Source organism: Hemitrygon akajei, chromosome 1, assembly GCF_048418815.1.
Source record: "Hemitrygon akajei chromosome 1, sHemAka1.3, whole genome shotgun sequence".
In the NCBI taxonomy this organism is placed as follows: Eukaryota; Metazoa; Chordata; class Chondrichthyes; order Myliobatiformes; family Dasyatidae; genus Hemitrygon; species Hemitrygon akajei.
The window spans coordinates 131,029,106-131,101,194 of NC_133124.1; the positions used below are offsets into that span (position 1 = coordinate 131,029,106).

General features: G+C 41.9%; 1 protein-coding gene across 4 annotated transcripts; it reads right to left on the reverse strand.

The window, feature by feature from the left end:
- Positions 1–25,546: 25,546 nt before the first annotated feature.
- cbln2b (cerebellin 2b precursor) lies at positions 25,547–29,467 on the reverse strand. 4 transcript variants are annotated; one of them, XM_073051730.1, is made up of 4 exons: positions 29,051–29,467; positions 28,166–28,532; positions 27,279–27,398; positions 25,547–26,416 (listed from the first exon to the last, which is right to left on the reverse strand). In XM_073051730.1, exons 1-4 carry the CDS (start codon positions 29,152–29,154, stop codon positions 26,219–26,221), a joined length of 789 nt encoding a protein of 262 aa, XP_072907831.1. In that variant the 5' UTR covers positions 29,155–29,467; the 3' UTR covers positions 25,547–26,218. The 4 variants fall into 4 exon arrangements, with proteins under 4 accessions (XP_072907831.1, XP_072907860.1, XP_072907841.1 ...); XM_073051759.1 differs by having other exon boundaries at positions 29,195–29,465; XM_073051740.1 differs by having other exon boundaries at positions 28,166–28,577; positions 29,195–29,465.
- Between the last annotated feature and the right edge of the window lie 42,622 nt (positions 29,468–72,089).

Below are 72,089 nucleotides of genomic sequence, written 5' to 3' on the forward strand. Positions count from 1 at the left end.
TGGGGCTTCTTCTGGGAGAGGTATGACCTGTATAAAAAGGACGGGTTACACCTGAACCCAAAGGGGTCCTATATGCTAGCAGGCAGGCTTAGAAGAGCTGTTAGGGAGGGTTTAAACTAATTTGGCAGGGGGATGGGAAGAGTGATAGGGCTGAGGAAGGGGAAAGCAGAAATAAATCAAAGATAGCATGCAACGGAGGTGATAGCAAGGACAGGCAGGAGATGAGGCATAATCACAGCCAGTGGGATGAGTTACAGGGCAATAGAGGTGTGGTACAGGTAAAACAGAAAGCAACAAATACTGGACTGAAATTTGAGAAGGAGAAATTAAAATCCAATATTTCGGTATTTCAATGGAATATAGGAAATTACAATGGTATGAGAGGGAAACTAGCCAAAGTTGACTGGAAAGGGACACTAGCAGGAAGGAAAACAGAGCAGCAATGGCTGGAGTTTCTGCCAAAAATGAGGGAAGTGCAAGACAGATGTATACCAAATAAAAATAAATTTTCAAATGGAAGGAGGATACTACTATGGCTGACAAGTGAAGTCAAAGCCAAAGTAAAAGCAAAAGAGAGGGCATACAAGGAAGCCAGAGCTAGAGGGAAAATAGAGGAGTGGGAAACTTTTAAAAACTTGCTGAACAAAACAAAGAAGGTCATTAGGAAGGAAAAGATGAATTATGAAAGGAAGCTTGCAAAAATATTAAAGAAGATACTAAAAGCATTTTTAAGTATAGAAAGGGTAAAAGAAAGTTGAGGGTAGATATAGGACCAATAGAAAATGACGCTTAGATATTGTAATGAGAGATGCAGAGATGGCAGAGGAACTGGATGCATATTTTGCATCAGTCTTCACAATGGAAGACATCTGCAGTATACCGGACATTCAAGAGTGTTAGGGAAGTGAAGTATTTGCAGTAGAAATTACGACGGAGAAGGTCTGAGGGTTGACAAATCTCCTGGACCTGATGGAATGCACTTTTGGGTTCTGAAGGAAGTAGCTGGAGACATTACTGAGGCATTAACAATGATCTTTCAAGAATAGATAGATTCTGGCATTTTACCAGATGAGTGGAAAATTGCAAATGTTACTCCACTATTTAAGAAGGGTGAGAGGCAGCAGAAAGGAAACTATAGACCTGTTAGCCTGACATCAGTGGTTGGGAAGTTGTTGGAATCTATTGTTAGCGATGAGATTACGGAGCACCTGGAGGCACATGACAACTTAGGCCAAAGCCAACATGGTTTCCTGAAAGGAAAACCCTGCATGACAAACCTACTGCAATTTTTTGAAGAAATTACAAGCACCGTAGACAAAAGAGATGCAGTAGATGTGGTGTACTTGGATTTTCAGGAGGCCTTCGACAAGGTGCTGCACATGAGGCTGCTTAGCAATATAAGAGCCCATGGAATTACAGGGAAGATACTAGCATTGGTGGAGCATTGGCTAACTGGCAGAAAACAGAGAGTGGGAATACAGGGATCCTATTCTAGCTTGCTGCCAGTTACCAGTGGAGTTCCACAGGGGTCGATGTTGGGACTACTGCTTTTTACGATGTATGTCAATGATTTGGACTATGGTATTAATGGATTTATGGCTAAATTTGCTGATGATACAAAGGTAGGTGGAGGAGCGGGTAGTGTTGAGGAAACAGAGAGCCTACAGAGAGACTTAGATAGCTTAAGGGAATGGGCAAAGAAGTGGCAAATGAAATATAATGTTGGAAAATGTTTGGTCATGCACTTTGGTGGAAGAAATAAATGGACAGACTATTATTTAGATGGGGAGAGAATTGAAAATGCAGAGATGCAAAGGGACTTCTGACTCCTTGTGCACAATACTCTATAGGTTAACCTCCAGGTTGAGTCGGTGGTGAAGTAGGCAAAAGCAAAGTTTGCATTCATTTCTAGAGGTATAGAATGTAAGAGCACGGATGTGATGTTGAGGCTCTATAAGGCACTTGCAAGACCACACTTGGGAGTATTGTGCGCAGTTTTGGGCTCCTTATTTTAGAAAGGATATACTGACTTTGGAGTAGATTCAGAGAAGATTCATGGGAATGATTCCAGGAATGAAAGGATTACTGTATGAGGAACATCTGGCAGCTCTTGGTCTGTATTCCCTGGAGTTCAGGAGAATGAGGGGGGGATCTGATAGAAACATTCAGAATGATAAAAGGCCTGAACAGATTAGATAAGGCAAAGTTATTTCCCATGGTAGGGGAGACTAGGACAAGAGGGCGTGACTTCAGTATTGAACAATGTCCATTTAGAGCAGAGATGCGGAGAAATTATTTTAGTCAGAGGGTGGTAAATCTGTGGAATTTGTTGCCACAAGCAACAGTGGAAGCCAAGTCATTGTGTGTATTTAAGGCAGAGATAGATAGGCTCTTGATTATCCAGGGCATCAAAGGGTATGGGGAGATGGCAGGGAAGTGGGAATGAGTAGAAGAATTGGATCAGCCCATGATTGAATAGCAGAGCAGACTCGATGGGCTGAATGGCCTACTGCTGCTCCTATACCTTATGGTCTTACGGTCTTATAATGTGATTGAACACCGAATGTGAAAGAACACTGGCAGGGATGACGGCAGAGCAGCAATGGTTTGAATTTCTGGAAGCAATTTGGCCAGCACAGGATATATACATTCCAAAGAGGAAAAGTTATTCTAAAGGAGGTTTGGGAAGCTTTTAAAAACCAACAGAAGACAACTAAAAATGTCATTAAGAAGGTAACAATGGTATATGAAAGTAAGCTAATCAATAATATTAAAGAAGATACCAAAGGTTTCTTCAGATACATACAATGTAAAAGAAAGACTAAAGTTGATATTGGACCACTGGAAAACAATGCTGGAGAGGTAGTAATGGGAGACAATGTAATGGTGGATGAACTGAATAAGTATTTTGCATCAGTCTTCTCTGTGGAAGACCCTAGCAGTATGGTGGAAGTTCCAGGTGTCAGGGGTCATGAAGAGTGTGAAGTTACCATTAATAGAGAGAAGATTCTTAGAAAACCGAAAGGTCTGAAGGTAGATAGTGACCAAGACCAGATGGTGTACATGCCAGAGTTCTGAAAGAGATGGCTGAAGAAATCATAGAGGCATTAGTAATGATCTTTCAAGAATCATTAATTCTGGAATGGTTCTGGAAGATTGAAAATGTAAGTGTCACTCCACTCTTCAAGAAAAGAAAGAGGCAGAAGAAAGGACACTATTGACCTGTTAGTTTAATCTCAGTGGTTGGAAGATGTTGGAGTCGATTATTAAGGATAAGTTTTCAGGGTACTTGTATGTATATGACAAAATAGGCCATAGTCAACATGGTTTCCTTAAGGGAAAATCTTGTTGGACAAATCTGTTGGAATTCTTTGAAGAAATAACAAGCAGGATAGGCAAAGAAGAATCAGTTGATGTTGTTGTACTTGGATTTTCAGAAGGCCTTTGACAAGGTGTCATACATGCTACACTTTGTTTTACAAGCTACAAGCCTATGGTATTACAGGAAATAGTCTAACATGGATAGAGCAGTGTCTGATTGGCAGGAGGCAAAGAGCGGGAATAAAGAGAGCCTTTTCTGACTGGCTGCTGGTGACTAGAGATGTTCCACAAAGGTCTGTGTTGGGACTGCTTCTTTTTAGGTTAAATGTTAATGTGAATAGAACCCAGCACAGTCTCATAGTTACTAGAACTTACTTATTTATTTTTTATATAGTAAGATGTATAAAAATCTACTAAAATTAGCTTTATTAGTCACATGCACATCGAAACCTACAATAAAATGTGTCGTTTGCGGTAATGACTAACACAGTCCGAGATATAATGGGGACAGCCATTGAGTATCACAATGCATTGGGCACCAAACAGAGCACGTCCCGATAACTTACTAACCAAAACCCACATGTCTTTAGAATGTGGGAGGAAACCAGAGCACACAGAGGAAATCCATGAGATTATGGGAAGAACATACAAACCTTTTACAGACTGCATCAAGAATTCAACCCAGACCTTACTGTTAGCATTGTAACGTGTATATGAGCTGCTGCACTGTCATAGCAGTTATGTAATAATTGATATCTGTGTATTTTTAGTTTTCTCAGTTTATATTTGTACAGGTTTATAGTTGCTCTCAACTTGAGGCACTATGATTAGATTATTTATAATTAATTGAACATTGATTTTATAACACAACACTAATTGCAAATCATACCAACACCAATCCATCTGCTATAAACTGTGGGAGGTGTATTTAAACTGCTGATTAAACATCAATAGCATCAGGCAGTAATCATTATACTTTTCAGAAGAACACCACACCCTATTTGGAAAGATTCTCAAATGGAATGCATTCTCTCTATTTGCAGAGAAGATACAACTTGAATCAAAATCACTATTGCCAAGGTTCCCTACCACTATTGCCACTGAATATGAAAAAAGGGACCAAAGGACCATTGGGGACCCGAGTCACCCCAACCCCAATCTATTCCAACTGCTACCAAATCGGGAAACGGTATCACAGCATAAAAGCCAGGGCCAACAGGCTCTGGGACAGCTTCTTCCACGAGGCTATCAGACTGATTAACTCATGCTGATTTGAGTATATTTCTAAGTTACATTGACAGTTCTATTTATTATAAATTACTATGATTGCACATTGCACATTTAGATGGAGACATAGTGTAAAGAATTTTACTCCTCATGTATGTGAAGGATGTAAGAAATAAAGACAATTCAATATCATAGATCACCTACAAAATTCAGCATTCAATCAATGGATCAGATAATGATGCTGAAAAGTGAAATATCCTGGCAGCATGCCTTCTATTGCTAAACCCAGAATTTGTTGAATGATTTGAGAGCTGGCTGGACTTTTTTTTGAGAGAGGAAAACCAAAACCAGATTTAGATTTGTTCCTGATAAGAATAGGAATCTATTGTGTAGATTCACAATCAGCATTGTCTGGATAAATCACAAGGAATTATCCCCGTTGCGTGTGTGTAACAGTTTAATAAAGAGAAGCGAGAGTTGACTGTTTGGCTCCATGTGCCTTCTCTGCCATACATGGCTGATTTTTCTATCTGTGTTATTTTCCTGTACACCATTGATTTCCTTTAAGCTAAAAACTTATTAAATTCTTCCTTGAATGTATTTAGTGACTCTTGGGAAAAATTTCAAAGATACAATTACCTCTAGGTGAAGGGATTTTTGCATACTGTATATCTCAGCAATAGCCCCTTACTTTGATAACTCAGCCCTTGATTCCTGTTACTGCAGCAAGGACAACATCTATTCTTCATCCACCCTTCATATCACTAGCTTATTACAATGTATTGACATTCAATGGCCACATTATTAGGAACACCCGCTCATTAATTCAAATATCTAATCAGCCAATTATGTGGTCGCAGCTCAACACGTAAAAGCATGCAGACATGGTCAAAATGTTCAGCTGTTGTTCAGACCAAGCATCAGAATGGGGAAGAAATGTGACGGAAGTGACGTTGACCATGTTATGATTGTTGCTGCCAGGCAGGGTGGTTTGAGTATCTGTGCGATTTTTATGCACAGCAGACTCCAGAGTTTACAGAGAATTGTACGATAAACGCAAAAACATTGAGTGAGTGGCAGTTCTGTGGGTGAAAATGCTTTGTTCATGACAGAGGTCAGTGGAGAATGACCAGACTGGATCAAGGTGACAGTAACTCACATAATCACGCTTTCCAACAGTGCTGTGCAGAACTACATCTCTGAACGCACAGCATGTCAAACTTTGATGTGGATGAGCTACAGCAGCAGAAGTCCATGAACATACAGTCAGTGGACATTTTATTAGGTACAGGAGATGCCAATAAAGTGACCACTGAGTGTACATTAGAAGAGCAACAATATCAAATTTAATTAGAAATAATTTTTAATTTTACACAAAATACTTAAGACATTTTATTTTATCATATCGGATAATATAGGATAATAATAGACATAGAAAGCAATAATTGAACCAATTGGTTTAAAACTGTAATTAATTATTATTCTTCACACTTTGCTCTAATTTAGCTTTAATTCTGAAAAGCTTTCAGGTCTTTCTTAAAAAATAGTGCAAGCTTAGTGGCAGAATATTGTCATGCATAAAATTGAACATAGATTTCTGTTCACATTTTTATTAAAGGGCAACTATAATAACTATTTTCTTATACCTGACAGTTTCTGGAAAGTCAAATGCACTATTTTATTTCAATGTGTAAATAATTAGCCGAGCTTGAGATCACGTTGTTTGTGGTAGGTACGAAATTTAAAAAGTGAGCTAAGCCAGGCGTTTCTACAGACATTGAGATTGTTTGGGTTATTAGATATTTGGCAAGGGTCAATTAAAAGAAGTTGGAGGTTAAAGGGAGTGGCACTGTGGGAGTGGCTATAGTGTGGGTGGGTCAGTATTATAGTGGGGAGCTGAGGCGTCGGCTCAAGAGAATTTGGCGTGAAGTGGCGGAGGCTCAGGTAAGCTTCTGGTAAGGTGGAGCAATGGGGATGAGTCAGGACAGCGGAGTGCTCTTCCTGTGGGATATGGCCAGACAGAGAGATCGCCAGGATTCCTGATGGCTGCACCTGCAAGAAGTGCAGCCTCCTACGGCTTCTTACAGACTGTTTGAGGAAACTGGAGCTGCGGCTGAATGAACTCTTGAACGTCCGGGAGGCTAAGCGGTTGACTAACAGGGATGTAATTACACCATAGGTGCAGAACACAGGTAACAGGGTGAACGTCAGGAGAGGGAAAAGGGATAGGTAGTCGGTGCAGGATATCCCTGAGGCTGTTCTCCTCAATAGCAAGAATATTGTTTTGGATAATATTGGAGAAGGTGCACCTAGCAGAAGTCTAGCACCTGGGGGGTGGCGCACACAGCAGTCAGGTCTCTGGCACTGAGTCTGTCTCTGTGCTTCCGAAGGAAGGGGAGAGAAAAGGCGAATAGCTGTAACAGGGAATTCATTGGTTCGTGGAACAGACGAAAGGTTCTGTGGATGAGAACGAGATTCTCGGATGGCATGCTGTCTCAAAGGTGCCAGGGTCAGGAATACCTCTGATCGATTCTTTAGTGAGATGTCAGTACCATTAATACCGGTAGGAAGTGAGTTCAGAGAGTTACTGTAGGTACCAAGTTAAGAGGACAGGACCTCTGTGCAGTGATATCAGGAATGCTAGCTCTGCCACGTGCTGGTGAGGCCAGAAATAGGAAGGTATTACAATTTAACACATGGTTAAGGAGATAGTGCAGGAGTGATCAGTTCAGAAGATTGGATAATTGGGCTCTCTTCCAGGAAAAATGGGACCTGTACAAATGGGACAGTTTGCACCAGAACTGGAATACCCTTGCTGGAAGACATGCTGGTGCTGCACTGGGAGGGGTTGGTTTAAACCAGAGCTGCAGGGGGGTGTGAACCAAAGTGCCAGGGCAGCTAGTGAAGTGGTTGTGGGTAAAAATGTTCTTAAGACTATATACAAAGACAGGAAGCAAGAGGTTGAGCAGGGTGGGACTAATGTTCTGAGTTGTCTATTTCAATGCAAGAGGGATTGTAGGTAAGACAGACAAGCTTAGAACATGGATCAGCATATTGGAAATATGACATTGGAGCCATTAGTGCGAAATGGTTGCAGGATGGGCAGGCCGCTGGTCTGAGGTGCTGCTTCAGACATGATAGAAGGGGAGGTATTAAAGGAGGAGGGGTGGCATTATGATTCAGGCAAAATGTCACGGCAGTGCTTAGACAGCACAGCTTGACTACTGAAGCAATATGGGTGGAACTGAGGCATGAAAAGGAATGACAACATTAATGGGATTATATTATAGAACACAGAATAGTCAGTGGCATTTAGAGAGCAAATTAGTGAGAGATAACAGACAGTTCCAAGAAAAATAAGGTTGTGATAATAAGTGATTTTATCTTTCCAAATATTGACTGGGATTTCCATACTGTAAAAGAACTTGATGGTATTGAGTTTTTCAAATGTATTCAGGAAAGTTTCCTTAATTGATATATAAAGGTACCACCTAGAGAGAGTGTGACAGAGAGTGAAACAGGGCGGATGACAGAACTATGTGTAGGGGAACACGTGGATCTAGTTATCATAATTCCATTAGCAATCATGGAGAAAGATAAGACTAGTCCTTTGGTCAAGAGTCTAAATTTCATTCCAGGATTCATCCTTATGAACCTCCTCTGAAACCTCAAAAATACCAGTACATTTTTTCTTAGGAAAGCAGCCAAAAACTGTTCACAATACTCAAGGTGAGGTCTCACCAGTGCCTTATAAAGACTCATCATCACATCCCTGCTCTTGTATTCTAGACATCTTGAAATGAATGCTAACATGGCAGTTGCCTTCCTCACCACCAACTCAGCCTACAAGTTAACCTTCAGGTTGTTCTGCTCAAAGACACCCAAGTCCCTTTGCATCTCAGATTTTGTGCTTTTCCCCCCATTTAGAAAAGAGTCTGCACATTTATTTCTTCTACCAAAGTGCATGACCATGCATTTTCCAACATTATATTTCATTTTCCACTTTCTTCCCCCATTCTCCAAAGTCCTTCTGCAGCCTACCTGCTTCCTCAATACTACCTGCCCCTCCGCCAATCGTCGTATCATCTGCAAACTTGGCAACAAAGTCATCTATTCCATCATCTAAATTATTTATATGCAGCATAAAAAGAAGTGGTCCCAGCATCAACCCCTGTGGCACACCACTGGTCACTGGCAGCCAACCAGAAAAGGACACTTTTATTTCCACTTACTGCATGCTGCCTATCAGTCAATGCTATAATCATGCCAGTAACTTTCCTGTAACACTATGGGGTTTTAACTTTGTAATCAACCTTATGTGTGGCACCTTGTCAAAGGCCTTCAGAAAATCCAAATATACAACATCCACTGCATTCCCTTTATTTATCCTACTTGTAATCTCCTCAAAGAATTCCAATAGGTTCATCAGGCAAGATTTTCCCTTCATGAAACCATGCTGACTTTGTCCTATCTTGTCCTGTATCACCCACTGCTCCATAACCTCATCCTTAACAATTGACTCCAACATCTTCCCAACCACTGAGATCAGGCTAACTGGTCTATAATTTCCTTTCTGCTACCTCCCTCCTTTCCTAAAGAGTGGAGCGACATTTTCAATTTTCCAGTCCTCTGGCACCATGCCAGAGTCCAATGATTTTTGAAAGATTATTTCTAATGCCTTCTCAATCTGTCTTGCTACCTCTTCCAGAACCCTAAAGTGCAGGTCATCTGGTCTGGGTGACTTATGTACCTTTACGTCTTTTAGCTTTTTGAGCACATTCTCCCTTGTAATAGTAACTGCACTTACTTGTCTTCTCTCACACCCTTCAACATCTGGCACACTGCTAGTGTCTTCCAAAATGAAAACTGATGCAAAATACTCATTTAGTTCATTTGCCATCTCCTTGTTCCCTGTTTAGTATTTCTCTAGCAATCCTTTATCCACTCTCATCTCTTCTATTATTTACATACTTGAAAAAGCTTTTACTGTCCACTTTGAGATTATTTGTTAGCTTGCTTTCATATTTCATCTTTTCCCTGCTAACAATTTTTTGTTGATCTCTGTAGGTTTTTAAAAGCTTCCCAATCCTTTATCTTCTCACTGATTTTTTGCTTTGTTGTATGCACTCTGTTTTGCTGTTACAATAGCTCTGACTTCCCTTGTCAGCCATGGTTGTACTATTTTGCCATTTGAGTATTTCTTTGTTTTTGAAATACATCATCCTGCACCTTCCTCATTTTTCCCCAGGATCTTGTGTCATTGCTGCTCTGCTGACATCCCTGCCAGCATCTCCTTCCAATTTACTTTAGCCAACTCCTCCCTCATACCTCTGTAATTTCCCTTACTCCACTGAAATACTGCTACATCAGACTGCATTTTCTTCCTATCAAATTTCAAGTTGAGCTCAATCATATTGTGATCACTGTCTCCTAATGGTTCCTTTACCTTAAGCTCCCTAATCATCTCCGATTCATTGCAAAACAGCCAATTCAGTATACCTGATCCCCCAGTAGGCTCAATGATAAACTGTTTTAAAAAGCCATTTCATAGGCATTCAACAAATTCATTCTCTTGAGATCCATTACCAACCAGATTTTCCCAGTCGACCTGCATGTTAAAATCTCCCATGACAATCATAACATTGCCCTTTTGACCTGCCTTTTCTCTTTCCTATTGCAATCAGTAGTCCACATTCCAGCTACTGTACCCTTACCTATTTGGATAGACTGGGCCTGATAATGGATAGTCAACATGGCTTTGTGCATGGTTGGTCATGACCAACCAATCTTGTAGAGTTTTTCGATGAACCTACCAGGAAATTTGATGAAGGAAAGGAAGCAGACATTGACCACAAGGACTTCAGCAGTCCCACATGGGAGGCTGGTCCAGAATGTTCGGTCACTTAGCATTCAGAATGAAGTAATAAATTGGATTTAATATTGGCTTAGCAGAAGACGCCAGTGAGTATTAGTAGATGATTGCTTCTCTTACTGGAAGCCTGTGACTAATGAGTGGCAGGGATCAGTCATGGGTCCATTGTTGCTTGTTACCTATCATAATAATTTTGATGATACTGTGGTAATCGGGATCAGTAAATTTGTGGATGACACCGAAGTCTGGGGTGCAGCAGGATCTGCACCAGCTGTAAAATGGCAGATGGAATTTAATGCAGACAACGTGATGCATTGGACTTCAGCGAAAAAAGCAGGGTACAACTTATGCAGTGAATGGGAAGGAACTGAGAGGTGCAATCGAAGAGAGGAACCTGGGATTACAGATCCCTAATTCTTTGAAAGTGGTCTCACAGGTAGATAGAGTTGTAAAATAGGACTTTTGGCATATTGGCCTTCATAAATCAGAGAAGCTGGGATGTTAGGTTGAAGTTGGATATGACATCAATGGGGCCAAATTTGGAGCATTGTATACAGTTCTTGTCACCTGCCAACAGGAAAGATGTCTACAGAAAAAATTTACAAGGATTTTGCTTGGACTTGTAGGGAATTGCTGAATAGGTTAGGATTTTTTTCCCCTGGAGTTCAGGAGATTCAGGTGAGATTTGATGGTGGTATGCAAGTTTCCACCATGTAGGCAGGGTGAATGCAGCAGTCTTTTTTTTCTCACGGAGTTTGAGTAAAACTAGAACTAGAGATCATAGACAAGAAAAATTCTGCAGATGCCGCAAATCCAAGCAGCACACACAGACTGCTGGAAGAACTCAACAGGCCAGGCAGCATCTGTGGAAAAGAGTACAGTTGAAATTTAAGGCCAAGACTCTTCATCAGGACCCTGCCTGATGAAGGCGCTCAACCAGAAATGTCAACTGTGCTCTTTTCCACAGGTGCTGCCTGGCCTGTTGAGTTCCTCCAGCATTCTGTCATACATTAAGGGTGAAATGTGAAATATTTAGGGGAAGCCAAGGGGGGAGACCTTCACTCAGAGGGTGGTTTGAGTGCGGAACAAGCTCCTGGGGAGGGTTGGATATGGGTTCAATTGCAACAGTTAAGATAAATTGGGGTAAGGACATGAATGAGAGGGGTATGGTGGCCATGTTCCAGGTGCGAGTCAATGGGTGAGGCAGAATAACACTTTGGTATAGACTCGATGTGCTGACAGTCCTGTTTATATGCTGTGGTGCTCTATAATTCTGAGACTCAAATGACTCTCACTTTATACGCATATTTAATATGCATGTTAAACACTCAGGTTTCCTTGGCTGCATAAATCAAGGATGTTCCCTGAATTGGGGAGCATGCCTTATGAGAATAGGTTGAGTGAACTCAGCCTTCTCTCCTTGGAGCGACGGAGGATGAGAAGTGACCTGATAGAGGTGTGCAAGATAATGAGAGACATTGATTGTGTGGATAGTCAGAGGCTTCTCCCCAGGACTGAAATGGAGTACACCGGTTGAAGGTGCTTGGGAGTAGGTACAGAGGAGATATCAGGGGTAAGTCTTTTACGCAGAGAGTGGTGACTGCATGGAATGAGCTGCCAGCGGCGGTGGTGGAGGCAGAAACGATAGGGTCTTTTAAGGGATTCTTGAATAGGTACATGGTGCTTAGAAAAATAGAGAGCTATGGGTAACCCTAGGTAATTTCTAAGGTAAGGACATGTTCAGCACACTTTGTGGGCTGAAGGGCCTGTATTGTGCTGTACGTTTTCTATGTTTCTAAGATAATCTCCAGCCCTCCAAACATGTGAGATTGAGGCGCGAGCCTCCCGCCCCACCAAACCCTCTGTTTGTGTGGATGCTGTGTAATTTGCTACTCTGTCAAAAATGAATGCCATGAAATAACAGACAGTACACTGTATACAATTAAAGGAATTATATTTATGAATCTTAACTAAAGGGCTATTAAAGAAAAAACTAAAAGAAAAGGGCCCATTCTAATTAAACAGTCAAAAATAACAAGTTGGAACTCATGTTGAACCTTTCTGTCACTCACGCATTGGGCCCTCAGTCAACATGAGAGCACACACCACCTTCCAAACGATGCTCACAGTCCATCTTGAACAAACGGGTCTCCCATTGGATCATATGCAATGACCAATTCTCCCCAGCATCTTCTCTCTTCATCTCCTCTTGAACAGAAACCCCAAGCCCAACCTTATTGTCCCTCACCAAGAATTGGATCGGTAACTGGATGGCACACATTCCACACCATCCCTCATCTTCAACAATAACCCAAACAGGCTGAAAGCAGAATAACTGCTCTTACAGAGCTGCTAAACAAAATACCTGAAGCATAACAGTAAAGATGTGAACCAGGGCACTACATGTATTAGATCTTACAGATGAAATAATTTTATGCAAAATTCCAATTGGTCAGAAAAGGGAAGCATTTAGTAGTTCAGAGATGAATTTTTAATACTTGGGGTGATAATCACAAGATGTGATCCATAACGTTATTGTCTCTTATCCCCAATTCTCGTCTGTAAGGATACTCACTTTCATAAACATGAGCAAATCCAAAGTGGGTCTCAAAATTATTGCAATAGTTCTCGGGAAAGATTGAAGTGACATTGTCCGACTGTCTTTAACATTAAAGTGAGAGGACAAAGCTATGTGAAAAAAATATGCAGTTATTTATTTGATTCCTTTTGACCCAATTAAACCTTAGAAGGAGCTGGATATCGAGAAAAAGGAACCCTTTGATTTATATAAAGAACTTTCTTTTTGATTTTCAGGTGAAAGTGATTTAAATGATGCACCAGAAATGGTTCAAACCTGACTAAAATACTTAAATGGTGACAACAAATGTCAAGCATCCTATGGGACTTTATGTTAACCGAAATGACGACCATTACTTTACCGACCCAACCCAGCTACATCTAAGAATCATATAGCTTGGCAAGTAGACATTAATATTGCATTTTGAATGGAGTGTTGGAAGTCAAGTTAATCTGTAATCCAAGCAGATTGCCTCTTTCTTCAGTTTCTATGAAGATTTCAGGTTTAAGACTTTCAATTGTTTATCTTTTAATCTATCTATTTGTGGCCAAACAATGACATGTTCCTGTCTTCATAACCTGAGTGTTTACTTTTATTTCTGAGTGTTTACTGAGAGTTCTCTTTACTCTATTTCTATCTTTCATCCATGTGGTGACTCTCATCATTCAAGTGCTTAGCAAAATATGTCCAAAGGAACCTGACACTTTCAATTTTGCCGTAGTGAGTCAGATGGAGAACAACTTCCCTCCAACTAAGTTTAAGGGCCAATCCATAGCCTAGTCAACTCTCCCTGGAATCTCTGATGGAACTTGATTGTTTCTACTGTTGCCATGATCATTGATCCTGGAATCAACTCCTAACTACACTGCCATGCCATTATTAATGCAATTTATTTCCATCTCCTTTACAACTCCATCCGAGCTCACTTTATTTGTTGCTGAAATTCGTACAACTTGGTGCTAGGCTTGACTATTACAATCTTTTCAGGCCAGCGTCAGAATTTTGATTTTACCTCTGCCTTAACTTCATCCGCTATGCTGTGTGTGCAGGCCTATACTAATTCCTAGCTGAGCAACACATCGTTTTTAATATTCTTTTCCTTGTCTTCAAATTTCTCAAAAGGCCAACCCTTCCTATCTCATCTCTGTAAGAATTTTAACTTTACGACCCTTTTGTGCTCTTCCAAGTGTTTTTATTAATTGATTCACAAAAAGGGGCACGTACTTGGGTGCCGAGACCCTAAGGTCTCTCTATATTCCTGCCCATATTTTCTCCCTCAAGGTGCCTTCATTAAAGGCACTATATTGCTATGCTGTTATTAATTCTATAGTTCATTTCTGCAGATTATTAGCATGTTAATAAAGCTCTCTTCAATGAAATTTGCTGGTCAACTTAACTCTTGATTCTTCCAGCCCTTAGCTTTTAAAGGTTAATGTAAGTCTGTGTCTCCTGGGGGTTTTGCCCTCCCCAGGCAGTGAACGCTCTGAAACAGAATGACTGGCATTAGTAGCTCAAGTTTTCTGCTTAAATCACGTTTAGCGTGATAACTGATACAGCTCTTCTACTCTCATTAACTTGTGATATGAGCAAATTAGTTGTCTCACAATGCCAGACTCTCAATACTTCACACCATGATCGATAATCTCATCTAAAAATGTGTACTCCTACAAAATAGAACAAAAAAAAATGAAGGGGTGATCACATTTGGTCAATTATTGAATTCCACGAGCAACTCCTTTCTAATGTGTGCAATCTCATCTGATGTGAATCATCAGGCGGAAGAAAATGTGAACACCTAATAGTGTCCGTTTGGAAGGTTTGAAAGTCCTGACTGCGTAAGTGGTAAATTTGGTAGTTTAGTGGTTCTGCAGCTAAATTGGCAACCCAGACCATGGTAAAATAAATCCAGAAGTAAGAAACTTAATCTCCCCTTTTCTTCCCTTCATCTGCCCACACCTTTCTCTGGTGCCCCTCCTCCTCCTCTTTCTCCCATGGTCCACCTTCCTCTCCTACTAGATTCCTTCTTCAGCCCTCTACCTCTTCTTTCTATCACCTCCCAGTTTTGGACACCTTCCCCTCACCTGGACTCACCTATCACCTGCGTGAACAGTATTGAGTATGTGTGTTACTCTGAATTTCCAGCATCTGCACAATTTCCTGTGTTTAACATTTTTAACAAGCTGTTACCAGTAAAAGTAATCACAAGCCTGCTGAATTCTCATTAAAGCACAACTGGCTTAATTATGTTCATGAGGGAGGAAATCTCGCGTCATTAGCCAAAGTTTCTGTGTGTCATTTCAGATCCATAATAATATGGTTGACTCAACTGCTGTTTGAAATGACTTGGCCGTCCATCCTGCGGTATGGAATTGCAACAATAACTGGAAAACCCAGACAATTACATTCCCAGGTTTGGGAGATGAGAATGCACCTACCTCATACCAGTTGGAACTTTTTGAGAAGAAGGCCCCTTACCTTTTCAGCACAGTTTAGAACAGACAATAAATCACACACAAGAATTTAATATCAAATCCACACACATTTAAAATGTCAGCTCTTTACACTAATAGCCTGAAATATGATGGTATTAAAATTTAGATAATATTGGTAAGATAATTATTCAGTATTTTTGTCCAAATGCACCATATGCTCAGTGGCCACTTTGTTAAGCACACATGAAGACCTCCTGTTAATGCAAATGCAGGACTCTCAGTACCAGTAACAGTGGTGTTAACTGTTCAGGCTAACAAAATGGCTTCTCTGTATTGTTATAATGATTTGGCTACTCTGTAATGCTGTAATGGGTTTCTGTGTCTGGTATGTTTGGGTTATGGCTACCAATAAGGGGGGAAATAACCAATGGAGAATTGTTATGCTATCTTGTATGTGTGAGCTGAGCGGGAGTTCATGGTCTTTTTCAGGAGGAGAGCGAGGAGGACGGACATGTGAGGAGCGGACAGCGGTTCCGTAGTGACAGATACTGGATGTCGGTGGTTCAGATGGTGGCCGAAGGCTCGGAAGGTCATTGTGGATGGAACCGGAGGCGTGAGCTCCAACGTATTAAAATATTATGTGCACAAACTGATAAATTTACTTGGCGCCTTTAGACTATCTGTTTCTACTAACCCATCACTAAGAGATAACTATAAAGTTGCAATATTTACTTGCTTTTGGGTGTATTATCTGGTATTTGTATTGCGAGCATGTACTGGGGGGGGGGCATTATTCCGTATTTACACTGATGTATTCCACTATTGGCGGGGCAACAGCCATTCACCCTAGGCAAATGGGGGTCAGCTGGGGGCACAGAGAATACACAAATATCAAATCAGCCAGTCTTATAGCAGCAGTTCAATGCATAAGAATGCTGATATAGTCAAGAGGTTTGGTTGTAGTTCAGACCAAACATCAAAATTGTGAAGAAATGGGATCTTAGCGATTTTGACCTTGGCACTGGATAGCAACTTTTTTTCAATCGTGTTGTTTCCAGTGGATTTTTTTGCGGTTACAATAGATCACTTGAAGCTGAACACAAGTATAATTTCAGACTACTTGTATCACCTAGGAATTTGGAGAATCAAGAAATTAACTTTTATTGAATATAATGGGTTGAATTGCATAACGGTGCTGAAGCTTTAGAAAAGGTCAACTAAACTAAAAATGTTTTGTTGATGATGTTCATTTTGTACTCAGTGTCTGCGGCTTCTTGCTCAGTGTCCAACAATAATCAGACAGCATTGGTGATTCAAGTTGTCCTGATACCATTTCTTCATGATCGCAGTGTCCTGGCAAAACCTTTCACAGTGCTAAGATTTGCAGGGAAGAAGTCTAAATGGGAATGCAGAAGATGAATCTTCAGTGACACGTTGCACTTCATTGTTTTGTATGCTCGTTGCTGATGACATCTTTGAGTTGCAGACCAACAAAAATGTCTTCCTTAATCTTAGCATCAGTTATACTGGGGAACATTTGTCTCAAATTTCGAAATCCTTCTCGGAACTTGTTGTGCCTGGTGACAGCAGAATCCATCCTTGTAGTCTTGATCCCAGTAAATCTGCCTTTGACAAACCCAAATCTCTGACCAGGTCATTTAACTCAGGTTGAGTAATCAGACATAAAAGGTTGAAAATCTGTCTCAAATGTCACTCGAAATCTATCTTGAACAACAGACCCCTCCACGAGAGCATTGGTCCTTCCTCCTTGAAGCCATTCATCTGCACAAAGTACCTCGTGCAACAGGAACGGCATCCTCAGCCATCTTCCCTCCTGTCTACTCCCAGCTCCCGCCAGAAGACCTGGAGCCAGAGTTCTCCAGAACCTTCTCCCAATTCCACTATCCTGATTGGCTGACAGCACATTCCTAAGATGGATAGGCAAAGTTCCTAAGCTTCTTATCGCAGCTCAAATCCAAACATGCTAAAAGCAGAACAGACTGCTCTTTCAGAACTGCTAAAATGAAATACCTACAGCATAGCAGTAAAAATATTAACCAAAGCGATGCACTCTCCCCACCATGACCAAAAATAGTCATGTCCCCATGACTTTGAACCTTATCAACCTATCATCAATATACAGTTTTCATCGGAATTTTGTGATGTCAGGGCCTCCAATCCATTTGTAAATGGTAGTGACATATTCCACTAGGGGAATAGATGCAACACTCAGTTCCCTCGGTATGTCACAGGCCAGCCTATCTGGGGGCTTCCTAATTCTTTGAGACCTCATTATCCCACCTTCAGCTCCTCCAGCTTCAACCACTCCTTGCGACCCTTCCTGTCGACAGGAGGGTGCCTCCCCCTGTCCACTACTCATGTGTTCCAGCAGCTCAGGCACCTTCGCTCCATGACCAAATTTAACTTCCGTCAGTCTAAGACAGTGCAGCCAAACACCCAAAACTCCTTGGAGCTAACTGGCGGGACCTCTCCGGAAAGGGGATGCCCTCGGCCACTCAATAGTGTGGCAAGTACTCCTGGGGTAATGAACTTCAGCCTCATCAGTAGAAACCGCATCTTCGTGTACCAACGTCTTCTCAGTTAAACTTCTTCTCCATTTCCTGGATATTCCAACAAATTCTGGGGTTCCTGTCACTCTAGTTACTCCTCCAAGATGTAACATGAGAGGATTAGACTGGGTGAAACACACAGTTCCTCGTTTCTGTTCATCGTACTGCATAGGAGGAACTTGCCGCTTCTGGAAAGCAGCACTGAACACAGGGTGAATGGACAAAGTTTTCAAAATGTTCTCTCCATTCCACTCCCTGCATGCTCCCAGGAGCTTCTAACAACGACAGTGTTTGTTCCCACAAGAATGGAAGCTCCACCTTTTTCCACCGGATCCGGGCAAACCAACACCGGTGTGTCAATAGTCTCAGTTACTCCAACAATTGCTTCTGAAATCTCCAGTTTCAACAACGAGTAGCCATCGTGTATGTACTCATTAGTACTAAGCCCCCAGATCTCAAGGGCACTCTGTGGTGTCAGTGGTAAATGTGTCAAATACCAGTTGCAAAGGGATCCATAAAGCAAAGTAACGAGAACCTGTGTCAAGCATGGCTCTAGCATAAACTCCTGCTTGAAATGACCATCTTCTCCACCGTTGTAACCGAAAATAGGAGTCATTTCTCTGCTGAAGGGCCCAGTTCAGAAGTGGCCCTCACCTTAGTACGTCCCATCAGTGGACCCGTCCCTTATCGGTTCTGTTAGGCTTGGTGACAGCACCAGCCGATATTAACCAAGATAGTTCAGCTCTCAAATCTGCCACAAATACGCCCCCCCCCCCCTTGTGGAACATCAGAGGTAAGTTAAGCAACAGAGGCCACTACCGAAGACTGTATCATGCTAACGGAGGCCTCCTGCTCCTCCATCACATGTTCCTCCTCTCTACCTTTCCTCAGTAACTCGGTAAAAGATGGAGGAGGGCGCATCTTGCGGGTCATTCAAATACACAGAGAAACCACATCATGTGACAGCGTACCCCTTCACAACTTGCTCCACCCTCAAGCAATTTCCCTCAGACAGTTGAATGCCCACTTTGTGGCACAAACTGTGCAGCAACTTCTCCAACCTGAAAACATAGGCAGACAACTTCCCTCCTACCTCCTAAACTTCATCCTAAGATTGGCTGCACTTCCAGCAGTGCCAAATGCATCTTCCAGAACTTGCAGGTAATTAGTTGACTTGGTGAATGGATTTTCTGCCTTGAGGAATCTCACTATATCAGCTGCCGGCTCCTTTAAACTCTCTGCCAGTCTCCGTTTTTTCATATTATCTGAGCGCTGCCATTCATCCAGTAACAGAGATGTCTGCTCAGCTCAAGCCTCATATTCTTCTTCCACATCAGTTGTGGGCTCGATCCCAGAGAACACACTTAGCCTGCAGTAACTTTGGTTCTCTGCAGATATACTTCTGCAATTATCAGCCAGTGATATAGTAGGCAAAACAAGCTCAGAATTTAAATCAGCAGCTGAAGGACTCAGTAGACCTTTCACATCAAACAACTCCTTAACCTCACTCCGCTGAAACGAGAGCAAATTTTCTTTAAAGTCTCCACCCTCAGCTACGGGAAACTTGACTTTCAACTCAGCACCCTCGTCTGCACTCCCCCCTTCTCTGAAAGTATGGATGGTCCATGGCCCTGCATCTCCGGGTACTCCAATGATACTGGGCAGATCCACTGCTGTTATGTCAGCGCTAGTCTGAACTAAAACAAAGTCTTTGCCTGCCATTTTGTCAAACCGGCTTTCATGATCATAACTTTTCCCAATGCTATAACGGTACTTAAAATCCTAAGCAGCAATTCATCTGAGCTGCGGATATCCACTCAGCTCAAAACACAAGCACTGGCTACAGGTAGTCACTTTGAATCACACCAACACTCAATCCCTGTGGCATCCATAACCATTACCTTAATCACTTTCCCGGACAATAGTTTAACACAGGGTTAAACACACCCACTTGATCAATGCTCAGGGCTATCACACAGCATCCAACTAACTCAATCCCAGATAAGCCCCCACAAATGAAATCCCCTTATACTGGGCATCTCTGAAAAACAGGCTTGTTAGCTCCTCAATAACAGCCACTGGATTCCATGGCGACAAACCTGCCTTTCTCCAGCGTTGTACATCTGCTATATATCGATAGTGTATACAGCTTTGGTCCAGCCAAACCCATGAAGCATTGATGTCTCACCCACCCAAACCCTGGTTTGTGTGAGTTACTGCCCCTGGTAAATAATAACAGATCATACACTGCATTCAAATATAAAGTATATTTAAGAATGTTAGTTTAAGCAAACAGTGATTTAATGAAAGAAAGTAAAAACACAGAAAGGGCCAATTACTCTTAAAGAGTCAAATGTGCACTTAAATTGGAGCTCATCTTGAACTTGTCTGTCACTCACACGCTCGATCCTCGGTCAATGTGAAAGCCCACATCACCTTCCAAATGTCAGTCAAAATCTCCCATGGGAGTATTGGTTTTTCCTCCTTGAAGCCATTGATTTGCACAAAGCATCTTGTGCGACAGAGATGGCATCCTCAGCCATCTTTTCTCCCCTGTCTTCTTCCAGGTTCCACCAATCAATACCTTCAGCCCATCATTCTCCAGAACCTTCTCCCGATTCCACTGTCCTGATTGTCTGACAGCTCGTTCCTAAGTTGAAAATCAAGCCTCTTATCTCAGCTCAAACCCAAGCATGCGGAAAGCAGGACAGACTGCTCTTACAGAACTGCTAAAATGAAATACCTGCAGTACAACAGTGAAAATGTGAACCAGGGCGTTACACAGACACACTGGTCAGACAGAGGTAGCAGTCTATCACAGGATCCTTCCGCCCTCGCCATATCATCAGGACAGCAAACAGCTTTGACTCCCGAGACCCCGATCCAAGCTCCAAGATCGACAGAGCATGCTGTGCAACACATGTGAGGAGCCCAGGCTTTGTGCTGGTCATCAATTTCATACCTAAAGTAGAGTTCATAGGCTTTCTTAATAAGAGGAGTCATGCTCCGTCTTCGAGATTTAAGCGTATACTCACCACAAATATGACAGAAAGTATTGTGGCTGTTGGAACTTTGGCGAGACGTTTTGCTATCATAAATACTCCTTAAAGTACGATTGCTTTATTATAATGAGTACATGCAATATGCTATATGTGTAGAGCATGCCCATTAACGTGATCACAAACCGATATACATGTAAACACAATACATAGATCAGTGTGTGCCTGATGCTTCTATAGCCTTTCTAAACCCTGTCCTGCCATGCAGCATCCACCCTGCCTAAGATAGAAAACTTTCCAGCTTACATTGTGGGCAACATTGTAACTGACTTGAATTACGACTTGAAATAACAAATTTAACTCATTTTTTTAAATGGTGGGCGATAAGAAAATTTCATGCTGATTTTCATGATCAGCAGGCCAGAATCCATAAGATACACCCAAAAATATACAGGAAGCAGAATCTTTGTTGTCCAGTGCTGTTAGTGTTAGATGTGGTCGTTTGAGCATCTCACAAACTGCTGATCTTCTGGGATTTTCACACACAGCAGTCTCCAGAGCAGGATTTCCCATTGTGGGGTGCATGGACCCCTGGCTTAATGGTGTTGGTCCATGGCATAAAAAAAGGTTGGGAGCCCCTGCTCTAGGGTTTGCAGCAAAAAGTGTGAACAACTAAAAACACATCCAGTGAGTGGCAGATCTGTGGGCAAAAGCGCCTTGTTAATGAAAGAGGTCAGAGGAAAATGGCCAGACTGGTTCAAGCTGACAGGAAGGCAACAGTAACACAGATAACTTTGTGTTCGGACAATGGTGAACAAAAGAACATCTCTGAACATACAACACATTGAATTTTGAAGTGGATGGGCTATAGCAGCAGAATACCACAAACCTCCACCCAGTGGCAATTTTATTAGGTACAAGAATTACCTAATAAAGTGCCTATTGGGTGTATATAGGGAGCACTCTTCCTTAGTTACACAATCTTTAGTAAAATTATCAAAGCATACGTTATAGTCAACAAACATGCTCTTATTAAGCAAAGTACCTGCGTTATGTGAGTAAGACTATTAATAAGTGTCTGATGACTATGGAGCATCAAACAGCATCTGCTGGATTATAATAAATGAAATAAAACAAAGAAAAAGAAATATAATTTGGTACAAGTGTAGATAAGAAATTGAGAATTAATAAGAAATGGGTGAAATATGATTGTCATGATTTCATTTGGTGTAATAATATTTATAAACATTGAGTTGAATTATTCAGCAGTGAAATACCACCCAACATTGTAACATCTGGAGGGAGTCGGAAAGAAAAAATGACCTGTAGAGAAAATCAGATTTCTGAGTGGCATCTCAAAAAGTGAAATTAAAAGTATTCCCTCAAAAGCCGTAGCATATAGTACTGAAACGTCTTTCTCAAAAATATTCGGAGAGAAAACGAGCATATTTCATTTTGTTTCATAAAGTGGAAAGCTTGTTTAAAAGGTATAGATCATCAGAATATTATACTATTTTCTTCAACTTTCTTTATCAAATTATTCACCTGACTTGCATTAAGACGTTCCTTTATAGTATATCCGAGAGACAGAATGGAGGTTACCTGCTGGTAGGTGTACTTGAGATCCATGAGGTGTGGCTTTATTCAAAGTTTGTTTTGGAATTCCAGGAGAAAATGGAACTTCATTATTTAACTGTTGTTACTTAAACTCAGCAGTGACTGTGTGAAATAGAAATTGTGTATTTCACAGGCTGACAGGCTGACAAAGACATCACTAAAAACGTAACATTTAAAATATTTAGATTAAATATTGTAATTGCTTTCAGCTTCCAATATTAATATTTGTAGTATCTCATTGTAACTTTTAGGAGCACCATTTTTCCCTGAGTGCCTCTGAAGTGCCTATATGTTGAACTGCTTGTTATAAAATCTGTGTTAGCAACAGCATATCTGCAAGAACTGCCGGAGCTTTAGTTGCATGAGAGACACCCCACAGAGCACATTATTCCTGGGAACCATTCAAATGTGGGTTGACTCAGTAAGAAATGTGTATTGAAGATCAGCGCTATGACCACAGAACTAAAAGACCTCTTCTGGGCCCACAGAATATTTCAGTTAAGTTGCAAAAAAAGTAATTTTTTGGCAGCTTTTGCAATTTATCTCTATTATTCAATAATGCAAAGTTCCCTTCCACCAAGATTATTGGACTAAACCAGCACTTTATTTTCACAGTATAAATTTTCAGGACCTGTAACCAAAGTGTGAATCAGTGGTTGATCATTCAGTAAATATATCTCCCCTACCATATAATTAATACTTTACATTGAAGCAATGGCCTGTTAATATTAAGAAATTCAGAACAACAGCAATGTAATTTCATCTGTGTATACTGTCTGACATTCGAGCGATTATTATCCTATGCATGCACATTAAAATACATTCGTTCTCATAAACTCACCACGCAGAACTATCAGTCTGAGGGAATTATTATGGATTGGATTATACTGGGGAATGTCATACATAGGAAAGCAATTTAAAGGGGTTTAGAAATATAACTCTTTTCAGAATAAATATATTTGACTGTGCTAAGTTCTGAAGCAAAATGTGATAGTGACTCTCTGAATAATTGCCCTAATTCAGTACAACATGCAAGCTTTCACATGAAACTAGATCACTCATCCCACCAGAATGAATATCTAATATGTGTGACCAATTTAATGGAAAGGGAGGAACATGGTGGAAATGTAGTATTGATCAGTTCCTTGGGGTAGCAGGAGAAGCGTTTATTTTCACATACTGACAGACTGTAAACTTTAAGGTGCTTTCATAGCAGCCAAAACACCATATACCTCCCCTTGTTGAATGAGATAATGCCTGGGCTGTTTATTTTAACCAGGCATTGGATCAAGAATCGATGCTTTAAATCATTTCTTTTAGTCCTGTAGCCAAATTGTTAAAAAAAATGGAAAATGGAGGCAGGAAGCATTAAACGAATGTGGGTATGGAAGTCGCCAGGGAGAATTAAACAATTAATTTCATCACTTTTGTAAATTCTATTTCTGGAAACACTCCTGGCATCAATGTTTCATTTCCAAAAAGCTCACTGCCCCATCTAAATAATTCAATGTTAGACATAGAAGCAGATATGTAGCCAAATAGCAGAAGAATAAAAGAAAGACATTTTAGTAAAGTTGGTTAATAATTTCCCAACAGTTAAGCAACACCCCGTCAACTGAAAAATACTAAATGATCAAGTTAAGTTTGTCGTTTTAACATTCAGCAGGTGATATAAATGCGTTTCAACTTCAAGTAAAATGTCTCACGCTCATAAAGCTGGAAAGTAATTTGAAGAGTATGAAATACGGCTATTTTCAAAGTAAAAATATTTGACTGTGTTAAGTTGTAAAGCGAAATATGAGAGTCACTTTCCGAATAATGGCTCCAGTCGGTACAGCGTGCACGCATTTACATATTAATTACCCAGTTCTTTTTTTCAATAAAGTAAATATGCCTGGTATTAGAGTACAGTAAACGGAAAGATCAATTCAAATCCAATCCCGAGATGAGAAGGAATGAGGTTATTGTTGTGTTATGTTAGGAAACGGAAATTGTGCTACATAGTTTGCCGGCCTTAAGGCATTAACATAGCACAAGATATAACCTTCTGTAAAACAATTTCTTCGATCTCCACGGAAATCTTCCGCTCAATAAATATTGCTCGCCTTTTGTTTGCAAACTACCATAAACTTAAACCTGTTAGGTATACTCGGATAAGCCGAAATGTATTGAATTTACCACAGTATCGTTGAACATATAGAAGTGAACTCTGAACCCTGAACCGTTTTCCATTCAGACCAAGGAACGGAGTAGTATATCTCAATTTGGAAATCATAGTGATGAGGTATGATTTATTCCCGGGCAAGGCATCGCGCATTCGGCACAAATGTTGTTCTCCCTCTTTATCCACGGCAAGCATTGCATTGATTAAGGGAACAACCACCAGGTAAAGCATTAGTCGCGTTAACCTAACAGTATATTCTTCTCGATGCGCCGACACGGGAAATCGATAGTCTTTGTCACCAGTCACTCTGGCTAATGGACGGGGGATGATTCAGTTAATTACGTGTTCTTACTCGGGTGATTAAACACTTGGCAGTTGATATGTTTTGAAATTTAATATTTAATTACATTAGATTGGTCTCTGCACTAATCATGTTCTCGGCGACCGCGTGTAATGGACAGAAAGGGTTACAAATTCTCATCAACTGGTGAAGGTAAAAAGTACGCCACAACTTGGGTCAGAATAGGAGAATTGATTCATTTTGTGATGTTTTATTTAAACCCGAACGAAAAGAAAGCTCGCTTGGTTTTGACCCAAGGGATAACAACCAGCTTCTCTGTAGTCACATTGGTCACTGTGTAAGCGGCAAGGGGAGATGCATATTGACACGAACAAACACTGCTAAACTCTTGTTGCCTCTGTGCGGAGAGATACCTGCGTGCGCGCCAGAGGACTGATTGACAGATGATAAAAAAAAGCACATCAATAAATAATTGGGTCCATTTATTATAACCATCCGTTTGTAAGTCTTGTTGTTATTAGTCTATAGGTTATTCTGCCGGCACCCAAAGGTCATAGAACACCGACCACAACACAAAGAGAAGGAACAAGAGCTGCGTCCGATTCCTGCAAAGAATTGTAATGAAGCACTTCTTCAAAACGAGCTCACCCACAGAAACGATACATGAATTTCCCCAAATCTCAAAAGAAAACACGCCACTGAATTTGGACTTGTTCTTTACTTAAGGCTATATACGAACACGAAAGAAAGCATTGCTAGAACATTTAAATCAAAACCCTAACTTCTTTATTTTATATCTTATTATGCAGTTTGGATCATCAAGTTGGCCAATACGCTCTTGTTCACGAAGGTTTGACTCGTCCCATCAGTAATCCTCCCGGAAGAAAATCCATCTTCTATCTTCCAGCCAGAATTTGGCCTTGTCAATAAATTCACTTGATAAGTGCAGTCCATCCGACCTACTTGCTCAAGGCAATTGTCAGTATTGAAATAAATTATTCTAATCGGTAGGAAACCGCTCAGCCCCTACGCGGCAGTTAGGTGATTTTGGTTCAAGAATCGTGTTGCTCCGTCGTAATATTGAGAATGTACACGGCGATTTGCCCTTCTGTACGGGGGGGAGGGGTTGCTTATCCTTTATAGAGGAAATACTAAAAAGCCAGAAAACGTCGAGTATTTCCACCCGCCCATCAAGTTGCCTCTTTCAAGTTTTAAGTAGACTTTGTCCTCTCGCTCCATATTCAAGAGCACTCCGTTGCTGGCCGCCTCCCGCGTCACATCCTGATCCCCGGCAAATGCAGAGATCACAGCCCAGCCATTCTGCATCAGGCTTACCTGAAACCAGAACAGAAACGAAATCTTACAATCTTCACCCTTGCTCCGACGCGCCCAAGTTCTGGCGACTCGGTAACACGTTCGCGACTATTCACCCCTCCCCCTACCACCCCCCACCCCCAACCCCGCTGCAGTGATCCGTCGGAAAGCAAATTATAAACACGAGAGATTCCGCAGACGCTGGAAGTCGAGAGTAACACGCGCATAACACACGGGAGGATCTCGGCTGGTCAGGCAGCATCTATGGGGAGGAATTAAGAGCTGACATTTAGGGCCGAGACCTTTCATCGGGACTGCTGTGTGGAACGTTGGCTCTACATTATCTCCGTTCGGGGTTCCCAACCTGGATCCACAGATCCCTTGCTTAATGGTATCGGTCTATGGCATAAAAAAGGTTCGGAACCCCTGCTAGATGCTGTCTGACCTGCCCAGTTCCTCCAGCATATTGTGTGTATTACGCTGAAAGCGAACTCTGGCTTGCACCGCCCGTAGCCGTAAACAGGACGAAGCCCTGACCCTTCCCTCGTGTCGGTGCATCTGTTGCACTCCCAAGAAGACACGAAAGCCCGCAAATACTAGAATCTGGAGCGAAAATAAAACTAACTGCTGGAGGAAACGATTCAGGCAGCAACTGTGGCAAAATAAAACACAAAACAAGGTCAATCCTTCTCCTCAGCTGCTGCCTGAGTTTGTTTTGCACTCCAAGTTAAAGGCTTGCTTACGCCGCCCGCTTTGTCTACCCGCTCCTTCCCCGCTCACAAAGTTAACGGCATTTCAGCGCACCGAACGCGCCCAGAGGGGGACAGTACGGGCGACCGGCGGGCCGAGTGGTTGTACACTGTGGACAGCAGCCCTGATCTACCTGGATCGTCTGTCTGTTGTACACCTTCACCACGTGAAAGCTGAAACTGTAAATCCCTTTCCTCGGCGCCACGAAAGTACTGCTCCTCATATCGAAATGGTTCCCGATATTAACTAACACCTGCAAGAGTGCACAGAGCACCGAAGATTGACACATTTCCAGAACTTGGAGGGCGGCGGTGGAGCATGATAAAACACACAGCCAGTACCAGTAATGCGACCGGGGTGTGGGGAGTTGTATTCTGCAGCCCCCCTCCCCCCCACTCACACCCACCTCCCGTTCGGTCTGAACCCGGGGATCACGGCGGGAAGGGCAGAATGAGAGGCAGGGTAAATGCCATGCTGGGGTGACAGAGGCCACTTAAAGAATTCACCGATAGATCGGTGCATGATACGGCTGCACAACATTATATCGGATGAACAATGTGGTTTGCAAACAGATTTAAAGTGTTTCGAAACAGCGGTTTAAGTTGAAAAAAGGCGCCGACAAGGGGGACCTCCGAGCGGGTTCGATAGGCGTGAGCCAGGGAAAGAAAGTTAACGGTTAGATAAAACTGACCGGTTAGCCGTGGTACCTATCTATATGGCATGGTGTCTGTAAAATGTGCCCATATACTCTAAACCTACTAGTTTACAAGTATTTTTGCGCGTCCGGAGCGCAATCGTTTTCGCTCAGTTGTGCGCGCCCAGTAATAGAAAAGCGGAGATGCGGTGCTGGGCGGCGTGGGGCTGAGCAGGGGAGGGGGGGGGGGGTCTCATAGCGGGGTGGGTGGCAGGATCACCAGCTCAGAGTAGCCGGGCAGGTCCCCGAGCGCAGGGACGAAGGGGGTCGGGGGGTGGAGGTGGATTTTCACGGCCGAGCAGGCGGACGGGACTCGGGCGACTTACGTGATCGAAGTAAATGGTCATGGTCCTGTTGCTCATTTCCGAGGGCTCGTGGTTGGTGCTGCGCACGGCCGAGAACGCCACCTTGGCACTGCCCGATCGAACCGAGATTCCCAGCGAAGAGGTGACGGCCCCGTCCGAGGATGGGTTCGAGTCGCACACCACCAGGCATTTCCCTTCCAAGACGATGGGTTCCGTATCGTTCTGTCCCAACACCACGCCAGTGCAAGCGAGCAGCAGGCTCAGCGCTAGCATGCTACCAGATCCCGGGCGGATTAGCAGTAGATCCATACGACCCTCGATAATCCGACACAGGGCTGTTCGCGTCCTGTCTCGCCCCTCTCGTGTCCACTCCTTCCGATGCAACCTCCTGGAAGATGGAATAAAAGTCTTCACTTTATTTGGATATCATCGCCTGTAACAAGACAAAATCAATACAAACCAAAAAAAATCCAATGTAGATTGAATGCATCTTAAAGAGAGTTCAGATCCTAACAGAACAATATTGTCCGCCTGTCATCCACTGCCGTTGTTCTCCGCTACTCCGTTCAGTATTAGTTTCAAACAGAGTCCCCTCCCCCCGCCCGGGCACGCTGCTGATGAAGGAATTCTACAATTGAATTTGACTTGGCTCTCTCCATCTCCCCCGCGGTCTGTTCAACTTTCTGTTCATCACATCACATAGACCCCGAGCACAACCACAGTGTGAGTCTCCCCGAGCCGGCCTCCCGGGCTCGCTCGCTGCCGCACACAATCGCTCATTTTAATACGAGCAGGGAGAAAAAAAAAGTTGCCACTGTAATATATATTATTTTCCAGAAAACACCAGTTCGCGTTTAGTTTTAGAACAAACAGACTAGAGGCATTTAAAATTAGCCACTTTCTTACCGTTTTAAATGCGAGAAGATCTCCAAGTTAGATAAAATATTTACTGATGTTCTCTGAGCACTGTCCCCTTGCACTAAGCCCGCTAATTTGATATGGTTTAACATTACGTGTGCAGTGAGATGCCCACGTCGAAGATGGTGTTACCTGGCAGATCCAAGGTGGCATGGCAGTGTGATCACACTATCCCTCTCTCAAGCTGTGGCGTTAGGGTAATAAGCTGGGGATCTGTCGACATGAGAGGAAACAGCAAGCCTCCTCTCCCTCCCCCGTCAGAAGCTCATTCTCAAACACACACACACACAACACTCACACAACACACACACTCACGCACAGACACACACACAGACACACACACACAGACTCGCACAGACACACAACACTCACACAACACACACACTCACGCACAGACACACACACACACACACGCACAGACACACACACAACACAGACACACACACAAAACAAACAACACACTCAGACACACAGCGCGCACACACACACACACAGACACACACACAAAACAAACAACACACACAGACACACACACTCTCAGACACACAGCGCACACACACACACAGACACACACACACTCACACACACACTCACGCACAGACACACAACACTCACACAACACACACTCACGCACAGACACACACACAACACAGACACACACACAAAACAAACAACACACACAGACACACACACTCTCAGACACACAGCGCACACACACACACAGACACACACACACTCACACACACACAGACACAACCCCACCCCCACCCCCCACCTCTCTCTCTCTCTCTCTCTCTCTCTCTCTCTCTCTCTCTCTCACACTAACTGGCCGGGACCCGGGTACCCGGCACCGATTCAACGCAAGCGGATGGCACACGACAGCTTTTTAAAGATCGCCCTTCACCACTCATAGGCGTTTAGAAACCGTGTTGTCCCACAGTTCTGGCAGGTATCTCGCTGAAGTCGCACCTTTCTCCGACTTTAGCATGCCGGATTTTCAAATAATCAGTCAAGGTTTGCGACGCCCCTTCCAAAATCAACCAGGACCTAAATTCCAATTGAAAGCAATCACATCAATAAATGCAAACACACACACACACGGAAACAATATATTATATATAAATGCATTATCCATTCACGTATACTCACACGTACATCTACGTTCTGTATTTAAATAGATTTATTTGAAGGCACGTATGCGTGTATGGATATAGGACTGGCATATAGTAAAATACACTGCATATATGTGTAAATACGCTGTGTATATGATTCCTTTCGCACATATCAATGGATTAAAATAAAGACGTAGTGGTTGGATATTTTGTTTAATTGCAGTCAAGCTCAACGCCTGCCTTTTTGTAGAGCTGTAAATTACTGACATTTATAATCACAAGGCTGAATTTTAAAGTAAAGGGGGTCATGTCATTGGAAACATCAAAGGGTTTCCAAGTGCAGTGAGCTCAATTCTCTAAGGTTGTAATTGCTCGGGTCCATTTGTTGCGCCAACTCCGCCGTTCCAGCATACAACAGCGCCATCATGTGGTACACTCGTAAACTTCTGACTGCAACCCTCTGTCTCTCACTCTCCAAACATTGTCTGGAGGTATACTGTATACCTGTTTCGGAGAAGAGTGTCATCCAGAAAATGGCGAACTGATTAAACGATTTGGAAAATTCCTCTCCATGTCAATAGGCTTGCAGGGTTTATTTTTGTTACGTTTTACCTGTAAGGTGGCATGGTCCCAGAAGAAGCAAATTTAGTGATAAGGTATGCACAGAAGTTCTCGCTGCACAGACAGTGTCCATGCATGTTGACTACAGAAAGTATCAGCCGTATTTCTAAAGCATTTAATTAGCTGTGAAGGAGGAAGGCCATTTATACCAGTTAAAATAGTATGGTAGTGTTGTAATAAACTTGCAGTCCCAGAGAGAGCAAATTTCACTCTTACACAGTGAGAATTTAAATTCACTAGGCTTCTGGAATGTTAAAGATTACTGTCGGTAAAAACGGCTACAGTGCTAGCTGATAAAATATTCAAGCAACTATTTTTGCTCTAAATCCTGATTTATTAGCAAACTTAAAAATGCAGGTAGGACAATGTAATGGAATGTGGTAGAAAAGAGCTGTTTAATACTCATTGCAACAATTGTATGAATACACACACAGTTAAAACAAGCATAGATTCTGTGGATGTGCCACTGCACCGCTGAAGATACCATATCTGAACAATGATATAACATCACTGACACAGAAATTTAGGGGTGTTATGTACTGATGAGGGGTGGGTGTGTGTGTGTGTGTGTGTGTGTGTGTGTGTGTGTGTGTGTGTGTGTGTGTGTGTGTGTGTGTGTGTGTGTGTGTGTGTGTGTGTGTGTGTGTGTGTGTGTGTGTGTGTGTGTGTGTAATAACTATATTAATTTGTCAACCCATTCTGATCACCTCCTACTCTTCAAATTCCTTGTACTTAGGTTGGAATTTGAAGACATTAGCAAGGTGTTTTCACACACAGAGCTGCCGCCCACTGGATGATTTTTGTTTCTCATGCCATGCTCTGTAAACCCAAGAGACTGTTCTGCATGAAAATCCCAGGAGATAGCAGTTTCAGAGATACTCAAATCACCCCATCTGGCACCAACAAACGTTTCGCAATCAAAGTCACTGAATTCATATTTCCCCCCATTCTGATGTTTGATCTGGTCAAGAACTGAGCCTCTTGTTTTTATTTATTGAGTTGCTGCCACATAATTGGCTGATTAGACATTTGAATTAATGAGCAGGTGTACAGGTGCACCTAATAAAGTGGCCACTGAATGTGTAACCTCAATATATGATTATCTTTGGTGTTGGCTGGAGAGGGTGCTGAGACAATGTGGAGATATTTAGAAATACATTGATTGAATCAACTAGAAACATTTACATCTCTGTATGAACTTGGCATAAGAATACAAGTGCCAAAGAACATCCCTTTCCTTATCAGCAGTATCTCTAAAGCCAAAAATTCACCAGCAACTGCCAAGAATATGCTTTATGATCCCGGAATTCTTTCAGGGATATTGGTTCTCTATGTACATCTTAGCTCATCTGGGGAGAAAATGTAATCTATAAAATTCAGTCCCGATTGTTCAATTGTTAAATGACCTTTATCACTTTAGTTTACATAAATACAACTCCATTCACAAATCATGAAAGTTATTTCTTAACTGCCAACTTACACGACAATTTGCAATGGTTTAACTAGGCTGACCAGCCCTTTTCCCAAGATAATGAGTCAGTCCTCATTAGAGGATTGGAGATGGAGAAGGTCAGGTACATTAAATTCCTTGGCAGTGCCAGTGGGGAGGATCTGATCTGGGACCAGCCCATCAGTGCCTTGACAAAGAAGACATGACAAACATTGCAGTCTCATTGACTATAGGATTGATTTTTGATGGTACAAAACTACTGTGCCATGCCAATGGCTTTTGAAATTGCCTGGTGAAGGAAGCCATTGAAATAAAAATAGAGGGAAAGAATTTTAACAAAAATGTAGGTCTCACTCTAAGTAAGAACTGGAATTTGAATGCAAACAAGGTGGGACAGCAGAAACCTGATTGGATGAGGACTAACCAATCAGGAGGGATGGACGACAGAGGTATAAATACAACCAGATTGGACGCGCCCAGGCATCATCCCTGATGAAGATGGCAAAGTTTGTCATTGAAACGTTAGTTAAAATCGATACCTGTACCCGGCTGGAAGCCGGAGAAGAGTTTATTCATCATATATTCTGGGAAAGTGCTAGATCCTTTTTCAAGCTTGTGCAGATTCAGCATGTCATATAATACTTGGACAACCTTCCACAGATGCACAGTGGAGAGTATCCAGACTGGTTGCATCATGGCGGGATATGGAAACAGCAATGAAAAACAATGGAAAAGCCTGCAAAAAGCAAGAGCACAGTCCATCTTCAGAAAAGCCAAGTGCACCATAGGGCACATCTACGTGGAGCGCTGCCACAAGAAAGCAACATCCATCATCAACGTCCCCCACCATCCGAGCCGTGCCCTCTTCGCACTGCTGCCATCGGGATGGACGTAGCTCCCACACCATCAAGTTATTCCCCTTCAACCATCAGGCTCCTGAACCAGCGCAGATAACTTCACTCACCTCAACATTGAACTGATCACTGAGCACAGCATCTGGACTCACTTTCAGAGACTCTACAGGTCATGCTCTCAGTATTATTTATTTGCTTAATTAATTAATTATGATCATTATTCCTTTTTATATTTGCACAGTTTGTCTCCTTTTGCACACCGGTTGCTTGTCGGTCTTAGATCATGCGTAGCTTTTCACTGATTTTATTGCATTTCTTCATTCTACTTTGCATGTCTGTAAGAAAATGAATCTCAGGGTAGTATAAAGTGACACATCGTCATTATGTTTCTTGTTGTATGAAGAAGGTGATCGTGGTCTCGTGACCAGGATTGGTCTTGGTAAATGTTTCTGCAGAAGTGGTTTGCTATTGCCTTCCTCTTTACAAGATGGGTGACCCCTGCCATTATCAATACTCTTCAGAGATATGTCTGCCTGGCGTCAGTGGTCGCATAACCTAGGATTGTGATACACACCAGCTGCTCGTACGACCATCCACCACCTGCTCCCATGGCTTCATGTGACCCTGATTGGTGGGGGTGGGGGGCTAAGCAGGTGCTACACCTTGCCTAAGGGTGACCTGAAGGCTAATGGAGGGAAGGAGTGTCTTACATCTCCTTTGGTAGAGATGCATCTCCATCCCACCACCCAATAGTGACATATAATATACGTTCTTTCATTGTCGCTGGGTCAAAATCATGGAATTTTCCCCCTAGCAGCACTGTGGGTGTACCTACACCTCAGAGACTGCAGCAGTTCAAAAAGGCAGCTCATCACCACCTTCTCAAGGGCAAATAGAGATGGGCAATAAATGTTGGCTTAGCTGGCGACGCCCGCATCCCGCAAATGAATAAATTTAAAAAATGGTGGGGAGAACTTCTGGTGGATTAAGCTTCTCCAAGCCATGATGAGGAAAACATCAGGAATAAATATTTCTCCCCCCTCTCCTGCCTACTTGCCTTCACAGCTATGTATTCACTCAGGAGCAGGCAAAAGAGGAAGCCACCCAATAAGTGGAAAAACATTTGCCAAGGAAATTTCCTCTCCTACCATCTCAGGGAATCAAAGTCAGTGCAGAAGATCCAGTGTCATTTATAAATGTACTCAATGCGTCTTCTTGCCTCATCAGAAACTGTCTCAGCAAGATGTACAGTCAAGTTGACAATGTACTCCAAGACTCCAGATTACATAAGAAAATTAATAGATAACAATCTGAGGCTAATACCTTGAGTCCAAAAGGAAATTAGAGTTTTTCCATTCAATTTCTGGTTGACAATCAGAGATCATCTTTAAAAAAAAATGTTTAGATTGGCAACAGTGAACTTTAAAAATGCTACGTTCCATATGTTTTATAATGCTGAAGAACTGACTGTTGTTGGACTAGAACTCTGCATGCAAACAGAAAACTTGTGACAGTAGAATGTCATAGGTATATGGGCTTCTAATTGTCCTAAGAAGGTACTAGCCTATTGTACAGAGGAATTGCTATCTCACTATTATCTTTAATGGTCATCTGGGTAATGGAGTATCAATATACTGCTGTCATTCATGTCACGTAGTAGACAGTAGATTGAGGGACATTTACACACAGGGAGGTAATTAGTGATAACACAATTCTTAGCTGGTAATAATGCAAATTGCTTCTTTTTATTATGGCTATCAAGGATCCATGTGGATTTTTTGCCAGCCTTTCAGTTATGAATTCTTATGCCCAGACTTACAATGGAAACTGTTGATGCAAACCCTCTTGTCTCCTTCACCACGAATGATGTTACAGCAATTTAATGTACATTTTTGCAACCATACAGAAACCTGCTCCAATGATACCTATTCACCTGCTTCTCTAATCCTTGCAACCTTTGTTAATGATCGACAAACATAATAAAAAATTATGGGTAGAAGATTTAAAAAAGCAGTGAAATTGGCTAGAATATACCTGGGGTCTAACCTGCTGTGCGTGCAAACGACAGGATTGGTATTCCCATGAAATTACTGTAAGTGTAGGCATGGAGAAAACATTTAACATTTGTAGGCTGAAGGGAATCACATCCAAATACAAGAGGAAACAGGAGTTATAGTAATATTACATCAGAATTGAAATGCTTTGTTACAGAGTATGAACTGCTGGAGCCCACCTACTTTCTCTGGTTAATGCAAATATCTAATCAGCCAGAATCACAGGATATTCTGCAGATGCTGGAAATCCAGAGCAATGCACACAGAACGCTGGAGGAGTTCAGCAGCTCAGCATACGAATAGAAATTCAACTTTTCGGGCCACCACCCTTCATCAGGATTAATCAAGGGTCTCGGCCCAAAATGTGTGCTGTTTATTCATTTCCATATGAAGGGTCTTGGCCTGAAAACCAAGATGTCGACTGTTTATTCATTTCCATCGATGCTGCCCGACTGCTGAATTCCTCCAGCATTTTGTGTGTGTTTACCTAATCCGCCAATCACACGGCAGCTACTCAGTGCATAAAAGCACGCAGAAATGGTCAAGAGGTTCAGTTATTGTTCAGACCAAACATCAGAATGGGAAAGAAAAGTGATTTCAGTGACTCTGACCGTGGAATGATTGATGATGCTAGACGGGGTAGTTCGAATATCTCAGAAGCTGCTGATCTCCTGGGACGTTCGCACACAACAGTCTCTAGAGTTTACACGGAATGATGTGAAAAACACAAAATATCCAGTGCGCGGCAGCTCTGTGGGTGAAAACACCGTCTTAACGAGAGAGCCCAGAGTAGAATGACCAGACTGGCTCAACCTGACAAGAAGGTGACAATAACTCAAATAACAATGTGTCACAGCAGTGGTGAGCAGAACAGCATCTCTGAGCACACAACTCATCAGACTTTGAGGTGGAGGGCAACAGTCGCAGAAAACCACAAACATCCCATGGCCACTTTATTAGGTACCCCCTGCACCCAATAAAATGGCCACTGAGTATATGTCTAGGCATGGACAAAACATTTAAAATGTGTAGGCTGTGGGGAAACACAGCTAGCTCGATGAGGAAATGGCATTTACCATAATATTACATTAGATTCAATCTTTTTCTTTGCAGAGAATGAACGGGTCGGACAGCGTGAATTTGTTTCTCATCTGCTGGAAATGCCTTTACCTTTTTGTTCGAGGTTTCTTTCTGCTTTATTCCAATGCACTGATCGGCATTGATTCTCACGCTTGTTGTTTTTGATCAGGAACAAAAGATCTGTGGAATGTCGGGTGGCACTTGGAGTATTGTGAGCAGTTTTGGGGTAACTCATCTGAGAAAGAATGTGCTGGTATTGGGGAGGATCCGGAGACGGTTCCTGGGAATGATACCAGGAATGAAAGGGTTAACATAAGAGTGACAGCGGTGTTTGATGGCTCTGGGCCTGTACTCACTGGAATTTAGAAGAACGAGGGAGGAATCTCATTGACTATTGAAAGGCCTCGATAGAGTGCATAGGATCAGGATGTCTAGTACCTGAAGGGACAGCTTCAGAATAGAAGGATGTCCCTTTTGAACAGAAATGAGGAGGAATTACTTTAACCGGCGGGTGGTAAATCTGTGGAATTCATTGCCATAAATGACCGTGGAGGCCAAGTCATAAATTGGAGGTTCTTGATTAGCAAGTGCATCAAATGCTGCAGGGAGAAAACAGGAGCATTAGGGTTGAGAGGAATAATAAATCAGACATGATGGAATGGCACAGTAGACTTGATGGGCTGAATGGCCCATTTTTGCTCCTCTGTCTTATGGAATAGATCTCAGAGAGCTGTATACTGTGGAGAATGTAGAGTTGAATGACCCTCAAGTGTGATTTTGATATGGATAATTTCAGTAAATGAAATTTTATCAGTAAACCTTAGAGAAAAATCAACAACTCAACAATAAAGCATCATTAATGCTCTTTTTAACACTTCTGAGCCAATTAAATTTCTAATTACCTGACATAAATCGTGACAACCTGAGTAATTTGTTTGTAGCATGTGTAATATTTTTTTTTGCAGAATATCGAAAGGAAACAGGATAATTCCCCAAATGTCCTGCAGATGGTAAGAATTATAGTAGAAACGATGCAATAACTGGGTACTTAAATTCTGGATGGTTCAGAAAGTAATCACATTCTCTGGAACTGGAACATACAACTTACATTTTAGAATAATTTGCATGATTTATTCCCCTGGCATGAAAATTAAGCTACCAGGACGGCACATATCAGGGAATGAAAATCCACCATCTGCAACTAAATTCATTAAATCACCTTATAGCTCATGTCTATGGATTATGCCAAATAAATTTGCTTCAAATATACCAATAATTACAGATTTCAGAGAATCAAGTTGTAGAAGTTAACTCAGTGATACCTTTTTGTTCTTATACCAAACATAGAACATACACTCAGTGGCCACTTAATTAGGTATCTCCCGTGTCTAATAAAGTGGCCACAGAGTGGGTGGTCATGATCTTCTGCTGATGCAACCTCCTCTTCAAGGTGCAGCATGTCGTGTGTTCAACTTGCTTGTTTGCACACCACTGTTGTAACGTGTAGCTGTCGGAATCACTGTCGCCTTCCTGTCAGCTGTAGCCCAGTCTGGCCACTTACCTCTGATCTCTCTCATTAACAAGTTGATTTTGTCCACGGGGCAGTCACACACAGGATGCTCTTTGTAGTTTGCGTTATTTTCTGTGAACTCTAGAGACTGTTGTGTGTGAAAATCCCAGAGGATCAGCAGTTCCTGAGATAGTCAAACCACCCCATCTGATACCAACAATCATTCCATGGTCAAAGTCTCCTTTCGTCCCCATTCTGATGTTTGGTTTGAACAGCAACTGAACGTCTTGACCATGTCTACAGACATTAAGTTGCTGCCACATGATTGGCTGATTTGATATTTGCATTAATGAGCAGGCATAACTAATAAAGTAGCCACTAAGTGCAGAAAATAGAACATTACAGCTGTACAGACCCTTCAGCCACAATGTTGTGCAGACATTTTAACCTACTCTAAAATCAATCTAACTCTTCCCTCCTACATAGTCCTCCATTTTACTACCATCCATGTGCCTATCTAAGAGATTTTTAAATGCCTCTCATGCATCTACCTCTATTGCCCATGGCAGCATACTCCATACATTCACAAAGTACACTGCAGATGCTGTGGTCAAATCAACACGTACAACACGTTGGAGGAACTCAGCAGGTCAGGCAGCATCCATGGAAATGAACAGTCAACGTTTTGGGCTGAGACCCTTCATCAGGACTGAAGAAGGAGGGGGCAAGGGCCCCATAAAGAAGGTGGGGGGAGGGTGGGAAGGAGAAGGCTGGTAGGTGCCGGGTGAAAAACCAATCAGAGGAAAGATCAAGGGGTGGAGGAAGGGAAGCAGGGAGGGGATAGGCAGGAAAGGTGAAGAAGAAATGTAAGGGGAAAGCACTATGGGTAGTAGAAGAAGGCAGAATCATGAGAGAGGTGATAGGCAACTGGAAGAGAAGGCAGAGTGGAAGTGGGATGAGGGAAGGGAAGGGGAGGAAATTATCGGAAGTTGGAGAATTCGATGTTCATACCGCCATGATGAGGCCAAATTCCGGTTGGAAATTCTGCTCCCAGGATGAGGCTTTCTATTCCAGGATATCTCAAATGTCCTCTTTCTTTAAGAATCGTGGTTTCTCTTCTGCCGTTATCAATGATGCCCTCACCCGCATCTCCTCCATTTCCCGCACTTCGGCCCTCACCCCATCCTCCCGTCACCACGACAGGGACCATGTTCCCCTTGTCCTCACCTACCTTCCCACCAGCCTCCGGATCCAGCACATTACCCTCCGCAACTTCCGCCACCTTCAACAGGACCCCAACACTAAGTACATCTTTCCCTCTCTACCCCTCTCTGCTTTTCACAGGGATCGTTCCCTCTGCGACTGCCTGGTCCACATGTCCCTCCCCACAGATCTCCCACGTGGTACTTATCCCTGAAAGCATAAGTGCTACACCTGCCCCTACACCTCCTCTCTTACCACCATTGAGGGCCCCAAACAGTCCTTCCAGGTGAGGCAACACTTCACCTGTGAGTCTGTTGGGGTAACTATTGCATCCGGTGCTCCTGGTGCGGCCTCCTCTACATCGGCGAGACCCGACGCAGATTGGGGGACCACTTCGTCGAGCACCTCCGCTCCGTCCACCACAACAGACAGGATCTCCCAGTTGCCACCCACTTCAACTCTGCTTCACATTCCCATTCGGATATGTCCATACATGGCCTCTTCTACTGCCATGATGAGTCCAAACTCAGGTTGGAGGAGCAACACCTCATAAACCGTCTGGGTAGTCTCTAGCCTCTTGATATGAACATCGAATTCTCCAACTTCTGGTAATTCCCTCCCTCTCCTTTCCCCCATCCCACTTTCACTCTGCCTCCTCTTCCAGCTGCCTATCACCTCTCTCATGATTCTGCCTTCTTTTACTACCCATAGTGCTTTCCCCTTACATTCCTTCTTTACCTTTCCTGCCTATCCCCTCCCTGCTTCCCCTCCCCTACCCCTTGATCTTTCCCCTTACTGGTTTTTCACCTGGCACCTACCAGCCTTCTCCTTCCCACCTTCCCCCCACCTTCTTTATAGGGCCCCTGCCTCCTCCCTCTTCAGTCCTGATGAAGGGTCTTTGCCCGAAACGTTGACTGTTCATTTCCATGGATGCTGCCCGACCTGCTGAGTTCCTCCAGCGTGTTCCACACATTCACAACGCTCTGCGTAAAATCCTACGGTACTGTGCAAACATCGTTGGCACATACAGTACATATAGTTAGGATGCCTGACACTTGCACAGCGACGTACCTGTCTACGCGGAGCGGAGAGGGTCTTTGTAAATCTGGTGGGAGCAAAGGTGATGTGAATAGTAAGGGTGGAGGGTGGCAGAGAAGGAGTGCCAGGGCAGGGTTTGGCACTGCCACAGACACCCTCAGCCCTGAGACACCAGGCAAGATCATCTGATTCCAAACAAAATGTCTCTCTACTGCTTCCTAATTTTGTTCCTTCCCCTTCCCCTTTTTCCAACCATGATTCCCCTCTCCCCACTCCCTTCCTACTCCAAGTCCACAATAGAGTCCCACATCAGAATCAGCTTTATCATCACTTACGTATGTCATGAAATTTGTTATTTTCTTGGCTACAACAGTACAGTGCAAAACATAAAATTACTACAGTACTGTGTAAAAAAGTCTTAGGCACCCTAGCTACATATATGTGCCTGAGACTTTTGCACAGCACTATAGTTCTGACATCTTGTACACCTCTATTAAGTCACCTCTCTTGTTTCTTCGTTCCAGATATAAAAGCTCTAGCCCACTCAACCTATCCTCATCAGACATGCTCTGTAACTACCACAACTCCTACTACAACCCTCCACACTACTCTACCAACTTTCGTATCATCTGCAAACTTACTAACCCACACTTCCATTTTGTTTTCTTCTTCACCCTCCTCCTTCTCCTCTTTTTCCTTTTCAGTGATTTCTCAGGATTGAAGGTGACTTCATTTTGTGGGTTCCAAAGGTGCAAATTGAAAGGTAGATACTGTAGATACCTTATTGATCCCAAAGAAAATTACAGTGTCACACTAGCATTACAAGTGTGCAGGTGTACACATATTAGAAGAGAAGTAGAAGCAATAAAAAATAAGTCACCTCAGACAGTCTAACAGGAGGGGGTCAACTCTTCCCTGGCTATAGGTTGACTCATTATAGAGCCCAATGGCCAAGGGTAAAAAACATCTCATATAGATCTCTTTGGAGCAGCGCAGTTATCTTAGTCTATTACTAAAAATGCTCCTGTGTTCAGCCAAAGTAGCATACAGAGAGTGAGAAACATTGTCCAGAATAGCCAGAATTTTCTATAGAGTCCTTTGTTCTACCACAGACTCCAGTGTGTCCATTTTGACTTCTGTAACAGAGCCGGGCTTTCTAATCACTTTATTGAGCCTGTTGGCATCACCGGTGTTTATGCCATTGCCCCAGTACACCAGCGCACAGAAGATTGTACTGGCAACAACAGATTGGTAGAAAGGAAAGGCCTGCATACTCCAAAGGACCTCACTCTGCTCTGGCCCTTCTTGTACACAGCCTCTGTGTTGGTGCTCCACTCAAGTCTGTCATCCATGTGCACCCTCAGGTACTTGTAGGTCCTCACCATCAATAGTAACAGCGGGCAGTGCAGGCTTAGTCTTCTTAGAGTCCATCACTATCACCTTTGTCTTACTGATGTTGAGCTGTAGTTGATTCAGCTTGCACCATTTGACACAGTCCTCTACCAGGGCCCTGTACTCATCCTCCCATCCTCCCTTTATACACCCAGCTATTGCTGAGTCATCAGTAAATTTATGCAGATGACATGACTCAGTGTTGTATCTAAAGTCCGAGGTGTACAGCATAAATGAAACGGAGACAATTAGAAAGCTTAAGGTAAAATAACCCTTAGGAACCAGTGATCACAATATGATTGAGTTCAACTTGAAATTTGATAGGGAGAAAGTAAAATCTGATGTATTTCAGTGGAGTAAGGGAAATTACAGTGGTATGAGAGAGGAGTTGGCAAAGTTAATTGGAAGGAACTGCTGGCAGGGATGTCAGCAGAACAGCAATGGTGCGAGTTTCTGGAAAAAATGAGGAAAGTGCTGGACATGTGTATTCCAAAAATGAAGAAATACTCAAATGGTAAAATAGTACAACCGTGGCTGACAAGGGAAGTCAAAGCTATTGTAAAAGCAAAAGAAAGGACATACAACAAAGCAAAAATTAGTAGGAAGATAGAGGATTGGGAAGTTTTTAAAAACCTACAGAAAGCAACTAAAAAAAAATCATTAGAAGTGAAAAGATGAAATATGAAAGCAAGCTAGCAAATAATATCAAAGTAGATAGTAAAAGTTTTTCAATATGTTAAAAATAAAAGAGAAATGAGAGTGGATGTAGGACCACAGGAAAATGAGGCAGCAGAAAAGTAACGGGGAACAAGGAGATGGCTGAGAAACTAAATGAGTATTTTGCATCACTGTGAAAGACACTAGCAGAATGCCTGATATTGTATTGTATGAAGGAAGAGAAATGGGTGCAGTTACTGTTACAAGGGAGAAGGTGCTCAAAAAGCTTAAAGACCTAAAGATACATAATTCACCCGGACCAGATTAACTGCACCCTAGGGTTTTGAAAGAGGTAGCGTTAGAGATTGTTGTGGCATTAGAAATGATCTTTCCAAAATTATTGAACTCTGGCGTGGTGCCAGAGGACTGGAAAATCGATGGGCCAGATGGCCTAAATCTGCTCCTATGCCTTATGGTCTAAACAGGAAGGGGACAATACAGTCCCCTGCGGGGCCCCAGTGCTGCTTATAGCCATGTCTGACACACAGCTCTGAAGCTGCACAAACTGTGCTCTGCCAGTCAGGTAGTCCATTATCCGGGATACAATGCAAGTGCCAACCTGCATTGAACGGAGCCAATGTGGAAACCAGAGACTCTTCAACCCTTGGGAAAGGTGGCTGGGTAGGTGTGGGGTGATCCACTCCTTACACCACTCTACATGGACTTGTAATTTAGAGCACCAATCCAGATACGCTCAGTGGCCACTTTGTCAGGTATATCTTCAGAAGTGCTCGTTAATCAGCCAATCAGGTGGCAGCAGCTCAATGCATAAAAGCATGCAGGCATGGTCAAGAGGCTCAGTTGTTGTTCAGACCAAACATCAGAATGAGGTATAAACGTGATCTACCTTGACAGTGGTGCCAGATGGGGTGGTTTGAGCACCTCAGAAATGGCTGATCTCCTGGGATTCTCAAACAACAGTCTCAAGATTTTACAGAAAACCAAAAAATAAAACACATCCAGTGAGCAGCAGTTCTGTGGGTGAAAATGCCTTGTTAATGAAAGATGCAAACACGAGGAAACCTGCAGATGCTGGAAAGTCTGCTAGAGAAAGCAGGATTTCCCAGTGGCCACATATTTAATTCCACATCCCATTCCCATTCTGATATGTCTATCCATGGCTTCCTCTATTGTCAAGATGAAGCCACACTCAGGTTGGAGGAACAACACCTGATATTCTAACTGGGTAGCCTCCAACCTAATGGCATGACTATTGATTTCTCTAACTTTCGTTAATGCCCCCTCCCCTTCTTACCCCATCGCTTATTTATTTTTTTATTTATTATCCCCCCCTTTTTTTCTCTCTCTACCCCTCTCACAATCACTCCTTGCCTGTTCTCCATCACCCTCTGGTGCTCCCCTCCCTCTTTCTTCCTCCCTAGGCCTCCCGTCCCATGATCCTTTCCCTTCTCCAGCTCTGTATCCCTTTTGCCAATCAACTTTTCAGCTCTTAGCTTCATCCCTTCCCCTCCTGTCTTCTCCTATCATTCTGCATTTCCACCTCCACTCCCACTTTCAAATCTCTTGCTATCTCTTCTTTCAGTTAGTCGTGACGAAGGGTCTCAGCCCGAAACATCGACTGTACTTCCTTTGGATGCTGCCTGGCCTGCTGCATTCCACCAGCATTTTGTGTGTGTTGTTAATGAAAGACATCAGAAAAGAATGGCCAGACTGGTTTAGGCTAACAGGAAGGTGACAGTAAATCACATAACCACATGTTACAATAGTGCCGTGTAGAAGAGTATCTCAAAACGTACGACATGTTGCATTTTGAAGAAGGTGGGCTACAGCAGCTGAAGTCCACAAGCACATACTCAATGGCCACTTTATTAGGTACAGGAGATATCTAACAAAGTGGCTACTGAGTCTATCTGGCTCCATTGGGTGGTCTTTGAAACAATATACCCCTCCATGTCTTATGGTCTTATGTTATTTGGCCAAAGATTGCCAGTAACTGCTAGGGATATTGCATTTTGTCAATGAAGCTTTCAGGACAAGCGTGAATAGGTATTTTTCCACTCTATCCAACTGAGAATCTTTTCTGCTGACTGGGTGTCCGGGATCTGGCATGAGGCCTGTGGGGAATATGGCTTCCCCCAGCATTGCAGACTGACACTATCTAGGTTCTCAGTGCTATCGACATAGCAGCAATGTAGCTGTGGAGCAAATGCTGCTGAGGGGTGACCTGGGAGAAGCAGATACGAGTATGAGAAGCACAGACAGAACAGAGAGTTAAAACTCTTTTTCTCGTGATAGTCGTATCAAAAGCAAGGGGGTATAACGTGAGGGTAAAAGGAAGGGTTTTTAAAGGGAATCCGAGGGTCACCTTTTCACACAGAGAATGCGCTTTTGGAGGAGGTGGTGGGGGTAGACATAATTAGGATGATAAAGAGACATTTAGACAGGCTCTTGTATAGGCAAGGCATGGAACAACATGGTCCTAACGCAGGCAAACAGGATCAGCGTAGATGGGAGAAGAAGGTCAGCACTGACATTGTGGGCTAAACAGCCCAGTTCAGTGCCGTCTGACTCTTCGATATCGTGACGTTTAAAACACTGTGTATCGTGGTGAGAGGCACGTTGTGTTATTTGTGTTCTCCTTTTGGATGCAGGCTATTCAGACCGCTGAGAGGAAGCACAGATTTTAGACAGTCATTTATCCCGACCCACAGGATCATGCAAATCCTGTGCAAGGATGACTTTTGTTTTCATAGTCAGCTTGCTCGTGAATAAAACTGTAACTGTTTATATCCTGTACAACGGCGCGGAAACATAGCAGGCAGCGTGTCACTTTGCAGCATCAGATGTAAGATCAGCGTTCAATTTCCACCGCTGTCTGGCAGGAGTGTGTATGGTTACTGAGATTCAGCAGGGAATGCCCCCCCCCCCACCCCCAGCCCTTTCAGCCATGCCGCCCAGCAATCACCAAATTTAATTCCAGCCTAATCACAGCACTATCTTTACAATGACCAATTAGCCTACCCACCCACCGGAATGTCTTTGGAATGTGGGAGGCAACCAGAGCACCCGGAGGGAACCCACACACTCAGAATCAGAATCAGGTTTATTATCACCGACATGTGACGTGAAATTTGTTAACTTAGCTGCAGCAGTTCAATGCAGTACATAATCTAGCAGAGAGAGAAAAAAATAAATCAATTACAGTGTACGTATATTGAATAGATTAAAAATCGTGCAAAAAGCAGAAATAATATATATTTTAAAAGTGAGGTGGTGTTCACAGGTTCAATGTCCATTTAGGAATCGGATAGCAGAGGGGAAGAAGCTGTTCCTGAATTGCTGAGTGTGTGCCTTCAGGCTTCTGTATCTCCTACCTGATGGTAACAGTGAGAAAAGGGCATGCCCTGGGTGCTGGAGGTCCTTAATAATGGATGCTGCCTTTCTGAGACATCTGAAGACGTCTTGATTACTTTGTAGGCTAGTGCCCAAGATGGAGCTGACTAAATTTGCAGCTTCTTTTGGTCCTGTGCAGTAGACACCCCATACCAGACAGTGATGCAGCCTGTCAGAATGCTCTCCATGGTACATCTATAGAAGTTTTTGAGTGTATTTGTTGACATACCAAATCTCTTCAAACTCTGAATAAAGTATAGCCACTGTCTTGTCTTCTTTATAACTACATCGATATGTTGGGACCAGGTTAGAGATCATGACACCCAGGAACTTGAAACTGCTCACTCTCTCCATTTGGGCAGAATGTACAAACTTCTTACAGAAGTGGTGGGAATCGAACCTGTACTGTAAAGTGTTGTGCTAACCACTATGCTGCTGTCTGTCTAGGTACCATATCCGATGTGGACATTGGTGACCATGGTTTTCCATACAAATCTATCCCTTGTTCTTTGGATGACTTCCATTTCTTCGATGTGTAGCCACCTGGCTAGGCTTTTGATGTACATAAGCCGAGGTCTTCCTCTAGATTTACTCCCCTCGATCTTTCCAGAGAGTATGAGGTTTTCTAGTTCATCTTTCCACATCATGTGTCCTAGGAATCTGAGTTGTCTCTTTTTTATTGTTGGCATGAGTGATCTAACTGCTTGGGCTCTTTTGAGAACTTCTTCATTTGATGTGTGTGTGGTCCATGATATTTTTAATATTCTCCTGTAGAACCATAATTCAGCTGCTTCTAGTCTCTTTTCCATTGCTGGGGAAATGGTCCAGCATTCACTTCCATAAGTCAGGATAGAATAAATGTAGCACTGCAGTATTCTGTTTTTAGTGTACATGCTCATTTTTTTGTATGTTAATATGGTCTTCATTTTCTGGAAAGCTTCTTTCACCATTGCCATTCTGTATTTGATATCTGTGTCGCACCTGCCATCACTTGTTATCGGGCTGCCAAGATATCTGAATTTGTTGACTTGTTTGATGTTTGTATTTCCGATCTTGAACACACATTGTGGGATGTTTGTCTTTCTGGAGATGACCATGCTTTCTGTCTTCTTGGTGTTGATTGAGAGGCCTCTGTGATTACTTTCTGCTGCCACTATAGTCAGTAGTTCTTGAAGTTTTGTTTCTGAGTCGGTTATTAGTACAATGTTATCAGCATATCTGATGTTATTTATATTATGGCCTCAAATTGTGAGTCCTTTGATGTATTTGATACTTCAAGATATTTTCACTATACAAGTTGAATATGTCGGGTGAAAAGACGCAACCTTGCCTGACTCCTCTCATGATATTCACATACTCACTCACTTCTCCTCCACATTCTGATGGATGCTGTCTGGTCCCAGTATAAGTTTCTTAAGAAACGTATATCTTTCCCATCTATGTCAAGATCTTGAAGCTCTTCCAGGAGATCTTGGTGTGTGACAGTGTCAAAAGCTTTTGTATAGTCGATGAAACATAGGTAGATGTCTTTTTGTACCTGGATGGCTCGTTCACAGATCATCCGTAGCATGAAAGTTGCATTACTGGTTCCAGTGTCTTCCACAAAGCCGTGTTGTTCTTTACGGATTCCTGGTTTTATACAGCGTCTTGCTCTCATCCTGATTACTCTGAGAATGATTTTTGCCACGTGGCTCATCAGGCTTATTGGACAATGTAACTCACATTCCGTTGCTCCCTCTTTCTTTGAAAGTGTGCCAGCCCATTTTCCCCATGAGAGCCCGGGTTTCCTCCGGGTGCTCCGGTTTCTGTACCACCCCGACGATGTACGATAAGGGGACCCAATGACCTGGCCTTCACTGCCATCTGTAGCAATGAATTCAAAAGATTCACCACCCTCTGGCTAAAGAAATTCCTCCTCTTCAGTTCTAAAGGGATGTCCTTGTGTTCTGAGGCTGTGTCCTCCGGTCCAATATTCTACACTATAAGAAACAAGCTCTCCTTGTCCACTCTGTCTGGGCGTTTCAATATTTGATAGGTTTCAACAAGATCTCCTATGACCCTTCCCCCAACCTCCATATTCTTCTTAACTCCAGTGAGTACAGGTCAAATATGGCATAAATATAATTGGACATTGTTGGCTTTGCCTCATCTTTGGAGTGTGGCCATTAATGAAATGATATCTGTTATACACACGGATAAACTGTACAAGGAACTTACCTTGGGTATCAACAGAGTTTCACCGCTCCCTTCTATAATCAGGAATTAACTTCAGTTTGTTTGTAAGGCATGATTACATGATGCTGTGAGGATGTTTATTTCAGACTGTTGCTTGACTTGTCTGTGGGGCAGCTCTTTCACTTTAGACTCTAGATCCCAGCTGTTTGTGGGGATGAACTGGGACTGCGAATAGGCCTCAACACTGTTGTAGCGTGGCCTCCGTGCTTGTTTTGGTGGGAGGGGGGGAGGTGTGGTAGGTGGGGTTGGTCTCTCCCATTGGTGCTGTTCTCTAATGTTGGATCAGTACAATTACAGGCTGCATCAATTTGTGGGACTTGTCACTCAGGTTCTTGGACTAAGAATATGTTTTCTTACGTAACTATGTTCTTTTTTTTCTCTTTCTCACTATTTTGACTGCACATGCATGTTTTTGCACCCTGGCCCCAGAGGAACGCTGTTTTGTTTGGCTGTATCCATGTATGGTTTGAACAACAATAAAACTTGATTTGATTTGTGTAACTTTGCCCCAATTCATTGCTTGCTTCTTTCGGTTTTATTCTTTATTTTAACATCACAATAATAGTGCAACTGAATGGATTGATAGGTCATTTCAGCATTAATCCCATCAGTGCACGAAGATAAAAAAAAAAGATAGGATAAAGATAAGCTTTGTTTGTAAATCGAACCATAGTGTGAAAAGTGTAGTTTTGTGTTAAATCGAATTGGGAAAGCCCGCAAGTATCGCTACACTTCCAGCGCCAACATAGCTCGCCCATAACTCACTTACTCTAACTGCATGTCTTTGGAATGTGGGAGGAAATTGAAGCATCTGGAGGAAATAAGAGGCCTGACTTCATTGAGAAATTGGCTTGTGTTCCTATTCATAAAATTGTACTCTTCTATTTTATTGGCTGATAAAATGTTTTCAGTACTGCTAGTGAAAACCCAAGTCCAGAGTTCAGGCGTCCTTGACAGCAACTCCATCAGAGCATTCGCTTTGTCATGTTGAATGTTAGCAAATTACTTAAGATCTGTGGATGGATGTTTCTCCAGGCTTTTCAGAGCATTCGCATACCTGTCTATTTTATTTACCCGGTCACTTGAAGAAGCAATGTCAGATTCCACCTTGTTAACCAAGCGAGATCACCAGTGGGCGGCCAGTCGAAAAACATACATACAACTGTCAATTTTGTATAAATGTCATAAAGTGCTGGGAATCTGATGAGTTCACCAGGGCCAGGTGCAACTTTAAACCAATGGGAAGCTTGGATTGCAGCTGCTGACAGAATCACAAGGTGATTATAGTACAAAAAGAGGCCATTCATCCTGTGGCGTTAGTTATGATGCTATTTAAGTGCAAGCCAGTTTATCGCACCACTCACCCCACCCCCATCTATTTAATTGCAAATCAGCTAATCACACTTCCCTACCCTCGATTTAAGAGCAAATCAGCCAATCACACTCCCCTACTCTCGATTTAAGAGCAAATCAGCCAATCACACTCCCCTACCCTCAATTTAAGAGCAAATCAGCCAATCGCACTCCCCTACCCTCTATTTAAGAGCATATCAGCCAATCACACTCCCCTACCCTCAATTTAAGAGCAAATCAGCCAATCGCACTCCCCTACCCTCTATTTAAGAGCATATCAGCCAATCACACTCCCCTACCCTCTGTTTAAGAGCAAGCCATTTTATCACATTCCTCTCCTTTTATTTGAGAGCAGGCCAGTTTATTGCATGCCTCTGCCCTTTAGTTCAGTGCAAGTCAACCTATCTAACACCACCACACACTATTTAAATGAAAGCCAGCCTGTTGCTAGCTTTGAAATATTCTTAACCCCAAGAGGTATCTTGAATGCTACAGTCGAATCTGCCTCCACCACTAGCTCGGCAATGAATTCCTCTCCACTTCCAGTTGCTTTCTTGGATTATCTGCTCTGCGTGAAGGGATAATAAGGACTGCGTGGATTTCATACAACAACACTTCAAAAGTGAATTATATTTGTTAGATAGACACAGCAATGACTTTATTTTAGTGTCTAAAATGTGAATGTTTATATCCTTCCCAAAGCATAACAATGTCCTGGGGAGAAGCCCTCTTGTATATGATAGGTGCAGTTAAATAGTGATCTGATTTAAGAAGATGACTGCCTAAAACTTGGATCCACTTGTGGACTTATTTTGTGTTTAAAGTGCACAGGGAGTCTGCTTTGGAGATTTTGGATAAGACCAGCATTGTTTTGTAGTCAGGTAGTGACTGTAGGGAAACCATCCTGAGTGCCTCTGGGTACTGTTCACTTTTGCACTACTTAGTTGGCCAATGATTGAGTGATATCATAGATCACACAGCGTACGTTTCCTACATTTCCTGAAGAATTTATTACTTTGAGTGAAACTGCAAGAAGTAGGAGCGATTTGGCCCATCGAGTCTGCTCCACTATTCCATCATGGCTGATGTTTTATAACTCTCAACCCCATTTTCTTCTTTTCTCCTCGTAACCTTTGACAACCTTATTAATCAGGAACCCATCAAACTCTGCTTTAAATATACCCAATATCTTGGCCTCCACAGCTGTCCGTGGCAAAGAATTCCACAGATTTGCTACGTTCTAGCTGAAGAAATTCCTCCTCAACTCTGTCCTAAGGGATGTCCTTGTATTCTGAGGCTTGGCCCTCTGGTTCTAGATACCACTGCTATAGGAAACATATTCCCCAAGTCCAATCTATATTTGATTGGTTTCAATGAGATTCCTCCCTCCCCCAACCTATTCTTTTAATCTCCAGTCGGTACAGGTCCAGATGCAACCAGTGCTCCTCATAATCATTGTTGTAAACTTCCTCTGGACCCTCTCTAGGGTTAGCACATCCTTTCTTGGATAAGGGGCCCAAGCCATCAACATTCATTAATAATTTTAAAAAGCCAGGAGTACATCGTGCAGGATTTGATAATGAGATACCAATTAATGAATGAGATACCATTATCTTGCAAACAAACAAGTCACATTTTCACTTTGCAATCTACTGCTTGACACAAGTGAACTATGGTTTTCCTCTTGGTGTCCTCACAGAATTAAGCACAAGTTCTAAGTTCAAAAAGTTCAAAGTACATTTATTATCAAAGTATGTATTTCAATCCTTGAATGCACAGAAAGGAAGAAAATGTGCAAACAATAAAAGTAAGCAAACAACATTCGGAACTGAAGTTTTACAAAAGACACAAAGACAGGCCATCTCTGCAGTTGGCAGTGGTCCACAGCCTCAGTTCATCGCAGAATCAAGTAAACCTTGCGGGAGCACAGATGCAAAGGCAGGCTCATTGCAGCTAGAGCCAGGCGCAGCCTCAGTTCAACACAGAGCTGAATAATCGTCGTGAAGCAGCTAGCAGAACTGGCCCCTTCCTTGCCTCTGGTCCTGACGCACTGACCCTTTCAACCTGGCCCGGTGCTTAAGTCATCCAAATATCTCTGAAAAGATCACAATGTAATTGCAGGGTAAAAAACAACAAAGTGACTTAACATAACAATCTTAATTAATATTTCATCAAAACTACATTTCATTGCAGACAAGTACTTCATACAAAACAATTGTGAATTCCATGATAGACTATTCTGAGTTTTGCACTCTACCTTCAATCAAACATATACAGTGCCTATAAAAGGTGTTCACACCTCCCCCCCAGAAGTTTTCATGGTTTAATTGTTTTACAACATTGAATCACAGTGGATTTAATTTGGCTTTTTTGACACTGATCAACAGAAAAGCTTTTGTAGCAAAGTGAAAACAGATCTCTATAAGGTGATTTTTATTAATTACAAATATAACACACAAAATAATTGATTACACAAGTATTCACCCCCACCCCTTTAATATGACACACCATGTCATCACGGCTGCAGCTAAATGGTTTTAGAAGTCACCAAATCAGTTCAATGAAGATCTGTTTTTTGAGACCTTGCACAGTCAAGGAGTTTCAATTGATTTTAGTACTAATACACCTGTATCTGGAAGGTCCAACTGTTGGTGAGTCAGTATCCTGGCAAAAACTACACCATGAAGACAAAAGAAAACTCCAAGCAACTTCTCAAAAAAGGTTGTTAAAAAACACAAGTCAGGAGATGGATACAAGAAAATTTCCAAGTCACTGAATATCCCTTGGAGTACAGTTGTCAACCATCAAGAAATGGAAAGAATATGGCACAGCTGTAAATTTGCCTTCCTCAAAAACCGAGTGACTGTGCAAGAAGGAGACTTGTGAGAGAGGCCACCAAGAGACCTATGACAACTCTGGAAGAGTTACAAGCTTCAGTGGCTGAGATGGAAGAGACAGCACATACAACCACTGTCTGGGTGCTTCACTGGTCACAGCTTCATGGGAGATTGTTGAAAATACTCACATGAAATCTCAGCTAGAGTTTGCCAGAAAGCATATTGGAGACTCCAAAGTCATCTGGAAGAAGGTTCGTATGGTCTGGTGAAACCAAAATTCAGCTTTTTGGTCATCAGACTGTATTTGCTGTAAGCCAAGCACACAACATCATCAAAAACACACAAACATTGAAAAAATTACTTATAATTTAAGAGATGAATATGATATATTTTTGAAAATTTGGCACCCCTATCTACAAAAGATAGGATTAAATATATAGGTCCTTTGAAGATAAAATTATTAGTTATTTGGGGAAAAAAATAAAGATATATACTAAAGTTATTTTGAACTCCATGGTGCATGTGGGGATCCTCCGATATCCAGGCAATTCTTCTTTCTTGCTTCTTTCTTTATTTATTTTTCTTTTTTCTTTTTTTTAGACAGGGATGTTAAGGGTGGAAGGTTTAAGGGGAGGGCTAATATTAATTTCCATTACTTTATTATTCTATTCATTGTATGTAATTCTCTTAAAAATTTAATAAAAAATATATAATTAAAAAAACACACAAACAGGGCCACCAGGTGGTGGCTGCATCATGCTGTGGGGCTGCTTCACTGTAGCAGGCCTTGGCAGGCTTGTGAAGGTAGAGGGTAAAATGAATGCAGCAAAATACAGGAAAATCCTGGAGGAAAACCTGATGCAGTCTGCATGAGAACTGGGAGAAGACGTAGTTTCTAGCAAAACGACGACCCGAAGCATAAAACCAAAGCTACACAGGAATGGTTTAAAAAACAAAGGTAACATCCTGGAGTGGCCAAGTCAATGTTCAGACCTCCATCCAATAGAGAAAGGGCTGTTCACTCATGAGTCCCATGCAATCTCACAGAGTTTGAGCAGTTTCGTAAAGAAGAATGGGGAAAAATTGCAGTGTCCAGATGTGCAAAGCTGATAGAGACCCATCCACACAGACTCAAGGCTGTAATTGTTGCTAAAGGTGCATCTACTAAATACTGACTTGCAGGGGGTGAATACTTCTGCAATCAATTATTTCCTGATTTATATTTGTAATTAACTTAAATCACTTTGTAGATATCTGTTTTCACTTTGACAGGAAAGAGTCTTTTTCTGTTGATCAGTGTTAAAACAACCAAATTAAACCCACTGTGATTCAATGTTGTAAAACAATAAAACATGAAAACTTCCAAGTGGGTGTGAATATGTTTCATAGGAACTGTAACTGCAAAATAGCTTTTATGTGTCTGAATGCATACGCGACATTATTTTAAAATGGAAATTTCCAAACAAAATATTTAAAAGAAAACTGATCGTGAGGCTTGCTTATTTGGATAGTTCTCATTAAACAGCTTAGAATGTGTGACAGTGAAGATGCTTTCCCATCTGTACTGACAGATCATATGATCTTAACTAAACAGATTTACTTGCTTCAGGAAATCAGTTTCCTGTAACGTATTTTCCAAGAGTTGAAATGTTATATTATTAAGATGTTTTTACATGAAGAAACTGTTTTAATTTAAAGGGAATAATTGTGAATTAGAATATATATATATTAGGTATAATATTTTAGAGGAACACCAGATGCCTCTGTCTATTGGAAAATGGGTACTGGTGAACCAACTGGTCCTTATGTAAGATCCTAACATTGTTTCCCATGGTCTACTGAAAGATGTCCTGGTCTCTCTCATCCATTCTGAAAATATGTCCATCAGTGTCTGCAAATGTGGCAAAAGAGACCCATAAAAAGGCAAGCACTGATGTTCTTTGTCAGGTTGGGAGATGACTTCATTCCCCACACACCCCAGATTTCTATTTTGGCACTCAGTAGTGACTTTACACCTGCTTGTTAATGCAGTTACCTAATCAGCCAATTCTGTGGCAGCAGTTCGTTGCATAAAAAACATGCAGATATAGTCAAGAGGTTGAGACCAACCAAAATGGGAAGAAGTATGATCTAAGTGACCTTGACCATGGAATAATAGTTGGTGCCAAGCTGGGTAGCTTGAGAATCTCAGAAACTGCTGATCTCCTGCGATTTTCATGCATATCAGTCTCTAGAGTTTACAAAGAATAGTACAAAAAATAACAAAACAAAACATCCCGTGAGTGGCAGTTCTGTGAGTAAAAGTGCCTTGTTGACGAGGGAGGTCAAAGGGGAACGGCCAGACAACTTCCTGTCAACTTCCTGTTAAGCTGACAGGAAGGCGACCGTAACTCAATAAACAACAGAGTTGTGCAGAAAAGCATCTCTGAACTCACAACATATCAGAGGATGAGCTACAGCAGTAGAAGACCTCAAACATACACTGAGTAGTCATTGTACTAGTTACAAGAGGTACTGAATAGAGTGGCCATTAAGTGACTTCATAAAATAGTCACTGTCAATGGCCCCCTGAATGTTGGTTTTAAAGTCTTACACTTCAAATGCCTATCCAGCTTGTATGTTTTTTTATTATTTCATGAGAAGAACATCAATACTTTTTGAAATTACTTGCTATTTGACTGTTTGTTGCATGAATACAGCGTAACATATTTGACCCCAAGTGAAGTGATTGGCTTTTCTCTGTGTATCCTCACCATCCTGCAATTTTCCCAAACAAAATTATGGCTCTAGTTCTATTTTGATAAAATTAAAGCAGCTACAGCTTGTCTCCTTCAACAGCTTAGGAGGGTAGATCTGAGAGCATTGCTAATAATAAAAAAACAGGAAAGTGCTAAAAACACTCATCAGGTCAGGCAGCATCTGTGGGAAGAGAAACAGAAAGAATGGTTCATGTTGAAGATCCTTCGTCCAGGCTCTGGCTGCAGGGTTTCTTTTTGAAGTATAGCACTGAAGTCAACTTTCTACATCAGTTTTCAATAAAAAAATATCCACATTTCTCCAGCCTCATTCATGTGAAAATGGACATTTCTAAATAGTGCTGAAAAAGAGAACTTCCGTTTTCCATGGATATCCCTGCAGGTTGTCCTGAAGTACTGCTGCTTCTAATGTCAAAACAATCACCCCGCAAAACCAGAACATGGTGGAAACACTCAGCAGATCAAAACCCAAAACATTAACATTTTCTCTTTCCACAGACGCTGCTTGACCTACTGATTGCATCCAGCTTTCGTTTCAGATTTCCCACCTTTTCAGTTATTTCGATTTTCAATATTGCTATCCAAGCTACCTCAGTCGGTACTACCCACCTCACTGTCTTGGACTTGTTGGGTCCTGATTCTTTTGTGATTCAAAGCTTCTTCAGAAGCCAAGAATGAGGCACAAAACTTATTGCTAGCAATTTTATTAAGTGCTAGGAGAACAAAGATTGAGCAAAGATACAGTAGGTAAGCCAAGAGAACAAAGAATAGACAAAGGGGAAAAAACAGAACATAGAAAATCTACAGCACAGTACAGGCCCTTCGGTCCATAATGTTGTACTGACCATGCAACCTATTCTAGAAGCTGCCTACCACATAGCCCTCTATTTTTCTAAGCTCCATGTCTCTTAAAAATTGTGTTTGCCTCGTGCTCCAACTGGAGATAATTTTTAAAAATCAGTGATAACAATAGTCAGAGTCAAGTACTGAAAACTAAGAAGTTTTCAGAAAAATGCAAAAACAACTGTATCATAATTACTGGAAAATTCACTGAACAATTATGTATATAGGTGGTTATATAAAAACACCAGCAAGCACAGTGATGTTAAACTGCATGAAAGTAACAATTCTACATCCTGATCCAACAGACCTGTGTGACTTATTGTTTACTAAAGCTACCAACAAAAAAAGGCAGTAAGTTTAACAATGTATTAAAAAAATTGTTTGCACATATCATTTTCACTCATACATTCCTTCTTACCTGCCCATCACCTCCCTCTGGTGCTCCTCCCCCTTCCCTTTCTTCCATGGCCTTCTGTCCTCTCATATCTGATTCCCACTTCTCCAGCTCGTTATCTCTTTCACTGATCGACTTCCCAGCTCTTTGCTTCACCCCTCTCCCTCTGCCCGTTTCATTTATCACTTGCTACCTTGTACATCTTCCTCCTCACCCCAACATCCTCATTCTCACTTCTTCCCGTTGCTTTCCCGTCCTGAGAATGGTGTCAGCCCGAGATGGTGACAGTCTATTCTCATACATAGATGCTGCTTGACCTGCTGAGCTCCTCCAGCACATTGTGTGCATTGTGCTTGATTTCCAGCATCTGCAGTACCTCGTGTCCTTTTTGTATATCTGATTTTGCAAAGTAAAGAATAGCAATTCTAATTGTGATGACTTTCACACAGCTAACCTACCGTGTCTTTATAATAAATGTCTCTTAAAAAGACATGATTGCCCTGTGCTGACATTCAGCTTTGCATTTATCCCTCAAACTTGTCATGGGATATTGAATTTGAAAATGATAACAAATGGCAGAAACTCCTGGATACAGTAAAACGATGGGGACAGACTGCACCAGGCTGTAGCTCTGAAGACTTGTGCTCCACGGCTAGCCATGCCTTTAGCTAAGCTCCAGTTCAGTTTTGGGACTGGCAGTAAACTGATAAGCTGGGGAATTGCCTGTATACAGTGCCGATAAAAAGTGTTCACCCATCCCCCACCCCGGAAGTTTTCAAGTTTTATTGTTTTACAACATTAAATCACAGTGGATTTAATTTGGCCTTTTTTACACTGACCAACAGAAGACCCTTCATTGTGTCAAAGTGAAAACAAGTTTCTACAAATTGGTCTAAATTGATTACAATTATTAAAGACAAAATAATTGATTGCTTAATTACTTACCCCCTTCAAGTCAGTATTTAGTCGATACACCTTTGGCAGCAATTACAGCCTTGAGTCTGTGTGGATGGGTCTCTATCAGCTTTACACATCTGAACACTGCAATGTTTCCCCATTCTTTACAAAACTGCTTAAGCTCTGTCAGATCCCATGAGGATTGTGAGTGAACAGACTTTTCATGTCCAGGCAAAGTATGTCCTCTTCACTAAAATGAGGCCAAATCTAATTGAGTTAATTATCACACAATTGTCCATATACATATGCTCTGTTCACCAAAAGGAGATCAAATTTAATTGATATTGCTGAGCGGACTTAGAATCTTGCTTTAAAGGACTTTACAACTTGTGTTCTCTATTATTTATTTACTTGTTTGTCTGCCTTTGTTAAATGTAATGTTTCATAAATTATATTGTATTTCTTTATTTTCCTGTAGGTACTGCAGAACAATGAATCTCAAGCTAGTGTATGGTGGTGTACACGTACTTTGACAATAAATTTACTTTGAATTTTGAAATTGATGTTAATTATCACATAAATTTCTATTTTGTCAGTCATTCAGCAGAATGCCAGTGTTGGAAACCATTGTGTTTTATAAAACATTTTATAAGATTTGTACCTTTTTAACAAACTCTTGTATTTCTCACACTCGTTGGCAGAAAGCGGTATAGCAGCTAAACTAACATTTTATCACCTTTCTCATTTTTCATTGGCTAAGAATTAGCACATTACCCACGTGATGTAGTTGTTTTAATTATGTAGCCTTTTATCTAATTTATTCCTATCTAAGGAATTTCTGTTTCTTATCTCTAAAAGTGATAGATTTTTCAGAAGTGCCATCTTTATTTCTTTGTCCCCTCTTGGAATCTTTCTCGGCTCTTTACTTAGTTTACTCAGTATTTGTATGTTTGTCTTCATGTGCTCTAAAATAAACTAAAATATAGGAACTAAGACTGTTTTCCTGACTCCCAGAAGAACCTTAAGGATCAGAAAATAAACAGAGATCCAACAGCAGCTTCCGTGCTGTAATGCAGCACTTAGGCACCAATAACTTACTGACAAATCCTGAATTTCTGTTTGGTCAGAACCATCACAGCTTTGCTCCAGATATGAACCAATGAAATGGGTTCCTGAGGTCAGGTGTAGGTGGTGGTTGCAGACATCAAAGAAGCATTTGACTGAGTGTAGCATAAAGAATTCCTCATAAAACGGAATTCAATGACAAAGATAGGATAATGCATGCTTAATTTCATCAGTTGGGGTGTGGAGTATAAAAGTCAGAAAGTTGTGCAGTGCTTGTATAAAACTTACTTCAGGCCACATTCAGAGCATTTAGTGATGGAAATGTCAAATACTGGAGAACGTAGCTTTAAGGAGAGAGGGAAAGTGTGAAGGACAATTTACGAGGCAAGTTCTTTTACACGGAGAGTGTTAAGTGTCTGGGACATGCTGCCAGGGGAAGGGGTGGAAGCACGTGCAATAACAGTGTTTTGGAGTCACTTGGACTGGCACATGAGTAGCAGGGAGCGGAGGGTATGGGTCCCATGCAGGCAGATGGGATTACCGTGGATTGACATGATGATTGGCACAGACATTGTGGCATTTCTGTGTTTGCTTCTCTGTGTTCAAGGTGTAACAGGTCATTGGTTAGAGTCATATCTCACAGAAAAAGGTGATCATAGTTCTCGGGAATAAATCATCCTATAGGATAATAGGAGTAGAATTAGGCTATTCAGCCCATCAAGTCTATTCTGCCCTTCCATCAGTTTTCTGGCAAGATGGCAGCACAGCTGATCACAGCGGCTTCTATGGTGTCAACAAAAGGTGCAACCATTCTACTTAAATGTATGTCTAATGATCGTAAGATCCTGCTGTACATTAAGAACTTAAAGTACTGCAGGTCTGCACCATTTGCGAGTCAATGAAGGAGCTGCGCAATGTGCTGAGGCCGATGGAGGTGTGAAGTCAAGCAGCGAGTGGCATCCTGGTCGTTTTTCTTGTGCGCGCAAGACTCCTTTGCACATTGTCAATGAGGTAGGCCGCGAGTTCGATTCACTGGTTTACTGGATGAGAGCAGGGGCGGATGGAGGATGTAGGGGGCCTAGTCTTCGGATTGAGGCAAGGGCTAGGCCTGAAGCCTTGGTGTTGCCTGGTTGCAGCACCCTGGAGTGAGGGGACGAAAGTGTTGTGCTTCACCAGGAAGGTATGTGTGGGAGCTGCCCTCCCGGGATGTCACTCGGCAGAGGACGAGCTGTGTGGCTCTGATGCAGCCAGCTGCAGCTTCTTTCTGGCTACACTCAAAGGAATATTAGTAAAAACAACGGATGTGTTTTTATTTATAATCTATATGTGTTCGTATATGCAAGAGCTGGGCTTCAAAGCCATGTGTCATGGGAAGGGTGGGCTTTGGGACTATTATAACATGATAGTGACCTTGTGTATGCTTACTGTGTGTGACTGTTGGTAACGTGTCTTTGTATCTTGACCCTGTAGTAACGTTGTCTCATTTGGCTGATTTCATGAGTATTCATGTACGGTTAAATGATAATTAAACTGGAATTGAATTGAATCATGGCCAATTATTATGCCTCTCACCCCTGCTCTCCTGCCTTCTCCCTGTGATCGTTCATGCTCTTACTAATCAAGGGCCAATCAACTTCCACAGCCATCAGTGGCAATGAATTCCACAGATTCACCAACCACAGGCTAAAGAAATTCCTCCTTTTCTCTGTTCTAAAGGGATATCTTTATATCCTGAGGCTGCGTCCTCTGGTCCCAGATTCACCTTCTGCTGGAAACCTCCCTCCATGTTCGTTCTAACTACGCCTCTCCTCATTCTTCTCTCAACTCCAGTGAATACAGGCTCAGAACCATCAAATGCTTCTCACGTGTTAACCCTTTCATTCCTGAGATCATTCACGTGAACCTATCCCTGGACATCACTCCAGTATCCTCTCAGTGTAGTGTCTCAGGTCTGATTAACCTCCTTGTCTACATGTATCAGGTAGGGCAAGAGGCCTGGACGATATGGTAAGGACCCGAGTGTTGGAGTGTCCGAGACCAGAATGGACACAGGATTGTGAGACTGAGTTGAGACAGAGTTCTTGACTAGATGCTGGACGAGAACCTGATGAGACTAGACAAGAATCCAAACGAGACAGAAAAGCCTAAACACAATCGCAGAACGAGTGAAGATCGGGCTGACAACTGAGCACAGAAACTGAGTTCAGGTGCTCTTTCAATACCCAAATACTGGGGCCAAAACATGGCTGTCAATTAGCGAAGTGGGGCAGAATCTTTAAAGGGACTGCACCAGCTATCCATACTCTGGAGAATCGAGTGTCTAAACCCCGGAGGATGGCACACACATGCCACAAATCCTCTATACATGCTGTTAAGGGTTCACTTAACAATTCACCTTTTGACTTCCTTCTCCATAAGCCTTATTTACCACCCTATCAAACCGTGTAGCCACTTTCAGGTATCTATGGACCTGAACCTCCTCTGTATCTCAATATTGTTAAGGGTCCTGCTATAAACTGTGTACTCTCCCTTTGCGTTTGAGCTCCCAAAAGTGTAGCCTCTCACACTTGGCTGGATTAAACTCTATTTCTTATTTCTGCCTCCATATCTGCAACTAAACTCTGTCCCACTCTATCCTGTGGCAGTCTCTTATCTCCACAACACACGTCTTTTTTTTTGTTAACTTACTAACCTACCCATTGACGTTTTCATCCAGATAATTTATATACAGCACTAACAAATTGCCACCATAAATTCCATACACATTAAAATGGTATTTTCTCATTTATTTTTCTTTCAATTGTGTCCTAATGTCTTTCATCATTTAAGGAACTCCTAGATAAGCACATTACTGATAGTAAAATGGAGGGTTATGTACGAGAGAAGGGTATATTAATCTTAGATGGGGGTAAGAGGTAGGCACAACATCATGGACCAAAGGGCCTGTACCGTTCTGGGTTTTTTTTTTTCCAGCTTCTATGATCTATCTGTGGCACATCATTATTAACTGTTTATTTTCCTGCTTTACACTGTTTATTTGAACAAAATTTTAAATTTTATATTTTTATGATTCAGTAGGTTTGAATAGGTACATTTAATGTCAGAGAAATGTATACGATATACATCCTGAAATTCTTTTTCTTTACAAACCTCCATGAAAACAAAGGAATGCCCCAAAGGATGAATGACAGTTAAATGTTAGAACCCCTAAGCATCCCCCCCCAGCTCCCCCCCCCACTCACAGGCAGCAGCAAATCAATGACCCCCTTGCCTTTGCCCCCCAATGCCCTCCCTTCCCACCAGCAAAAAAAGCATTGGTGCCCCTTACCGAGCACTCAAGCGTGCAGCAAAGCATCAGTAAAGACACAGACTTGCAGTGCCCCGAAGACTACTTGTTTGCCCAGTATTTGGCATGCCACAGGCTCTCTCTCCCTAATAGGGGAAAAAGAGGTGTCTCCGTTTCACAGCGAGAGGGGAGACATAGCAAACAACTGTCCCTCATATTATTTTTATCACTTTAATTATTTTTTATTATTCCACATAGTCCTTTGTTTAGTTATATTCAAGCTGTATCTTAAATTTAGTATATTGTGAACATTTTAATTGAATTTATTATGTAATTCTCTTCTGGCCTTTTTTCCTTTTTTCCATTATTAGATCCTGTAATACACCCGTTCCTGTTTCCGATACTCAGTTTTGACACTGCGTCTATTACAAAAAGGACTCTATTTATTTCTGACAAAATGGGCTTATTATACATGGCTGAGCATCAGTTATAATTGTGGCTTCTTATAAATGAACAGTCTTCAAAAAACATTAATACTCATGAACAACTGCACGGATATATTTATTCATTTATCAAATACCTATTATTTTTCTATCAGAAAACATTGTACAACAATATTCAACTGAATTATAGAAGCTATGAAGATGGCAACCAAAATGATTTCCAAAATAGTAATTTAGGAGTTAACTTTCATGGTTAATGATTTCCATTCTTGTTCTCTACTGGCAAGTTGCTATCATTATTGGCACTAAATTATGACTTGGTTCTGGCGTCCAAAGTAAGAATAACAATCAGCTGAAATGAAACAAACGTAATGTTTAGTGTACTGCAGCCCCGAGGAGACATCAGATTGCATAGAGGGACAGAGAGTTTAAAGGAAATCAGTGGGGGCAGTCGCCACAGTTCCTGAGGAGACATTGGATTGTGTATAATTAGCCACTGGATAAGGGCCAATAAGGACAAGTTACAAGAGGTCCACGTATGATCTCTGGAAAGCTATCTCACAGCCGGTGGCAATGCCACACTAAACCTGAATGAATGAAGGATGCTCGGCAGTTGTGTCAGGGCTAGAATGCTATCACCCATCTTAAAATGAAATCAAGCAACATGGTCGACAACAGGGCTTCATTTTTAGATGAGCTCAATGTCTTCTATGTTCAATTTGATCATTAGAACAGGGAGGAACCATCACGGACTCCTACAGTCCTTGATGACCCTGTGATTTCAGGCTCTGAGGCTGGCTTGCGAGCATCCTTCAGGAGGGCGAACCCATGGAAAGCATCCAGCCCAGATGGGGTACCAGGCTGAGTACTAAACTCCTGTGCTCAGCTGGCTGGAGTGCTAACTGAGATCTTTAACCTCTCACTTCGTCAGTCTGAGATACCCATCTGCTTCATGCAGGCTTCAGTTATACAGGTGCATAAGAATAGTGCGGTATCCTGGCTATCATCCAGTAGCACTTGCATCCACAGTGATGAAGTGTTTTAACAGGTTGGTGAGAAGTGACTTGGATCTGCTCCAAGTTGCCTCTCAGCATCATAGATCCACAGCAGATTCCATCTCATTGGCTCTTCAGTTAACCCTGGAACATCTGGATATCAGGAATGCATCCATCAGGATGCTCTTTAGTGGCTACAGCTCAGCATTCAATCCCATCATACCTTCAAAACCAATCAAAAAGCTTTAGACCTCGTCCTTGTGCAAATGAATGACCCCATTCCTCACTGGCAGACCCCGTTCCATTCAGATTGGCAACAACATCTCCTCCACAATTTCCATCAGCACAGGTGCACCACAAGGCTGTGTGCTTATCCCCTGCTCTACCCTCTTTAAACTTATGACTGTGTGGCTAAGCACTGCTCCAATGCCGTATTCAAGTTTGCTGACAACACCACTGTTGTGGGCCACATCAAAGGTGGTGAGGAATGAGCATATAGGAGGGAGATTGAAAATCTGGCTGAGTAGTGCCACAACAACAGCCTCTCACTCGGTGTCATCTCAGCGGACCTCGCACATGAATACAATTACAAAGTTAACATGGCAACACCTCTACTTCCTTAAGAGTTTGCAAAGATCCAGCATGACATCCAGGATTTCGACAAACCTCTAATGACAGAGAGTATATTAACTGGCTGCATCACAGCCTGGTATGGACACACCAATGTCCTTCAAAAGAATATCCCAAATGGCCCACTCCATCAGGGTAAAGCCCTCCCCACCATTGAGCCCATCTGCATGGAGCATCAAGACCTCACAGGAAAGCAGCATCCATCATCAGAGACCCGCATAACCTAGGTCCTGCTCTCTTCTCACTGCTGCCATCCTGAAGAAAATACAGGAGCCTTAGGACTCACGCTATGAGGTTCATGAACAGTTATTATTCCTCAACTATCAATATCTTGAATCAACAGGGATAACTTAACTTGCCCAAAATTGAAATATTCCAATAATCTATGGATACACTTTCAAGGGCTCTTCATCTCATGTTCTCAATATCTGTTGCTCTTCTATTTATTTATTTAATTGTTTGTTTTATTGTTTATTTTTTTCTCAGTTCAAGCTGGTAAAACCTAACATACGGGCATAGCCAAGCACATACTTCTCAATTGTTTGAAACTTTCCGACTACTCTAGAGGTGTTTAGCAACGTGGCTCTCTGAAGATTTACATAATATTGCTGTGTAGCTCTACTTGTTCAATGCTATTGTGTAGTGTCATTGGGATGACACCACTTAAATATATTACTATTGGGACAATGTATCCCTGTACATGTTCCGAAATCTTTCAATTTCCTCTTTTAATTCAGCATATTTCTGGTGCTTTTCACATTGATTTCTGTATGTTATGTGTGTTTGGAATGGCTATATCTATTAAATAAGTTGTACTTGCTTGTTTATCCTGTATTTTTACATCCGGGCAGTTCTTATGGATTGTTCTATTTGTAATAACTGATCGGTTATAATATAATTTGTGGGACTCTGACTTTGAAACTGGATCAGGCTTGTATTTATAACAAAGTGTGATTTCATTTCTCAGTTTGTATTTCAATGCAAGATTTTGATGGATGATGTTTGCCACTTGATTGTGCCTGTGTGAGTAATCAGATTGAGTTAAACTGATACAGGATCTTGTTATGTGTGGAATTGTTTCTGGTTTTTCTTAGCATTTTCTACATTTATCATCTTGAATTTGTTGGTCTTTTATGATGCATTTTTGATCTTCTTTTGTGTTCACCATTTGGTCCCGTATTACCACAAGGATCCTTTCTGATTTGGGTGTTCAACACTTCCTTATCAATATATAGTCTGCTCAGTTCTTGGGGATATCTTCCATGGAGAGTCATGCTCTTCCATTGGTTAACTTTTTCTTCAATAGTGATAACGTCTTCATTTTTTGGGTGTTGTGTTCTCATTTAAGTTTAGTGGTGTGTACTTCTTATCAGAATTGCATATGCTCATTTGGACTGCTGAATCCTGTTTTTGTTAATAAATGCATATCCTTAGAAGTTTTATCTAACTGTTGTGTAGATTTTTTAATGTCTGTATTTCTCTTCCTCCTTCTGTCCTAGGTAATGTTAATCTAAGTGCATCTGAATGCACATAATGTTTACTGAAATCTGTCATTTAAGTTCTTAATTTTCTTTGTAAATTTTCCAGATCAGTTTTGGATCGAGATATTATGCCAAAAGAATACATATATATATATATCTAGAGCAAGAGTGTGTATTGCCTTTGTTATATTTTTACTGTTGAGCTCCGTTTGGCAGATTTTCTTATGCCTTGAAGTAAATTCTGTCAAAAGTTTTTTTTTCTTTATTGCACTATGGTCTACTTTCTTTCCTTACTGATATCCCAGATATTTATATGTTTCATTTCCATCCATCGGTTGTATTGTATCCTGCTGCTCCATTTTGTATTCTACTGGTTCTATTGCACCTGTTTTTATGTCTAAATCTGTATTTATCTAGTCCAAGGATCATGTTTATATCTTTTGAAAATAATTCGACTATTTGTTAATTGCTTTAGCTTAACTGATGAAGGAGCATATAATTTTAAATGATCCATATATAAAAGCTGTGTTAAGGTATAGCTCATTTCATTGTTTCTGATTTGATACCCAATTTTCATCCAATTCACTAAATTAGAGAATGGGTTTAAAGCTAGACAGAACCATAGTGGGATTAGAGAGTCACCCGGGAAAATGCCACAGTTTATTTTGATAATGGTGGTTGTTCTTTCTTGGTTGTTAATAGATTGGTTGATCAGAGTATGCCAATGCTTCTTCAGATATTGCAGGAATTTCACAATATAGGGTGTAGTTTATATACTATATATTAAGAAGTTCATTTAACCATGAATGTGGGGCAGAATCAAATGTCTCTTGGTAGTCAATATAACAAGATGAAAGATTTGTTTTTCCGCCAGGCTTGATTTAGAATTACGAATCTGTTATTGTTTGTTCTTTACATCGTTTCATATCCATACGGCATCCTTTCTGCTTTTCTATAAGTATATTGTGGTTGTCTAGTGAGTGGTGATTAGTGCAAGATACACGATGTTACAATTTTATATATAGTTTGTGAACAAGTAATGGGATGATATTTTGATGGAACTTTTGTGATTTCCTCTTTAGGTTAAAGATATGTTTTACCTTATGTCAAAAATCCAGGTACCTTTTCAGGATTGTTAAGAAAATTGTTGATATGCATTAATATATATGAGTGAAGGCAATTTAGGTCTTTATACCAATAATTATAAATATTACCACTGCCAGTACTTTTCCAGCTGTGGTTATTTTTATAACATCTTTCAGCGTATCCATTGTTACTTCAGGTATTTGCATTTCTTCAGTCGTGTGTGTGTGTATCCTTTTTCCTCCATTATCCAGCTTGCTTCTTGATTGTGTGTCAGTCTGTTTGACCAGATATTGGACCAAAAGTTCATTATCTCTGTGTTTCTTGATAATTCTGTGCCAGGGTTGGTGACATTTTGGTGCCTCTCATTTAGTTTCGATGTGCTGTATAAACCTTTCTCATTGTTTCTGAACTGATGATTTTGTTTTCTCCATCTGGTGCATTTCACATATCCGTTTAATCTGCCTTTGTATGCACCAAACTTTTAAAATGCATCTATAAACTCTACGATGATTTTGTTAGGCTGATTATTTCTTGTATGAACCTTATATTTCCTGAGTATTTTCTGTTGAAGAATTTACTCCGTTTTACCGTTAAATTTTTTTTGTCACCAATCACTGTAAGAGACTTTACTCTGTTAGGGAACAGAAATAAAGAGACGGATCTCGGTATACAGTTAACCCTTTTATTACGTGATCATGGGGAGCTGTCATCTTACGACTCTGACAATGTCAAGTTACATCTTAGATTTATACAGTAACTTTTGGGCAGGAGTCAACAGCTAAGCACATCTGGTCAGCAATTTCCAAAGCACATGTTAGGTATCAACAAATTTACTAACGTTCCTGCTCAATGCACAAAATTAGAGTTGCAAGTCTGCAGTTAGATCCTCTATTTGCTACTTGCTAGACAATCTTGGAAAAAGGTTAACAGTACTTTATTGCTGGCATGATCCATGACTGGCTATTGTTAGCTCACACAAGCAAGGCAATGTCTGCCTCTTATCCCGTCACCCTCACGACCCAGGTCTTGAACAATATCTAGCTAGTCAACAACATTTAATTCAAAGTTAATCTTAACTTTATAATTTTCTTCTGCATTTTCATAGCTTTTCTCGTAACTTTCTTGCTCAGGTTATCCTTTTTATACTCCATTGGACAGGCTAATTCTGCTCTTAAAGTTTCAATTTTGTTCCTTAATATCTTCTGCCATTTCAGTTTCCTCATTTCATTACTCAGCTTTGTGTTTCTATTAATGAGTGCCTCTATTTTGGAGCCATTGTCCTGCACTGATGTTAATGCTGCACAGTATGTTATTGTGTGTAGTTCTTCAAATGTTTTAAGTTTTCCTAAATGTGTTAATATAATATTGTTCAGAGTGTTAACAATTTTTGCAATTTTTTTTTTGGGTATGTAGGTTTTTTTGTTGGGTCAGTGCCCATATATTCTGTTAGTGCGGTGTTAAATATTAGGATAATTTTTTTCTGTATGCTCAGCTTCATCATCAGCATTCTGCAGAGGCTCTACGTTTGTGTTGTTGTTAACGTCTGATTGTGAAGCAGTCGAAATAATTGTATTTTCATCAGTGCTTCAGTGTGTTGCATCTTCATTATTTTCTTGTGTAGTATTGTCGTGATCTTTAGGTCGGTTTCTTTCTTGTGCAACTTCATATTTTATTTGGTTTAACATGTCTATCAGCAAACAAGTTATTTTTTACTATTGCTCTACATTGATCTGCTATTTGTTGTGCATTTACGTGAATGAAGGGATGTTGCATTACAAACTGTTGATGAAGTTAGTTCCTGTGTGCTGTCACGTCAGTCTCAAGTTCTGTTGCTCAGTAATATAGACACATTGTGAATGTGTTCTCTTCTAATGACCATTTCCTGTGTGTCTTTCTTCTCTTAACTGCTTAAGTGGTCTCAGATGTAAGTGGACTGTTACCCTGAGAAACATTTGCAGGAGTTGCAGCCTGTGGTGTTGGTGGGTTACTACTTTGAATGTTGGCAGTATCTTTTGCGGGTTTCCTGGTGCCCGCCTGGCTGGTCAGCAGTGCACCACTAGTGGTTCACTTACTGTCATCGTGCCCATTCCTAGCTCCAGGCCTGCCCTGGCGGTACCCAGGCAACAGCGGTATCACTCTGTTCTGTAGAGATCTCTCCATTTCTAAAGCAAAAAGGGTATTGCTTTTTATACCTGCAGCCAGATTTGTGGACTAGGGAGGTGGAAGGGTGGGCATGGTTGATTCTACACTAATGAATGTCCTTCCTCTGCACCTCACGTTCCAACACCCCAGACTATCCCACAGAGCCCAAAACCGAGCCCCGGCTCCTCACCTGTCCTCCGAGTCTACACAGCTGAGAGGCTCACCGTCCGATGAGTTCTCCAAACTCTGTCTTCCACCGCCGGAGGCCGGTGCTGTCATCTCATCCCATCCATGGAGGCGCTGTTGCCTTTTCTTTACATTTACACAGTTTGTTGTCTTCTGCACGCTGATTGTCCACCCAGTTGGTGCAGTCTTCCATTCATTCTATTCTGGTTATTGTTTTATTATGGATTATTGAGTATGCCCACAAGAAAATAAATCTCAGGGTTGTATGTGGTGACATACTGTATATGTATTGACTTTAAACTTTGACATTATTCCAAATACAATTTGTCCTTAACTGTCTTGTATGTCAGAGTCAACCAGAAGAAAGGTATCAGTGTACTAAATGTGTCAATTGACCTAGTGATGCAACAGTGCCTGAGCCAAAGGAGATCAAACTCTGCTACCACCTACTCCTATTACTCTCCCAGAAAATGGAACCATCTTCAGGATGTGAAACGACCACAAGGTGAACCTGAGGTTAGCTATTGAGATCCGGCAGATGCTGGAAAAATCTACTGTAGTGGAAGTACTTTGTCATTGGCATGAGTCGGTGATCACTTCCGGTTGTCAAAACGGGAAGATAGTGGGGATGAGCTCCCACTATCTATTAGATGCTCGCAGTGGTTTGAATCTCAGACAGCCTCTGATAACTAAGTCCAGCTCCTGGCCTTGGCGTCTGGCTTAGCTACTAAGTCCAGCGGAACCACTTCTACTGAGAGGAGAAGGGGCAAAGACAGGCTACTGGCACCTTAGAACCAATTGGTTTGGGCAGATTGGGCTTGCCAGCCGTGTTTGGCAGCTCATCTAGGAGAAGGCAAACTCTGATGTCAGACCTCCAGTGCTTTGCAGCTATACCCCCTCATGGGGAAGGCCTGGGAAGTAATCCCCGAAGAAAGATCAATGGCTGGAGTCCCCAAGGCAGTCCTAGGTAGTGTTCAGCACTGACTGTCAGCTCCTGCGCTGCTGTTGGTGCCGAGTTATCGGCCTCTGCTCTTCATTTGTATTCATCAGCTGCGTGAAGAGGGGGAGCTGCCTGCATGGTCCACAGCTTGCTCTCCATATCGTACTGCCCTGGCCGTGTATCATATTAACTGCTAATAACAATATCCATGGTTCACCCCGACCAACAGAGGGCCTAAGATGGCATCTCTACTGACGAGCAGTAGTTCCAGCAAGATGACCATAAGACCATAAAAACATAGGAACAGAATTAGGCCATTTGGCCCATCAAGTCTGCTCCACCATTCAATCATGGTTGATCCTTTTTCCCCTCCTCATCCCCATACCCTGGCCTTTTCCCTGTAACCTTTGATGCCGTGTCCAATCAAGAACCTATCAATCTCTGCTTTAAGTACAACCAACGACTTGGCCTCCTTATATGCCTGTGGTAGCAAATTCCGCAAATTCACCATCCTCTGGCTAAGGAAATTTCTCGGCATCTCGGGTTTAAATGGATGACCCTCTATTCTGAGACTGTACCCTCTTGTCCCAGACTCCCCTACCATGAGAACCACCCTTTCCACATCTACTCTGTCTAGGCTTTTCAACATTCGAAAGGTTTTAATGAGATCACTCCCCTCATCCTTCTAAATCCCAGTGAGTACAGACCCAGAGCCATCAAACGTTCCTCATATGATAACCCTTTCATTCCCGGAATCATCCTTGTGAACCTCCTCTGATCCTCCACCAATGCCAGCACATCTTTTCTTAGACGAGGGGTCGAAAACTGTTTACAATGCTCAAGGTGAGGCCTCACCAGTGCTTTATAAAGCCTCAGCACCACACCCCTGCCCTTGTATTCTAGACATCTTGAAATGAATGCTAACATTGCATTTGCCTTCCTCACCACCAACTCAGCCTGCAAGTTAACCTTCAGAGTGTTCTGCACAAAATCATCTCAGATTTTTGGATCCCTTTGCATCTCAGATTTCTGGATTTTCTCCCCGTTTCGAAAATCATCCGCACATTTATTTCTACTACCAAAGTGTATGATCATGAATTTTCCAGCATTGTATTTCATTTGCCACTTTCTTGCCCATTCTCCTAATCTGTCTAAGTCTTTCTGCATCCTACCAGTTTCCTCAACACTACCTGCCCCTCCACCAATCTTTGTATCATTTGCAAACTTGGCAACAAAGACATCTATTTTATCATCTATATCATTTATATACAGCATAAAAAGAAGTGGTCCCAACACTGACCCCTGCGGAACACCACTAGTCACTGGCAGCCAACCAGAAAAGGATCCTTTTACTCCCACTTGCCTGCTACCAATCAGCCAATGCTCTAACCATGTTAGTAACTTTCCTGTAACACCGTGGGCTCTTTGTATAATTTGCTCTTTTGTTTTGCATGGTGGGTATTTGGTGGTCTTGATGTGTGGGATGTTTCTTTGAGCAGGTTCTATTATTCCCTCTGCTCTCTGTAAGGACTTGTACGATCTCTCTGTGACCACATGTGTTTCCTCCTGTTGTCCAAAGACATAGGGGTTGGTAGGGTAACTGTTCGTTGTAAATTGTCCCGTGGTTAGGCTAGGGTTAAATTGGTGGGGGGTGGGGAGGGGGTGTGTTGCTGGGCGGCATGGCTTGAATGGCCAGAACAGCCTAGCTCATGAAGCATGCCAATAAATAAATAAATCGATATTGTGTTTCTTTGTCTGTAAGATAATGAACCTTGTTCTCAAAGCATAGCGATGAGCACAATACCTTGTAGCACTGTAAGACTGGGGCTCAGTTTCTGCTGTTGTCGATAAGGAGTCTGTACATCCTTCCCGTGACTGTGTGGGTTTCCACGAGGTGCTCTGGTTTTCCCTCACATTCGAAAGACGTGTGGTTATGGCGAGTGAGCAGTGGGCATGCTGTGCCAGTGCCAGAAGTGTGGGTAACACTCGTGGGCTACTCAGCACGATCCCCACCGATCTGATTTGATGCAAACGATACATTTCACCACATGCCTCAATGTACATGTGACAAATAAAGCTAATCTTTCTTTAAAAGTAATACATAGATTTTATTGAAATTGTTATCAACAAAATTTTGTGAATATCATGCAGACACCATAGTTTAAGCTTACAGTTGCTACCTTTCTTTTACATTACTTATTAATTTAACTTATATAGCTGTACCTCATTTCTTATTGTAATTTTTATGTTTTTTACTTATGTATTTCAATGTACTGCTGCCGCAAAATAACATTTTTTATGGCATATGCTGGTGATATGAAACCTGTTTCTGGATCTTTGTCAGTGAGAATTCATTCGGTACACACTTTCATGTCCATACAATGAGAGAATGGTCTCTGACAGCTGTCAGGAGCGTAGGCAGTGCCTGTTTAATCCTGAGCAGACAGTCACTTGCTGTTTGTTCATTAATGTACCTTATTGCATTGTATTTCTTGGAGACTACAGTGCAGTGAAAGGGAGAAGACACCATTTTTGAAAATCGTTCCCTAATTCAGAATCTAGGGTCCAATGTGGCTGTTCCTGATCCCCTGGGGAAAATGACATAGAAACATAGAAAACATTCAGTACAGTACAGGCCCTTTGGCCCACAAAGCTGTACCGGACATGTCCTTACCTTAGAACTACCAAGGCTTACCCATAGCCCTCTATTCTTCTAAGCTCCATGTAGCCATCCAGGAGTCTCTCAAAAGACCCTATCATTTCCGCCTCCACCACGGCCACTGGCAGCCCATTCCATGCACTCACCACTCTCTGCGTAAAAACTTACCCCTGACATCTCCTCTGTACCTCCGCCCCAGCACCTTAAACCTGTGTCCTCCATTTCATCCCTGGGAAAAAGCCTCTAACTATCCACACGAACAATGTCTCTCATCATCTTATACACCTCTAACAGGTCACCTCTCATCCTCCGTCACTCCAAGGAGAAAAGGCCAAGTTCACTCAACCTATTCTCATAAGGCATGCTCCCCAATCCAGGCAACATCCTTGTAAATCTCCTCTACACCCTTTTTAT

What these genes read in the sequence shown, in the direction of transcription:
- cbln2b (XM_073051730.1), bottom strand. Translation starts at nt 29,154, where the DNA reads ATGTTAAACCATATCAAATTAGCGGGCTTAGTGCAAGGGGACAGTGCT. An exon ending in ATCTTCTCGCATTTAAAACG is followed by an intron (nt 28,533 to 29,050) that starts GTAAGAAAGTGG and finishes TCCATCTTCCAG; the next exon opens with GAGGTTGCATCGGAAGGAGT. An exon ending in ACAACAGACAGACGATCCAG is followed by an intron (nt 26,417 to 27,278) that starts GTAGATCAGGGC and finishes TTCTGGTTTCAG; the next exon opens with GTAAGCCTGATGCAGAATGG.